Source organism: Neoarius graeffei, chromosome 1, assembly GCF_027579695.1.
Source record: "Neoarius graeffei isolate fNeoGra1 chromosome 1, fNeoGra1.pri, whole genome shotgun sequence".
In the NCBI taxonomy this organism is placed as follows: Eukaryota; Metazoa; Chordata; class Actinopteri; order Siluriformes; family Ariidae; genus Neoarius; species Neoarius graeffei.
In genome coordinates this window covers 20,596,339-20,667,861 of record NC_083569.1, presented here as the reverse complement: position 1 = coordinate 20,667,861, position 71,523 = coordinate 20,596,339, and the positions used below count along the sequence as shown (strand labels likewise).

At 41.8% G+C, this 71,523-nt stretch overlaps 3 non-coding genes, 1 pseudogene and 1 gene segment (V, D, J or C); 4 read left to right on the top strand and 1 right to left on the bottom strand.

The window, feature by feature from the left end:
• Positions 1 to 30,195: 30,195 nt before the first annotated feature.
• Positions 30,196 to 30,715, bottom strand: LOC132883903 (immunoglobulin lambda variable 2-23-like). The segment is given in 2 exon segments: positions 30,196 to 30,512; positions 30,649 to 30,715. Coding segments are annotated over 2 exon segments (384 nt in total).
• A 2,611-nt stretch (positions 30,716 to 33,326) lies between these two features.
• Positions 33,327 to 33,440, top strand: LOC132896427 (U5 spliceosomal RNA). Its single transcript, XR_009656042.1, has one exon. It is a non-coding gene; the product is annotated as a U5 spliceosomal RNA (small nuclear RNA).
• A 201-nt stretch (positions 33,441 to 33,641) lies between these two features.
• Positions 33,642 to 33,799, top strand: LOC132898799 (U2 spliceosomal RNA; annotated as a pseudogene).
• A 4,810-nt stretch (positions 33,800 to 38,609) lies between these two features.
• Positions 38,610 to 38,681, top strand: trnaq-uug (transfer RNA glutamine (anticodon UUG)). Its single transcript has one exon. It is a non-coding gene; the product is annotated as a tRNA-Gln (tRNA).
• A 3,573-nt stretch (positions 38,682 to 42,254) lies between these two features.
• Positions 42,255 to 42,327, top strand: trnat-agu (transfer RNA threonine (anticodon AGU)). The gene has a single exon. It is a non-coding gene; the product is annotated as a tRNA-Thr (tRNA).
• The last annotated feature ends 29,196 nt before the right edge of the window (positions 42,328 to 71,523 follow it).

The window sequence follows — 71,523 nt, the reverse complement described above, 5'->3', positions numbered from 1 at the left end:
TGACTATTGAAGGTAAAACCTGAACTTGCCCAGGAGTTGAACCCAGGACCTCTTGCACCCAAAGCAAGAATCATACCCCTAGACCAACTTGCTGCAACAAAGAAGTTAGGGGAAAAAAATCCATCTGCTTCTTTCTCTGTGGCAAAAGGTTCAAGATCGTCCTCAAACAAAAAGCCAACGATTGAGGACGAATCTGAAGAGCTTTCATGTCTTTCAAAAGACTCGGTATCAAGAACGCAGGCCACTGCAGAGAATAGGATACAGTCCGTGTGGAAACAAAAGAACGGACTGGCGCAAATGATGTCACGCGTGCAGCGCCGCCGACCTGTAAATCGTTGCGATCTAATAATGGCAGATGAGCTTTTAGTGATTCTTGGAACAGAATTCAGATGCAAAAAGTCATTTTTCAAACCAATTTTTTGATTTATCCGGCAACTTTACAGTGTATTTGAGCACATCACACTTTCTGATGTAACTTTCATTAGATGAGCACTTGAAGAACAATTCAGCCAAGTCCAGATCAACCATTAAAGGTAAAACCTGGGCTTGTCCGGGAGTTGAACCCAGGACCTGTCGCACCCTAAGCGGGAATCATATCCCTAGACCAACGAGCCAAAGAATTTAAAAAAAAAATTAGGAAAAAAAATCCGTCCGCTTCTTTCTTCACGGCAAAAGGTTCCATATCATCCTCATACAAAAAGCCAACGATTGAGGACGAATTTGAAGAGCTTTCGTGTCTTTTTCAAAAGACTTGGTATCAAGAACGCATGCCACTGCAGAGAATAGGATACAGTCCGTGTGGAAACAAAAGAATGGACTGGCGCAAATGATGTCACGCATGCAGCGCCGCCGACTTGTAAATCGCTGCGATCTAATAATGGCGGACGAGCTTTTCGTGATATCTGGAACAGAATTCAGATGCAAAAAATTTTTTTCAAACTAATTTTTTTATTTATCCGGCAACTTTACAGTGTATTTGAGCACATCACACACATTACGTCTTCTGATGTAACTTTCATTAGATGAGCCCTTTCAGAACAATTCAGCCAAGTGAAATCCCTGATACCCCAGTCCAGATCAACCATTTAAGGTAAAACCTGGGCTCGTCTGGGAGTTGAACCTGGGACCTCGTGCATCCTAAGCAAAACTCATACCCCTTGACCAATGAGCCAAACAATTTTTAAAAAAAAATTCCGTCCACTTCTTTCTCCATGGCAAAAGGTTCGATATCATAACAGCTAGTCCAACTAATTCACTTCATAAGTCACATAATTAGTTGAATAAGATCCACCTATGTGCAATCAAAGTGTCCCATGATCTGTCACATGATGTCTGTATAAATCAACCTGTTCTGGAAGGACTCTGACTCTGCAACACTACGAAGCAAGCAACATGAGAACCAAGGATCACTCCAAACATGTCAGAGACAAACTTGTGAAGAAATATAGATCCGAGCTGGATGATTAAAAAAAAAATATCCCAAACTTTGAATATCCCAGGGAGCACCATTAAATCCATTATAGCAAAATGGAAAGAATATGTCACCACTACAAACCTGACAAGAGAAGGCGGCCCAACAAAACTCACAGACCGGGCAAGGAGGGCATTAATCAGAAATACAACAAAGACACCAAATATACTGTAGCACTGAAGGAGCTGCAAAGATCCATGGCAGAGATGGGAGTATCTGTCTATTGGACCACTTTATGCCGTACACTCCACAGAGTGGCGCTTTAAGGAATATTGGCCAGAAAAAAGTCATTACTTAAGAAAGCACGTTTGGAGTTTGCCCAACAGCATGAGGCAGACTCCCCAAACACATGGAAGAAGATTCTCTGGTCAAATGAGACTAAAACTGATGATCTTGGCCATCATGGGAAATGCTGTTTGTGGCGCAAACCTAACACCCTGAGAACACCATTCCTACAGTGAAGCATGGTGGTGGCAGCATCATGCTGTGGGGATATTTTTCATCTGCAGGAAACCTGGTCAGGACTGAAGGAAAGATGGATGGCACTAAATACAGGACAGTTCTGGAGGAAAACCTGTTTCAGTCAGCCAGAGGTTTGAGACTTAGATGAAGGTTTATGTTCCAGCAGGACAATGACCTTAAACATACTGCTAAAGCTACACTGGAGTGGTTTAAAGGGAAACATTTAAATGTCTTGGAATGGCCTAAGCAAAGTCCAGATCTCAATCCAATTGAGAATCTGTGGCATAACTTGAAGATTGCTGTACACCAACACAACCCATCTACCTTGAAGGAGTTGGAGCAGTTTTGCCTTGAGGAATGGGCAAAAATCCCAGTGGCTAGATGTGCTAAGCTAATAGAGGCATACCCCAAGAGACTTGCAGCTGTAATTGCAGCAAAAGGTGGCTCTACAAAGTATTGACATGGGGGAGTGAATACCTCTGCACACTCCAGAGTTCTGTTTTTTTTTTATCTTAATTATTGATTGTGTCACAATAAACAACAATTTTCACCTTTAAAGTGGTAGGCATGCTGTGTAAATCAAATGGTGCGAACCCCCACAAAATCCATTTTAATTCCAGCTTGTAACAAGACAAAACAGGAGAAACACCAAGGGGGATGAATACTTTTGCAAGACAATGTACATATGGTCCAAGTGCCACAAAAGGTCACTATCTTCGCTTACATTCAACAAAGTAACATACATTTTATGTACATGCATCATGAATGAATGAATGAATGAATGAATGAAAATTGAGCACTCTGCATCATGGGGAACGCCAGCCAGAAAAGTTCAGTATCTTTAATTCAAAGTAATTCACACCAACACCTGACACAATTAAAGCATTTTGAAAAATGCAGGTTTGTTAATTTACTGTGATAAATGTGTACTTGTTTAAAGTTGTCTTTTGCCCACCGTGCTGGCACACCACCACTCTGGATGCCTCGGGAGATGAAAGCAACTAAATAGTCACTCATCACTCCCCCTAAAAAAAATCCCTAAAAAATCTTCTAACAGAGCCAGATGTGTCATTGCTGAGATTTGACGGATGGCTCTTGTTTACCAGTCACCAGTAGCCGAACCTAAAAAGTAGGCTCAAAATGAAAGAGAAATTAATTTTACACCAAAAAACTGTCAACCTTGTTAATTACAAACAATTTGAAAATTACCTATTTGGCCTGTGTTGCAGATATATGACTTGTTATCAGTGTAAGCATTTGCAAAATGTGATATTTTGCCATATGCTCCATATTTTAAGTAATGAACATGTGGCTGTATATGTTTAGATGCCAGTCAGTATATATGGTCTAATAACACTTCTCCACTCAGCCAGACTTACTGTGCTACACAGCACATCTGCACTGATTCAGTACTTAGATACATGAGGTAAGACTTGACATGAGATTTGATCAAAGACTCCGCTCACGTTCACATTGATAAATGCCGAGCTTTGCGTGGAAATGACCGTATGCTCAGTTTTCTTCGCCCAGTGTTCAATTCATAAATGAGGGCCAATTATTTGTTTTATACAGCACATAATGTATTAATATTACAAAGTTTACACGTCTTCATATTAACCTTCCTGACACATTCACTGTGTCCAAATTCACACAGCAAGCGTTGTCCCAAAACTCACCCACTGATGTGTAAGAAGTTAACAGTTTGTCTTAGTTTTAACACATCCTTTCTAAGAGTGTATGCACTTATTACTCACTTCAATATAAAGTACATAATTTTATCTCTCAAATTTAAGAAAAAAAAAAAAAACACATAGCAACCAGGTCCAGGCCCGTAGCCAGCATTGTGGAGGGGGGGATCTTTTTTCCCCAAAAGTGGACTTCATCTGGCCCCCTACTCCCGTACCCCCCAAATACACGAGCACACTTCAAATCTTCTAATTTAGACATTTTTTTATCCGTTATAAGTTCTCTGTTGTCTAACTTATTATTATCTTCCTACAACTGTGCTGTGACTTCATTGTCTGTCTCTGTTGCTCACATCAGTTGTCTGTTGTTGCTCTCCTTCATTGTCTGTCTCTGTTGTTGCTCTCCTTCATTGTCTGTCTCTGTTGTTGCTCTCCTTCATTGTCTGTCTCTGTTGTTGCTCTCCTTCATTGTCTGTCTCTCTGTTGTTGCTCTCCTTCATTGTCTGTCTGTTGTTGCTCTCCTTCATTGTCTGTCTCTGTTGTTGCTCTCCTTCATTGTCTGTCTCTGTTGTTGCTCTCCTTCATTGTCTGTCTCTGTTGTTGCTCTCCTTCATTGTCTGTCTCTGTTGTTGCTCTCCTTCATTGTCTGTCTCTCTGTTGTTGCTCTCCTTCATTGTCTGTCTCTGTTGTTGCTCTCCTTCATTGTCTGTCTCTGTTGTTGCTCTCCTTCATTGTCTGTCTCTGTTGTTGCTCTCCTTCATTGTCTGTCTCTGTTGTTGCTCTCCTTCATTGTCTGTCTCTCTGTTGTTGCTCTCCTTCATTGTCTGTCTGTTGTTGCTCTCCTTCATTGTCTGTCTCTGTTGTTGCTCTCCTTCATTGTCTGTCTCTGTTGTTGCTCTCCGTCATTGTCTGTCTCTGTTGTTGCTCTCCTTCATTGTCTGTCTCTGTTGTTGCTCTCCTTCATTGTCTGTCTCTCTGTTGTTGCTCTCCTTCATTGTCTCTCTGTTGTTGCTCTCCTTCATTGTCTGTCTCTCTGTTGTTGCTCTCCTTCATTGTCTGTCTCTGTTGTTGCTCTCCTTCATTGTCTGTCTGTTGTTGCTCTCCTTCATTGTCTGTCTCTGTTGTTGCTCTCCTTCATTGTCTGTCTCTGTTGTTGCTCTCCTTCATTGTCTGTCTGTTGTTGCTCTCCTTCATTGTCTGTCTCTGTTGTTGCTCTCCTTCATTGTCTGTCTCTGTTGTTGCTCTCCTTCATTGTGTCTCTCTGTTGTTGCTCTCCTTCATTGTCTGTCTCTGTTGTTGCTCTCCTTCATTGTCTGTCTGTTGTTGCTCTCCTTCATTGTCTGTCTCTGTTGTTGCTCTCCTTCATTGTCTGTCTCTGTTGTTGCTCTCCTTCATTGTCTGTCTGTTGTTGCTCTCCTTCATTGTCTGTCTCTGTTGTTGCTCTCCTTCATTGTCTGTCTCTGTTGTTGCTCTCCTTCATTGTCTGTCTGTTGTTGCTCTCCTTCATTGTCTGTCTCTGTTGTTGCTCTCCTTCATTGTCTGTCTGTTGTTGCTCTCCTAAATTGTCTGTCTCTGTTGTTGCTCTCCTTCATTGTCTGTCTGTTGTTGCTCTCCTTCATTGTCTGTCTCTGTTGTTGCTCTCCTTCATTGTCTGTCTGTTGTTGCTCTCCTTCATTGTCTGTCTCTGTTGTTGCTCTCCTTCATTGTCTGTCTGTTGTTGCTCTCCTTCATTGTCTGTCTCTGTTGTTGCTCTCCTTCATTGTCTGTCTCTGTTGTTGCTCTCCTTCATTGTCTGTCTCTCTGTTGTTGCTCTCCTTCATTGTCTGTCTGTTGTTGCTCTCCTTCATTGTCTGTCTCTCTGTTGTTGCTCTCCTTCATTGTCTGTCTGTTGTTGCTCTCCTTCATTGTCTGTCTCTGTTGTTGCTCTCCTTCATTGTCTGTCTGTTGTTGCTCTCCTTCATTGTCTGTCTCTGTTGTTGCTCTCCTTCATTGTCTGTCTGTTGTTGCTCTCCTTCATTGTCTGTCTGTTGTTGCTCTCCTTCATTGTCTGTCTCTGTTGTTGCTCTCCTTCATTGTCTGTCTCTGTTGTTGCTCTCCTTCATTGTCTGTCTCTCTGTTGTTGCTCTCCTTCATTGTCTGTCTGTTGTTGCTCTCCTTCATTGTCTGTCTCTGTTGTTGCTCTCCTTCATTGTCTGTCTGTTGTTGCTCTCCTTCATTGTCTGTCTCTGTTATTGCTCTCCTTCATTGTCTGTCTGTTGTTGCTCTCCTTCATTGTCTGTCTGTTGTTGCTCTCCTTCATTGTCTGTCTCTGTTGTTGCTCTCCTTCATTGTCTGTCTCTGTTGTTGCTCTCCTTCATTGTCTGTCTCTGTTGTTGCTCTCCTTCATTGTCTGTCTCTGTTGTTGCTCTCCTTCATTGTCTGTCTGTTGTTGCTCTCCTTCATTGTCTGTCTCTGTTGTTGCTCTCCTTCATTGTCTGTCTCTGTTGTTGCTCTCCTTCATTGTCTGTCTGTTGTTGCTCTCCTTCATTGTCTGTCTCTGTTGTTGCTCTCCTTCATTGTCTGTCTGTTGTTGCTCTCCTTCATTGTCTGTCTCTGTTGTTGCTCTCCTTCATTGTCTGTCTCTGTTGTTGCTCTCCTTCATTGTCTGTCTCTGTTGTTGCTCTCCTTCATTGTCTGTCTGTTGTTGCTCTCCTTCATTGTCTGTCTCTGTTGTTGCTCTCCTTCATTGTCTGTCTCTGTTGTTGCTCTCCTTCATTGTCTGTCTCTCTGTTGTTGCTCTCCTTCATTGTCTGTCTCTGTTGTTGCTCTCCTTCATTGTCTGTCTGTTGTTGCTCTCCTTCATTGTCTGTCTCTGTTGTTGCTCTCCTTCATTGTCTGTCTCTGTTGTTGCTCTCCTTCATTGTCTGTCTGTTGTTGCTCTCCTTCATTGTCTGTCTCTGTTGTTGCTCTCCTTCATTGTCTGTCTCTGTTGTTGCTCTCCTTCATTGTCTGTCTCTCTGTTGTTGCTCTCCTTCATTGTCTGTCTCTCTGTTGTTGCTCTCCTTCATTGTCTGTCTGTTGTTGCTCTCCTTCATTGTCTGTCTCTGTTGTTGCTCTCCTTCATTGTCTGTCTGTTGTTGCTCTCCTTCATTGTCTGTCTCTGTTGTTGCTCTCCTTCATTGTCTGTCTGTTGTTGCTCTCCTTCATTGTCTGTCTGTTGTTGCTCTCCTTCATTGTCTGTCTCTGTTGTTGCTCTCCTTCATTGTCTGTCTCTCTGTTGTTGCTCTCCTTCATTGTCTGTCTCTGTTGTTGCTCTCCTTCATTGTCTGTCTCTGTTGTTGCTCTCCTTCTTTGTCTGTCTCTGTTGTTGCTCTCCTTCATTGTCTGTCTCTGTTGTTGCTCTCCTTCTTTGTCTGTCTCTGTTGTTGCTCTCCTTCATTGTCTGTCTCTGTTGTTGCTCTCCTTCATTGTCTGTCTCTCTGTTGTTGCTCTCCTTCATTGTCTGTCTCTCTGTTGTTGCTCTCCTTCATTGTCTGTCTCTCTCTTGTTGCTCTCCTTCATTGTCTGTCTGTTGTTGCTCTCCTTCATTGTCTGTCTCTGTTGTTGCTCTCCTTCATTGTCTGTCTGTTGTTGCTCTCCTTCATTGTCTGTCTCTGTTGTTGCTCTCCTTCATTGTCTGTCTGTTGTTGCTCTCCTTCATTGTCTGTCTGTTGTTGCTCTCCTTCATTGTCTGTCTCTGTTGTTGCTCTCCTTCATTGTCTGTCTCTCTGTTGTTGCTCTCCTTCATTGTCTGTCTCTGTTGTTGCTCTCCTTCATTGTCTGTCTCTGTTGTTGCTCTCCTTCTTTGTCTGTCTCTGTTGTTGCTCTCCTTCATTGTCTGTCTCTGTTGTTGCTCTCCTTCTTTGTCTCTGTTGTTGCTCTCCTTCATTGTCTGTCTCTGTTGTTGCTCTCCTTCATTGTCTGTCTCTCTGTTGTTGCTCTCCTTCATTGTCTGTCTCTCTGTTGTTGCTCTCCTTCATTGTCTGTCTCTCTGTTGTTGCTCTCCTTCATTGTCTGTCACTGTTGTTGCTCTCCTTCATTGTCTGTCTCTCTGTTGTTGCTCTCCTTCATTGTCTGTCTGTTGTTGCTCTCCTTCATTGTCTGTCTGTTGTTGCTCTCCTTCAATGTCTGTCTGTTGTTGCTCTCCTTCATTGTCTGTCTGTTGTTGCTCTCCTTCATTATCTGTCTCTGTTGTTGCTCTCCTTCATTGTCTGTCTGTTGTTGCTCTCCTTCATTGTCTGTCTGTTGTTGCTCTCCTTCATTGTCTGTCTGTTGTTGCTCTCCTTCATTGTCTGTCTCTGTTGTTGCTCTCCTTCATTGTCTGTCTCTGTTGTTGCTCTCCTTCATTGTCTGTCTGTTGTTGCTCTCCTTCATTGTCTGTCTGTTGTTGCTCTCCTTCATTGTCTGTCTCTGTAGTTGCTCTCCTTCATTGTCTGTCTCTGTTGTTGCTCTCCTTCATTGTCTGTCTCTCTGTTGTTGCTCTCCTTCATTGTCTGTCTCTGTTGTTGCTCTCCTTCATTGTCTGTCTCTGTTGTTGCTCTCCTTCATTGTCTGTCTCTCTGTTGTTGCTCTCCTTCATTGTCTGTCTCTGTTGTTGCTCTCCTTCATTGTCTGTCTCTGTTGTTGCTCTCCTTCATTGTCTGTCTCTGTTGTTGCTCTCCTTCATTGTCTGTCTCTGTTGTTGCTCTCCTTCATTGTCTGTCTCTCTGTTGTTGCTCTCCTTCATTGTCTGTCTGTTGTTGCTCTCCTTCATTGTCTGTCTCTGTTGTTGCTCTCCTTCATTGTCTGTCTGTTGTTGCTCTCCTTCATTGTCTGTCTCTGTTGTTGCTCTCCTTCATTGTCTGTCTGTTGTTGCTCTCCTTCATTGTCTGTCTGTTGTTGCTCTCCTTCATTGTCTGTCTCTGTTGTTGCTCTCCTTCATTGTCTGTCTCTGTTGTTGCTCTCCTTCATTGTCTGTCTCTCTGTTGTTGCTCTCCTTCATTGTCTGTCTGTTGTTGCTCTCCTTCATTGTCTGTCTCTGTTGTTGCTCTCCTTCATTGTCTGTCTGTTGTTGCTCTCCTTCATTGTCTGTCTCTGTTGTTGCTCTCCTTCATTGTCTGTCTGTTGTTGCTCTCCTTCATTGTCTGTCTGTTGTTGCTCTCCTTCATTGTCTGTCTCTGTTGTTGCTCTCCTTCATTGTCTGTCTCTGTTGTTGCTCTCCTTCATTGTCTGTCTCTGTTGTTGCTCTCCTTCATTGTCTGTCTCTGTTGTTGCTCTCCTTCATTGTCTGTCTCTGTTGTTGCTCTCCTTCATTGTCTGTCTCTGTTGTTGCTCTCCTTCATTGTCTGTCTCTGTTGTTGCTCTCCTTCATTGTCTGTCTCTGTTGTTGCTCTCCTTCATTGTCTGTCTGTTGTTGCTCTCCTTCATTGTCTGTCTCTGTTGTTGCTCTCCTTCATTGTCTGTCTCTGTTGTTGCTCTCCTTCATTGTCTGTCTGTTGTTGCTCTCCTTCATTGTCTGTCTCTGTTGTTGCTCTCCTTCATTGTCTGTCTGTTGTTGCTCTCCTTCATTGTCTGTCTCTGTTGTTGCTCTCCTTCATTGTCTGTCTCTGTTGTTGCTCTCCTTCATTGTCTGTCTGTTGTTGCTCTCCTTCATTGTCTGTCTCTGTTGTTGCTCTCCTTCATTGTCTGTCTCTGTTGTTGCTCTCCTTCATTGTCTGTCTCTCTGTTGTTGCTCTCCTTCATTGTCTGTCTCTCTGTTGTTGCTCTCCTTCATTGTCTGTCTGTTGTTGCTCTCCTTCATTGTCTGTCTCTGTTGTTGCTCTCCTTCATTGTCTGTCTGTTGTTGCTCTCCTTCATTGTCTGTCTCTGTTGTTGCTCTCCTTCATTGTCTGTCTCTGTTGTTGCTCTCCTTCATTGTCTGTCTGTTGTTGCTCTCCTTCATTGTCTGTCTGTTGTTGCTCTCCTTCATTGTCTGTCTCTGTTGTTGCTCTCCTTCATTGTCTGTCTCTCTGTTGTTGCTCTCCTTCATTGTCTGTCTCTGTTGTTGCTCTCCTTCATTGTCTGTCTCTGTTGTTGCTCTCCTTCTTTGTCTGTCTCTGTTGTTGCTCTCCTTCATTGTCTGTCTCTGTTGTTGCTCTCCTTCATTGTCTGTCTCTCTGTTGTTGCTCTCCTTCATTGTCTGTCTCTCTGTTGTTGCTCTCCTTCATTGTCTGTCACTGTTGTTGCTCTCCTTCATTGTCTGTCTCTCTGTTGTTGCTCTCCTTCATTGTCTGTCTGTTGTTGCTCTCCTTCATTGTCTGTCTGTTGTTGCTCTCCTTCATTGTCTGTCTGTTGTTGCTCTCCTTCATTATCTGTCTCTGTTGTTGCTCTCCTTCATTGTCTGTCTGTTGTTGCTCTCCTTCATTGTCTGTCTGTTGTTGCTCTCCTTCATTGTCTGTCTGTTGTTGCTCTCCTTCATTGTCTGTCTGTTGTTGCTCTCCTTCATTGTCTGTCTCTGTTGTTGCTCTCCTTCATTGTCTGTCTCTGTTGTTGCTCTCCTTCATTGTCTGTCTCTGTTGTTGCTCTCCTTCATTGTCTGTCTGTTGTTGCTCTCCTTCATTGTCTGTCTGTTGTTGCTCTCCTTCATTGTCTGTCTCTGTTGTTGCTCTCCTTCATTGTCTGTCTCTCTGTTGTTGCTCTCCTTCATTGTCTGTCTCTGTTGTTGCTCTCCTTCATTGTCTGTCTCTCTGTTGTTGCTCTCCTTCATTGTCTGTCTGTTGTTGCTCTCCTTCATTGTCTGTCTCTGTTGTTGCTCTCCTTCATTGTCTGTCTGTTGTTGCTCTCCTTCATTGTCTGTCTCTGTTGTTGCTCTCCTTCATTGTCTGTCTGTTGTTGCTCTCCTTCATTGTCTGTCTGTTGTTGCTCTCCTTCATTGTCTGTCTCTGTTGTTGCTCTCCTTCATTGTCTGTCTCTGTTGTTGCTCTCCTTCATTGTCTGTCTCTGTTGTTGCTCTCCTTCTTTGTCTGTCTCTGTTGTTGCTCTCCTTCATTGTCTGTCTCTGTTGTTGCTCTCCTTCATTGTCTGTCTCTGTTGTTGCTCTCCTTCATTGTCTGTCTGTTGTTGCTCTCCTTCATTGTCTGTCTCTGTTGTTGCTCTCCTTCATTGTCTGTCTGTTGTTGCTCTCCTTCATTGTCTGTCTCTGTTGTTGCTCTCCTTCATTGTCTGTCTCTGTTGTTGCTCTCCTTCATTGTCTGTCTGTTGTTGCTCTCCTTCATTGTCTGTCTCTGTTGTTGCTCTCCTTCATTGTCTGTCTCTGTTGTTGCTCTCCTTCATTGTCTGTCTCTCTGTTGTTGCTCTCCTTCATTGTCTGTCTCTCTGTTGTTGCTCTCCTTCATTGTCTGTCTGTTGTTGCTCTCCTTCATTGTCTGTCTCTGTTGTTGCTCTCCTTCATTGTCTGTCTGTTGTTGCTCTCCTTCATTGTCTGTCTCTGTTGTTGCTCTCCTTCATTGTCTGTCTCTGTTGTTGCTCTCCTTCATTGTCTGTCTGTTGTTGCTCTCCTTCATTGTCTGTCTGTTGTTGCTCTCCTTCATTGTCTGTCTCTGTTGTTGCTCTCCTTCATTGTCTGTCTCTGTTGTTGCTCTCCTTCATTGTCTGTCTCTCTGTTGTTGCTCTCCTTCATTGTCTGTCTCTCTGTTGTTGCTCTCCTTCATTGTCTGTCACTGTTGTTGCTCTCCTTCATTGTCTGTCTCTCTGTTGTTGCTCTCCTTCATTGTCTGTCTGTTGTTGCTCTCCTTCATTGTCTGTCTGTTGTTGCTCTCCTTCATTGTCTGTCTGTTGTTGCTCTCCTTCATTATCTGTCTCTGTTGTTGCTCTCCTTCATTGTCTGTCTGTTGTTGCTCTCCTTCATTGTCTGTCTGTTGTTGCTCTCCTTCATTGTCTGTCTGTTGTTGCTCTCCTTCATTGTCTGTCTCTGTTGTTGCTCTCCTTCATTGTCTGTCTCTGTTGTTGCTCTCCTTCATTGTCTGTCTCTGTTGTTGCTCTCCTTCATTGTCTGTCTGTTGTTGCTCTCCTTCATTGTCTGTCTGTTGTTGCTCTCCTTCATTGTCTGTCTCTGTTGTTGCTCTCCTTCATTGTCTGTCTCTCTGTTGTTGCTCTCCTTCATTGTCTGTCTCTGTTGTTGCTCTCCTTCATTGTCTGTCTCTCTGTTGTTGCTCTCCTTCATTGTCTGTCTGTTGTTGCTCTCCTTCATTGTCTGTCTCTGTTGTTGCTCTCCTTCATTGTCTGTCTGTTGTTGCTCTCCTTCATTGTCTGTCTCTGTTGTTGCTCTCCTTCATTGTCTGTCTGTTGTTGCTCTCCTTCATTGTCTGTCTGTTGTTGCTCTCCTTCATTGTCTGTCTCTGTTGTTGCTCTCCTTCATTGTCTGTCTCTCTGTTGTTGCTCTCCTTCATTGTCTGTCTCTGTTGTTGCTCTCCTTCATTGTCTGTCTCTGTTGTTGCTCTCCTTCTTTGTCTGTCTCTGTTGTTGCTCTCCTTCATTGTCTGTCTCTGTTGTTGCTCTCCTTCATTGTCTGTCTCTCTGTTGTTGCTCTCCTTCATTGTCTGTCTCTCTGTTGTTGCTCTCCTTCATTGTCTGTCACTGTTGTTGCTCTCCTTCATTGTCTGTCTCTCTGTTGTTGCTCTCCTTCATTGTCTGTCTGTTGTTGCTCTCCTTCATTGTCTGTCTGTTGTTGCTCTCCTTCATTGTCTGTCTCTGTTGTTGCTCTCCTTCATTGTCTGTCTGTTGTTGCTCTCCTTCATTGTCTGTCTGTTGTTGCTCTCCTTCATTGTCTGTCTGTTGTTGCTCTCCTTCATTGTCTGTCTCTGTTGTTGCTCTCCTTCATTGTCTGTCTCTTTGCTCTCCTTCATTGTCTGTCTCTGTTGTTGCTCTCCTTCATTGTCTGTCTGTTGTGCTCTCCTTCATTGTCTGTCTGTTGTTGCTCTCCTTCATTGTCTGTCTCTGTTGTTGCTCTCCTTCATTGTCCTGTCTCTCTGTTGTTGCTCTCCTTCATTGTCTGTCTCTGTTGTTGCTCTCCTTCATTGTCTGTCTCTGTTGTTGCTCTCCTTCATTGTCAGTCTCTGTTGTTGCTCTCCTTCATTGTCTGTCTCTGTTGTTGCTCTCCTTCATTGTCTGTCTCTGTTGTTGCTCTCCTTCATTGTCTGTCTCTGTTGTTGCTCTCCTTCATTGTCTGTCTGTTGTTGCCTCTCCTTCATTGTCTGTCTGTTGTTGCTCTCCTTCATTGTCTGTCTCTGTTGTTGCTCTCCTTCATGTGTCTGTCTGTTGTTGCTCTCCTTCATTGTCTGTCTCTGTTGTGCTCTCCTTCATTGTATGTCTCTGTTGTTGCTCTCCTTCATTGTCTGTCTCTCTGTTGTTGCTCTCCTTCATTGTCTGTCTCTGTTGTTGCTCTCCTTCATTGTCTGTCTCTCTGTTGTTGCTCTCCTTCATTGTCTGTCTGTTGTTGCTCTCCTTCATTGTCTGTCTGTTGTTGCTCTCCTTCATTGTCTGTCTCTGTTGTTGCTCTCCTTCATTGTCTGTCTCTGTTGTTGCTCTCCTTCATTGTCCTCTCTCTGTTGTTGCTCTCCTTCATTGTCTGTCTGTTGTTGCTCTCCTTCATTGTCTGTCTCTGTTGTTGCTCTCCTTCATTGTCTGTCTGTTGTTGCTCTCCTTCATTGTCTGTCTCTGTTGTTGCTCTCCTTCATTGTCTGTCTGTTGTTGCTCTCCTTCATTGTCTGTCTGTTGTTGCTCTCCTTCATTGTCTGTCTCTGTTGTTGCTCTCCTTCATTGTCTGTCTGTTGTTGCTCTCCTTCATTGTCTGTCTGTTGTTGCTCTCCTTCATTGTCTGTCTCTGTTGTTGCTCTCCTTCATTGTCTGTCTCTGTTCTTGCTCTCCATCATTGTCTGTCTCTGTTGTTGCTCTCCTTCATTGTCTGTCTCTCTGTTGTTGCTCTCCTTCATTGTCTGTCTCTCTGTTGTTGCTCTCCTTCATTGTCTGTCACTGTTGTTGCTCTCCTTCATTGTCTGTCTCTCTGTTGTTGCTGTCCTTCATTGTCTGTCTCTCTGTTGTTGCTCTCCTTCATTGTCTGTCTCTCTGTTGTTGCTCTCCTTCATTGTCTGTCTCTCTGTTGTTGCTCTCCTTCATTGTCTGTCTGTTGTTGCTCTCCTTCATTGTCTGTCTCTGTTGTTGCTCTCCTTCATTGTCTGTCTCTCTGTTGTTGCTCTCCTTCATTGTCTGTCTCTCTGTTGTTGCTCTCCTTCATTGTCTGTCTCTCTGTTGTTGCTCTCCTTCATTGTCTGTCTCTCTGTTATTGCTCTCCTTCATTGTCTGTCTCTCTGTTGTTGCTCTCCTTCATTGTCTGTCTCTCTGTTGTTGCTCTCCTTCATTGTCTGTCTCTCTGTTGTTGCTCTCCTTCATTGTCTGTCTGTTGTTGCTCTCCTTCATTGTCTGTCTGTCTGTTGTTGCTCTCCTTCAATGTCTGTCTGTTGTTGCTCTCCTTCATTGTCTGTCTCTGTTGTTGCTCTCCTTCATTGTCTGTCTGTTGTTGCTCTCCTTCATTGTCTGTCTCTGTTGTTGCTCTCCTTCATTGTCTGTCTGTTGTTCCTCTCCTTCATTGTCTGTCTGTTGTTGCTCTCCTTCATTGTCTGTCTGTTGTTGCTCTCCTTCATTGTCTGTCTCTCTGTTGTTGCTCTCCTTCATTGTCTGTCTCTGTTGTTGCTCTCCTTCATTGTCTGTCTCTCTGTTGTTGCTCTCCTTCATTGTCTGTCTCTGTTGTTGCTCTCCTTCATTATCTGTCTCTGTTGTTGCTCTCCTTCATTGTCTGTCTGTTGTTGCTCTCCTTCATTGTCTGTCTGTTGTTGCTCTCCTTCATTGTCTGTCTGTTGTTGCTCTCCTTCATTGTCTGTCTCTGTTGTTGCTCTCCTTCATTGTCTGTCTCTGTTGTTGCTCTCCTTCATTGTCTGTCTCTGTTGTTGCTCTCCTTCATTGTCTGTCTCTGTTGTTGCTCTCCTTCATTGTCTGTCTCTGTTGTTGCTCTCCTTCATTGTCTGTCTCTGTTGTTGCTCTCCTTCATTGTCTGTCTGTTGTTGCTCTCCTTCATTGTCTGTCTGTTGTTGCTCTCCTTCATTGTCTGTCTCTGTTGTTGCTCTCCTTCATTGTCTGTCTCTGTTGTTGCTCTCCTTCATTGTCTGTCTCTGTTGTTGCTCTCCTTCATTGTCTGTCTCTCTGTTGTTGCTCTCCTTCATTGTCTGTCTGTTGTTGCTCTCCTTCATTGTCTGTCTCTGTTGTTGCTCTCCTTCATTGTCTGTCTGTTGTTGCTCTCCTTCATTGTCTGTCTCTGTTGTTGCTCTCCTTCATTGTCTGTCTGTTGTTGCTCTCCTTCATTGTCTGTCTGTTGTTGCTCTCCTTCATTGTCTGTCTCTGTTGTTGCTCTCCTTCATTGTCTGTCTCTCTGTTGTTGCTCTCCTTCATTGTCTGTCTCTGTTGTTGCTCTCCTTCATTGTCTGTCTCTGTTGTTGCTCTCCTTCTTTGTCTGTCTCTGTTGTTGCTCTCCTTCATTGTCTGTCTCTGTTGTTGCTCTCCTTCTTTGTCTGTCTCTGTTGTTGCTCTCCTTCATTGTCTGTCTCTGTTGTTGCTCTCCTTCATTGTCTGTCTCTCTGTTGTTGCTCTCCTTCATTGTCTGTCTCTCTGTTGTTGCTCTCCTTCATTGTCTGTCTGTTGTTGCTCTCCTTCATTGTCTGTCTGTTGTTGCTCTCCTTCATTGTCTGTCTGTTGTTGCTCTCCTTCATTGTCTGTCTGTTGTTGCTCTCCTTCATTGTCTGTCTGTTGTTGCTCTCCTTCATTGTCTGTCTGTTGTTGCTCTCCTTCATTGTCTGTCTCTGTTGTTGCTCTCCTTCATTGTCTGTCTCTGTTGTTGCTCTCCTTCATTGTCTGTCTCTGTTGTTGCTCTCCTTCATTGTCTGTCTGTTGTTGCTCTCCTTCATTGTCTGTCTGTTGTTGCTCTCCTTCATTGTCTGTCTCTGTTGTTGCTCTCCTTCATTGTCTGTCTCTCTGTTGTTGCTCTCCTTCATTGTCTGTCTCTGTTGTTGCTCTCCTTCATTGTCTGTCTCTGTTGTTGCTCTCCTTCATTGTCTGTCTCTGTTGTTGCTCTCCTTCATTGTCTGTCTCTGTTGTTGCTCTCCTTCATTGTCTGTCTGTTGTTGCTCTCCTTCATTGTCTGTCTGTTGTTGCTCTCCTTCATTGTCTGTCTGTTGTTGCTCTCCTTCATTGTCTGTCTCTGTTGTTGCTCTCCTTCATTGTCTGTCTGTTGTTGCTCTCCTTCATTGTCTGTCTCTGTTGTTGCTCTCCTTCATTGTATGTCTCTGTTGTTGCTCTCCTTCATTGTCTGTCTCTCTGTTGTTGCTCTCCTTCATTGTCTGTCTCTGTTGTTGCTCTCCTTCATTGTCTGTCTCTCTGTTGTTGCTCTCCTTCATTGTCTGTCTGTTGTTGCTCTCCTTCATTGTCTGTCTGTTGTTGCTCTCCTTCATTGTCTGTCTCTGTTGTTGCTCTCCTTCATTGTCTGTCTCTGTTGTTGCTCTCCTTCATTGTCTCTCTCTGTTGTTGCTCTCCTTCATTGTCTGTCTGTTGTTGCTCTCCTTCATTGTCTGTCTCTGTTGTTGCTCTCCTTCATTGTCTGTCTGTTGTTGCTCTCCTTCATTGTCTGTCTCTGTTGTTGCTCTCCTTCATTGTCTGTCTGTTGTTGCTCTCCTTCATTGTCTGTCTGTTGTTGCTCTCCTTCATTGTCTGTCTCTGTTGTTGCTCTCCTTCATTGTCTGTCTGTTGTTGCTCTCCTTCATTGTCTGTCTGTTGTTGCTCTCCTTCATTGTCTGTCTCTGTTGTTGCTCTCCTTCATTGTCTGTCTCTGTTCTTGCTCTCCATCATTGTCTGTCTCTGTTGTTGCTCTCCTTCATTGTCTGTCTCTCTGTTGTTGCTCTCCTTCATTGTCTGTCTCTCTGTTGTTGCTCTCCTTCATTGTCTGTCACTGTTGTTGCTCTCCTTCATTGTCTGTCTCTCTGTTGTTGCTGTCCTTCATTGTCTGTCTCTCTGTTGTTGCTCTCCTTCATTGTCTGTCTCTCTGTTGTTGCTCTCCTTCATTGTCTGTCTCTCTGTTGTTGCTCTCCTTCATTGTCTGTCTGTTGTTGCTCTCCTTCATTGTCTGTCTCTGTTGTTGCTCTCCTTCATTGTCTGTCTCTCTGTTGTTGCTCTCCTTCATTGTCTGTCTCTCTGTTGTTGCTCTCCTTCATTGTCTGTCTCTCTGTTGTTGCTCTCCTTCATTGTCTGTCTCTCTGTTATTGCTCTCCTTCATTGTCTGTCTCTCTGTTGTTGCTCTCCTTCATTGTCTGTCTCTCTGTTGTTGCTCTCCTTCATTGTCTGTCTCTCTGTTGTTGCTCTCCTTCATTGTCTGTCTGTTGTTGCTCTCCTTCATTGTCTGTCTGTCTGTTGTTGCTCTCCTTCAATGTCTGTCTGTTGTTGCTCTCCTTCATTGTCTGTCTCTGTTGTTGCTCTCCTTCATTGTCTGTCTGTTGTTGCTCTCCTTCATTGTCTGTCTCTGTTGTTGCTCTCCTTCATTGTCTGTCTGTTGTTCCTCTCCTTCATTGTCTGTCTGTTGTTGCTCTCCTTCATTGTCTGTCTGTTGTTGCTCTCCTTCATTGTCTGTCTCTCTGTTGTTGCTCTCCTTCATTGTCTGTCTCTGTTGTTGCTCTCCTTCATTGTCTGTCTCTCTGTTGTTGCTCTCCTTCATTGTCTGTCTCTGTTGTTGCTCTCCTTCATTATCTGTCTCTGTTGTTGCTCTCCTTCATTGTCTGTCTGTTGTTGCTCTCCTTCATTGTCTGTCTGTTGTTGCTCTCCTTCATTGTCTGTCTGTTGTTGCTCTCCTTCATTGTCTGTCTCTGTTGTTGCTCTCCTTCATTGTCTGTCTCTGTTGTTGCTCTCCTTCATTGTCTGTCTCTGTTGTTGCTCTCCTTCATTGTCTGTCTCTGTTGTTGCTCTCCTTCATTGTCTGTCTCTGTTGTTGCTCTCCTTCATTGTCTGTCTGTTGTTGCTCTCCTTCATTGTCTGTCTGTTGTTGCTCTCCTTCATTGTCTGTCTCTGTTGTTGCTCTCCTTCATTGTCTGTCTCTCTGTTGTTGCTCTCCTTCATTGTCTGTCTCTGTTGTTGCTCTCCTTCATTGTCTGTCTCTGTTGTTGCTCTCCTTCATTGTCTGTCTCTGTTGTTGCTCTCCTTCATTGTCTGTCTGTTGTTGCTCTCCTTCATTGTCTGTCTGTTGTTGCTCTCCTTCATTGTCTGTCTCTGTTGTTGCTCTCCTTCATTGTCTGTCTCTGTTGTTGCTCTCCTTCATTGTCTGTCTGTTGTTGCTCTCCTTCATTGTCTGTCTCTGTTGTTGCTCTCCTTCATTGTCTGTCTCTGTTGTTGCTCTCCTTCATTGTCTGTCTCTCTGTTGTTGCTATCCTTCATTGTCTGTCTCTGTTGTTGCTCTCCTTCATTGTCTGTCTCTGTTGTTGCTCTCCTTCATTGTCTGTCTCTGTTGTTGCTCTCCTTCATTGTCTGTCTGTTGTTGCTCTCCTTCATTGTCTGTCTGTTGTTGCTCTCCTTCATTGTCTGTCTCTGTTGTTGCTCTCCTTCATTGTCTGTCTGTTGTTGCTCTCCTTCATTGTCTGTCTCTGTTGTTGCTCTCCTTCATTGTCTGTCTGTTGTTGCTCTCCTTCATTGTCTGTCTCTGTTGTTGCTCTCCTTCATTGTCTGTCTCTGTTGTTGCTCTCCTTCATTATCTGTCTGTTGTTGCTCTCCTTCATTGTCTGTCTGTTGTTGCTCTCCTTCATTGTCTGTCTCTGTTGTTGCTCTCCTTCATTGTCTGTCTCTGTTGTTGCTCTCCTTCATTGTCTGTCTCTGTTGTTGCTCTCCTTCATTGCCTGTCTCTGTTGTTGCTCTCCTTCATTGTCTGTCTGTTGTTGCTCTCCTTCATTGTCTGTCTGTTGTTGCTCTCCTTCATTGTCTGTCTCTGTTGTTGCTCTCCTTCATTGTCTGTCTCTGTTGTTGCTCTCCTTCATTGTCTGTCTCTCTGTTGTTGCTCTCCTTCAGTGTCTGTCTCTGTTGTTGCTCTCCTTCATTGTCTGTCTGTTGTTCCTCTCCTTCATTGTCTGTCTCTGTTGTTGCTCTCCTTCATTGTCTGTCTCTGTTGTTGCTCTCCTTCAGTGTCTGTCTCTGTTGTTGCTCTCCTTCATTGCCTGTCTCTGTTGTTGCTCTCCTTCATTGTCTGTCTGTTGTTGCTCTCCTTCATTGTCTGTCTGTTGTTGCTCTCCTTCATTGTCTGTCTCTGTTGTTGCTCTCCTTCATTGTCTGTCTCTGTTGTTGCTCTCCTTCATTGTCTGTGTCTGTTGTTGCTCTCCTTCATTGTCTGTCTCTGTTGTTGCTCTCCTTCATTGTCTGTCTCTGTTGTTGCTCTCCTTCATTGTCTGTCTCTCTGTTGTTGCTCTCCTTCATTGTCTGTCTGTTGTTGCTCTCCTTCATTGTCTGTCTCTGTTGTTGCTCTCCTTCATTGTCTGTCTGTTGTTGCTCTCCTTCATTGTCTGTCTCTGTTGTTGCTCTCCTTCATTGTCTGTCTGTTGTTGCTCTCCTTCATTGTCTGTCTGTTGTTGCTCTCCTTCATTGTCTGTCTCTGTTGTTGCTCTCCTTCATTGTCTGTCTCTGTTGTTGCTCTCCTTCATTGTCTGTCTGTTGTTGCTCTCCTTCATTGTCTGTCTCTGTTGTTGCTCTCCTTCATTGTCTGTCTCTGTTGTTGCTCTCCTTCATTGTCTGTCTCTCTGTTGTTGCTCTCCTTCATTGTCTGTCTCTCTGTTGTTGCTCTCCTTCATTGTCTGTCACTGTTGTTGCTCTCCTTCATTGTCTGTCTCTCTGTTGTTGCTCTCCTTCATTGTCTGTCTCTGTTGTTGCTCTCCTTCATTGTCTGTCTCTCTGTTGTTGCTCTCCTTCATTGTCTGTCTCTCTGTTGTTGCTCTCCTTCATTGTCTGTCTCTCTGTTGTTGCTCTCCTTCATTGTCTGTCTCTCTGTTGTTGCTCTCCTTCATTGTCTGTCTCTCTGTTGTTGCTCTCCTTCATTGTCTGTCTGTTGTTGCTCTCCTTCATTGTCTGTCTCTGTTGTTGCTCTCCTTCATTGTCTGTCTGTCTGTTGTTGCTCTCCTTCAATGTCTGTCTGTTGTTGCTCTCCTTCATTGTCTGTCTCTGTTGTTGCTCTCCTTCATTGTCTGTCTGTTGTTGCTCTCCTTCATTGTCTGTCTCTGTTGTTGCTCTCCTTCATTATCTGTCTCTGTTGTTGCTCTCCTTCATTGTCTGTCTGTTGTTGCTCTCCTTCATTGTCTGTCTGTTGTTGCTCTCCTTCATTGTCTGTCTGTTGTTGCTCTCCTTCATTGTCTGTCTGTTGTTGCTCTCCTTCATTGTCTGTCTCTGTTGTTGCTCTCCTTCATTGTCTGTCTCTGTTGTTGCTCTCCTTCATTGTCTGTCTCTCTGTTGTTGCTCTCCTTCATTGTCTGTCTCTGTTGTTGCTCTCCTTCATTGTCTGTCTGTTGTTGCTCTCCTTCATTGTCTGTCTGTTGTTGCTCTCCTTCATTGTCTGTCTGTTGTTGCTCTCCTTCATTGTCTGTCTCTGTTGTTGCTCTCCTTCATTGTCTGTCTCTGTTGTTGCTCTCCTTCATTGTCTGTCTCTCTGTTGTTGCTCTCCTTCATTGTCTGTCTGTTGTTGCTCTCCTTCATTGTCTCTCTGTTGTTGCTCTCCTTCATTGTCTGTCTCTGTTGTTGCTCTCCTTCATTATCTGTCTCTGTTGTTGCTCTCCTTCATTGTCTGTCTGTTGTTGCTGTCCTTCATTGTCTGTCTGTTGTTGCTCTCCTTCATTGTCTGTCTGTTGTTGCTCTCCTTCATTGTCTGTCTGTTGTTGCTGTCCTTCATTGTCTGTCTCTGTTGTTGCTCTCCTTCATTGTCTGTCTCTGTTGTTGCTCTCCTTCATTGTCTGTCTCTGTTGTTGCTCTCCTTCATTGTCTGTCTCTGTTGTTGCTCTCCTTCATTGTCTGTCTCTGTTGTTGCTCTCCTTCATTGTCTGTCTCTGTTGTTGCTCTCCTTCATTGTCTGTCTCTGTTGTTGCTCTCCTTCATTGTCTGTCTCTGTTGTTGCTCTCCTTCATTGTCTGTCTCTGTAGTTGCTCTCCTTCATTGTCTGTCTGTTGTTGCTCTCCTTCATTGTCTGTCTGTTGTTGCTCTCCTTCATTGTCTGTCTCTGTTGTTGCTCTCCTTCATTGTCTGTCTCTCTGTTGTTGCTCTCCTTCATTGTCTGTCTCTGTTGTTGCTCTCCTTCATTGTCTGTCTCTGTTGTTGCTCTCCTTCATTGTCTGTCTCTGTTGTTGCTCTCCTTCATTGTCTGTCTCTGTTGTTGCTCTCCTTCATTGTCTGTCTCTGTTGTTGCTCTCCTTCATTGTCTGTCTGTTGTTGCTCTCCTTCATTGTCTGTCTGTTGTTGCTCTCCTTCATTGTCTGTCTCTGTTGTTGCTCTCCTTCATTGTCTGTCTGTTGTTGCTCTCCTTCATTGTCTGTCTCTGTTGTTGCTCTCCTTCATTGTCTGTCTGTTGTTGCTCTCCTTCATTGTCTGTCTCTGTTGTTGCTCTCCTTCATTGTCTGTCTCTGTTGTTGCTCTCCTTCATTGTCTGTCTCTCTGTTGTTGCTCTCCTTCATTGTCTGTCTCTGTTGTTGCTCTCCTTCATTGGCTGTCTCTGTTGTTGCTCTCCTTCATTGTCTGTCTCTGTTGTTGCTCTCCTTCATTGGCTGTCTCTGTTGTTGCTCTCCTTCATTGTCTGTCTCTGTTGTTGCTCTCCTTCATTGTCTGTCTGTTGTTGCTCTCCTTCATTGTCTGTCTGTTGTTGCTCTCCTTCATTGTCTGTCTCTGTTGTTGCTCTCCTTCATTGTCTGTCTCTGTTGTTGCTCTCCTTCATTGTCTGTCTCTGTTGTTGCTCTCCTTCATTGTCTGTCTGTTGTTGCTCTCCTTCATTGTCTGTCTCTGTTGTTGCTCTCCTTCATTGTCTGTCTCTGTTGTTGCTCTCCTTCATTGTCTGTCTCTGTTGTTGCTCTCCTTCATTGTCTGTCTCTGTTGTTGCTCTCCTTCATTGTCTGTCTGTTGTTGCTCTCCTTCAGTGTCTGTCTCTGTTGTTGCTCTCCTTCAGTGTCTGTCTCTGTTGTTGCTCTCCTTCATTGCCTGTCTCTGTTGTTGCTCTCCTTCATTGTCTGTCTGTTGTTGCTCTCCTTCATTGTCTGTCTGTTGTTGCTCTCCTTCATTGTCTGTCTCTGTTGTTGCTCTCCTTCATTGTCTGTCTCTGTTGTTGCTCTCCTTCATTGTCTGTGTCTGTTGTTGCTCTCCTTCATTGTCTGTCTCTGTTGTTGCTCTCCTTCATTGTCTGTCTCTGTTGTTGCTCTCCTTCATTGTCTGTCTCTCTGTTGTTGCTCTCCTTCATTGTCTGTCTGTTGTTGCTCTCCTTCATTGTCTGTCTCTGTTGTTGCTCTCCTTCAGTGTCTGTCTCTGTTGTTGCTCTCCTTCATTGCCTGTCTCTGTTGTTGCTCTCCTTCATTGTCTGTCTGTTGTTGCTCTCCTTCATTGTCTGTCTGTTGTTGCTCTCCTTCATTGTCTGTCTCTGTTGTTGCTCTCCTTCATTGTCTGTCTCTGTTGTTGCTCTCCTTCATTGTCTGTGTCTGTTGTTGCTCTCCTTCATTGTCTGTCTCTGTTGTTGCTCTCCTTCATTGTCTGTCTCTGTTGTTGCTCTCCTTCATTGTCTGTCTCTCTGTTGTTGCTCTCCTTCATTGTCTGTCTGTTGTTGCTCTCCTTCATTGTCTGTCTCTGTTGTTGCTCTCCTTCATTGTCTGTCTGTTGTTGCTCTCCTTCATTGTCTGTCTCTGTTGTTGCTCTCCTTCATTGTCTGTCTGTTGTTGCTCTCCTTCATTGTCTGTCTGTTGTTGCTCTCCTTCATTGTCTGTCTGTTGTTGCTCTCCTTCATTGGCTGTCTCTGTTGTTGCTCTCCTTCATTGTCTGTCTCTGTTGTTGCTCTCCTTCATTGTCTGTCTCTGTTGTTGCTCTCCTTCATTGTCTGTCTCTCTGTTGTTGCTCTCCTTCATTGTCTGTCTCTGTTGTTGCTCTCCTTCATTGTCTGTCTCTCTGTTGTTGCTCTCCTTCATTGTCTGTCTCTCTGTTGTTGCTCTCCTTCATTGTCTGTCTCTCTGTTGTTGCTCTCCTTCATTGTCTGTCTCTCTGTTGTTGCTCTCCTTCATTGTCTGTCTCTCTGTTGTTGCTCTCCTTCATTGTCTGTCTGTTGTTGCTCTCCTTCATTGTCTGTCTCTGTTGTTGCTCTCCTTCATTGTCTGTCTGTCTGTTGTTGCTCTCCTTCAATGTCTGTCTGTTGTTGCTCTCCTTCATTGTCTGTCTGTTGTTGCTCTCCTTCATTATCTGTCTCTGTTGTTGCTCTCCTTCATTGTCTGTCTGTTGTTGCTCTCCTTCATTGTCTGTCTGTTGTTGCTCTCCTTCATTGTCTGTCTGTTGTTGCTCTCCTTCATTGTCTGTCTGTTGTTGCTCTCCTTCATTGTCTGTCTCTGTTGTTGCTCTCCTTCATTGTCTGTCTCTGTTGTTGCTCTCCTTCATTGTCTGTCTCTCTGTTGTTGCTCTCCTTCATTGTCTGTCTCTGTTGTTGCTCTCCTTCATTATCTGTCTCTGTTGTTGCTCTCCTTCATTGTCTGTCTGTTGTTGCTCTCCTTCATTGTCTGTCTGTTGTTGCTCTCCTTCATTGTCTGTCTGTTGTTGCTCTCCTTCATTGTCTGTCTGTTGTTGCTGTCCTTCATTGTCTGTCTCTGTTGTTGCTCTCCTTCATTGTCTGTCTCTGTTGTTGCTCTCCTTCATTGTCTGTCTCTGTTGTTGCTCTCCTTCATTGTCTGTCTCTGTTGTTGCTCTCCTTCATTGTCTGTCTCTGTTGTTGCTCTCCTTCATTGTCTGTCTCTGTTGTTGCTCTCCTTCATTGTCTGTCTCTGTTGTTGCTCTCCTTCATTGTCTGTCTCTGTAGTTGCTCTCCTTCATTGTCTGTCTGTTGTTGCTCTCCTTCATTGTCTGTCTGTTGTTGCTCTCCTTCATTGTCTGTCTCTGTTGTTGCTCTCCTTCATTGTCTGTCTCTCTGTTGTTGTTCTCCTTCATTGTCTGTCTCTGTTGTTGCTCTCCTTCATTGTCTGTCTCTGTTGTTGCTCTCCTTCATTGTCTGTCTCTGTTGTTGCTCTCCTTCATTGTCTGTCTGTTGTTGCTCTCCTTCATTGTCTGTCTGTTGTTGCTCTCCTTCATTGTCTGTCTGTTGTTGCTCTCCTTCATTGTCTGTCTCTGTTGTTGCTCTCCTTCATTGTCTGTCTGTTGTTGCTCTCCTTCATTGTCTGTCTCTGTTGTTGCTCTCCTTCATTGTCTGTCTCTGTTGTTGCTCTCCTTCATTGTCTGTCTCTCTGTTGTTGCTCTCCTTCATTGTCTGTCTCTGTTGTTGCTCTCCTTCATTGGCTGTCTCTGTTGTTGCTCTCCTTCATTGTCTGTCTCTGTTGTTGCTCTCCTTCATTGTCTGTCTCTGTTGTTGCTCTCCTTCATTGTCTGTCTCTGTTGTTGCTCTCCTTCATTGTCTGTCTGTTGTTGCTCTCCTTCATTGTCTGTCTGTTGTTGCTCTCCTTCATTGTCTGTCTCTGTTGTTGCTCTCCTTCATTGTCTGTCTGTTGTTGCTCTCCTTCATTGTCTGTCTCTGTTGTTGCTCTCCTTCATTGTCTGTCTGTTGTTGCTCTCCTTCATTGTCTGTCTGTTGTTGCTCTCCTTCATTGTCTGTCTGTTGTTGCTCTCCTTCATTGTCTGTCTCTGTTGTTGCTCTCCTTCATTGTCTGTCTGTTGTTGCTCTCCTTCATTGTCTGTCTCTGTTGTTGCTCTCCTTCATTGTCTGTCTCTGTTGTTGCTCTCCTTCATTGTCTGTCTCTGTTGTTGCTCTCCTTCATTGTCTGTCTGTTGTTGCTCTCCTTCATTGTCTGTCTCTGTTGTTGCTCTCCTTCATTGTCTGTCTGTTGTTGCTCTCCTTCATTGTCTGTCTCTGTTGTTGCTCTCCTTCATTGTCTGTCTGTTGTTGCTCTCCTTCATTGTCTGTCTCTGTTGTTGCTCTCCTTCATTGTCTGTCTCTGTTGTTGCTCTCCTTCATTATCTGTCTGTTGTTGCTCTCCTTCATTGTCTGTCTGTTGTTGCTCTCCTTCATTGTCTGTCTGTTGTTGCTCTCCTTCATTGTCTGTCTCTGTTGTTGCTCTCCTTCATTGTCTGTCTCTGTTGTTGCTCTCCTTCATTGTCTGTCTCTGTTGTTGCTCTCCTTCATTGCCTGTCTGTTGTTGCTCTCCTTCATTGTCTGTCTGTTGTTGCTCTCCTTCATTGTCTGTCTGTTGTTGCTCTCCTTCATTGTCTGTCTCTGTTGTTGCTCTCCTTCATTGTCTGTCTCTGTTGTTGCTCTCCTTCATTGTCTGTCTCTCTGTTGTTGCTCTCCTTCATTGTCTGTCTCTCTGTTGTTGCTCTCCTTCATTGTCTGTCTCTCTGTTGTTGCTCTCCTTCATTGTCTGTCTCTGTTGTTGCTCTCCTTCATTGCCTGTCTCTGTTGTTGCTCTCCTTCATTGTCTGTCTGTTGTTGCTCTCCTTCATTGTCTGTCTGTTGTTGCTCTCCTTCATTGTCTGTCTCTGTTGTTGCTCTCCTTCATTGTCTGTCTCTGTTGTTGCTCTCCTTCATTGTCTGTCTCTCTGTTGTTGCTCTCCTTCATTGTCTGTCTCTCTGTTGTTGCTCTCCTTCATTGTCTGTCTGTTGTTGCTCTCCTTCATTGTCTGTCTCTGTTGTTGCTCTCCTTCATTGTCTGTCTCTGTTGTTGCTCTCACTCATTGTCTGTCTCTGTTGTTGCTCTCCTTCATTGTCTGTCTCTGTTGTTGCTCTCCTTCATTGCCTGTCTCTGTTGTTGCTCTCCTTCATTGCCTGTCTCTGTTGTTGCTCTCCTTCATTGTCTGTCTGTTGTTGCTCTCCTTCATTGTCTGTCTCTGTTGTTGCTCTCCTTCATTGTCTGTCTCTGTTGTTGCTCTCCTTCATTGTCTGTCTCTGTTGTTGCTCTCCTTCATTGTCTGTCTCTGTTGTTGCTCTCCTTCATTGTCTGTCTGTTGTTGCTCTCCTTCATTGTCTGTCTCTCTGTTGTTGCTCTCCTTCATTGTCTGTCTCTGTTGTTGCTCTCCTTCATTGTCTGTCACTGTTGTTGCTCTCCTTCATTGTCTGTCACTGTTGTTGCTCTCCTTCATTGTCTGTCTCTGTTGTTGCTCTCCTTCATTGTCTGTCTGTTGTTGCTCTCCTTCATTGTCTGTCTGTTGTTGCTCTCCTTCATTGTCTGTCTCTGTTGTTGCTCTCCTTCATTGTCTGTCTCTGTTGTTGCTCTCCTTCATTGTCTGTCTCTGTTGTTGCTCTCCTTCATTGTCTGTCTCTGTTGTTGCTCTCCTTCATTGTCTGTCTCTGTTGTTGCTCTCCTTCATTGTCTGTCTCTCTGTTGTTGCTCTCCTTCATTGTCTGTCTCTGTTGTTGCTCTCCTTCATTGTCTGTGTCTGTTGTTGCTCTCCTTCATTGTCTGTCTGTTGTTGCTCTCCTTCATTGTCTGTCTCTGTTGTTGCTCTCCTTCATTGTCTGTCTCTGTTGTTGCTCTCCTTCATTGTCTGTCTGTTGTTGCTCTCCTTCATTGTCTGTCTCTGTTGTTGCTCTCCTTCATTGTCTGTCTCTGTTGTTGCTCTCCTTCATTGTCTGTCTCTGTTGTTGCTCTCCTTCATTGTCTGTCTCTGTTGTTGCTCTCCTTCATTGTCTGTCTCTGTTGTTGCTCTCCTTCATTGTCTGTCTCTGTTGTTGCTCTCCTTCATTGTCTGTCTGTTGTTGCTCTCCTTCATTGTCTGTCTCTGTTGTTGCTCTCCTTCATTGTCTGTCTCTGTTGTTGCTCTCCTTCATTGTCTGTCTGTTGTTGCTCTCCTTCATTGTCTCTCTGTTGTTGCTCTCCTTCATTGTCTGTCTCTGTTGTTGCTCTCCTTCATTGTCTGTCTCTCTGTTGTTGCTCTCCTTCATTGTCTGTCTCTCTCTTGTTGCTCTCCTTCATTGTCTGTCTCTGTTGTTGCTCTCCTTCATTGTCTGTCTCTGTTGTTGCTCTCCTTCATTGTCTGTCTCTCTGTTGTTGCTCTCCTTCATTGTCTGTCTCTCTCTTGTTGCTCTCCTTCATTGTCTGTCTCTGTTGTTGCTCTCCTTCATTGTCTGTCTCTGTTGTTGCTCTCCTTCACTGTCTGTCTGTTGTTGCTCTCCTTCACTGTCTGTCTGTTGTTGCTCTCCCCTCCTCTGTCTGTCTGTTGTTGCTCTCCTTCACTGTCTGTCTGTTGTTGCTCTCCTTCACTGTCTGTCTGTTGTTGCTCTCCCCTCCTCTGTCTGTCTGTTGTTGTCTGTCTCTGTTGCTCACTTCAGTTGTTGTTTATGGCATCAGAACACTCCTGATCTGCCCATGCTTTAGCCTAAAAAACAACAATAATTTCTAACTGAGATAAATGTTTCAAGTAATCCTGAGATTGAAATAATATCGCACAGCCCTATAAGGACAATTGATTTAAAATTGCCCAAATGCAGCAACAGTGGGTGTTTTCACACACACTGGTCTGAACATTTTCATTTTTCAGCTAGTGCACACGTTTCTTTTCACTCTGATCCAAATGCCAAACCACTGACAGGGCATCATGTTACCATGACGACTGAAAAACACGTGCTCTTAAAGTCTCGCATTTTACTGTCTTCACACCACACCACAGCTCCGATTTCCCAAGTTGAAAAAAAATAAAAGCAGCCCCAGGTCCGACGCTACTAGTACCTAGCCATCGAGCCACCTGACTCATCTCTGTGTGTGCGTGTCACTGACACACAGACTGACGGACGGGCTGACGCTACCCGCACTGATCACTCTGACAGATCGATCTACCACTACTGTTGTAAACGAAAGAAAAACAAAGTCCTGCACTCAGCACCTTACCCATTTTGGCCCTTTTTTGGAACATGGCGCCAATATTTTGGGACAAAGTAGCAGCAGATTTCTTGCGTTTTCTGTCTTTATCTTCTTTTATAGAGGGCTAGTGCGTGACGTCACCGTACCGCGAGATTGTGCTAGGGCGCCATACTGGAAGACCAAGTACATGCATACATACATACTCACAATATAAAACAAAGTACGAGCGAGAGTAAAGTGACACGATGGCTGACAATTCGGGTTACGTGAGTACATTACCAGCTGCAGAAAGGGCACTGTATGTGGAGAAACTGGCTGTGATTGATGGGTTTGACCCATATGATAAGACTCGCGGCAAGGGAGAGTGGGTTTTTTTATTTCATAATTTATTTTTAATTTACTACTTATCTGTTTTTATTTATATATATTTGAATTATTTGGACATGGGGAAAAACTATATTTAAAATCCAAAGAGGGATGGAGGGAGGAAAATTAAAACAAAAGAAAGAAATGAAATATAGAGTAGAGAATATTTGATAAAATTAAGGATGTTTTTATTCAGTAAACATTTAAAAAAATGTTCTACAACACTCTAGCCTAGTGACTTACCAGTAACAAAATAGACTTGAAGTATTCAGATCCGCTCTGCATAAAGCAGCTAAATCCTCTCTCTGTCTCCCGGCAGAAAGCTCCTTGAACACCCTAACACAGCACAAAAGTTTACCATTGTAGGTTTATGATGAACCAAGTGCCTCGTGGGTTCACATACCGCGCGCTGCCGTTATTTCCCCCTAATCACGAGTTTATGGTCTTCCAATATGGCGCAGGGTTTGTTTACTTCCGGTTTCGGGTGACGTCAGTGAAAGGGGTCTAATGGGGGCATTACCGCCACCCACTGGATTGGGGTGTAAAGCAGTCTGAACAAAACGTGTAAACATAAACAGGAGAAATGAACCCGTTTTTCTAACTCGTCCTCACTTAGTCTACTTTTCTTTTTTGATTAGTCTGGATTTGATATTGTAAATTTAAATGTGAATCAATGTATATTCATCGGACATGAACAAATGAATAAATCTTGAGGGGCGTGTGTGTCCGGGGGGGCGGGGTCGCGGGGGGGGGGGGGGGGATCCAACGAACCCTCCGATCCCCCCTGGCTACGGGCCAGAGGTCATTCTAAGTTTTCCCCCTTAAAATGTATTTATTTGTTTTTCACATTGATTTTGATGGTTTCTATATCACATTAATAGGTGGAATAAGATCTGGCATGATTGATCTGACTTTTATTTTGGATGTATTTATTTTTTACATCAAAAACTAACATTGTAACAGGGGTTAAACACATTAAACACATCTCATTTCTACTTCCATTTACATACTGAATAACCAAGGAAAGGGAACTCTGCCCCCCATTTAATACCTGCCTACAATTTGTTTTTGAGAAGCATACTGAGTCATTCAGACAGCAAATAGCTTCAGCAATAATAGCTAATAATTGTAATTCTGTGTGGTTTATAATATGCTTGTATGTCCAGAGCAACTTAGAGAGGATCAGCAATGTTCAAAAGCATCCAACTGAATATTTATTTTGAGAGTATATATTGAACTGCTATGCCCCTTATATTGCTAAAATACACTATAATTTTTGTCAACAAGCAAAACAAATCTTGTTGGGCAGAAATATATTAAATTAGTTCACAGATTATTGTCTGCACATCATTTTACGAGTAGCGCAGGCATCAGGATGAGAGACTGAGGGACTCGGGTTTGTAAAGGAAAGGATTAACTGACTCAGGGAAGGTGGAAGTGTGTAAAGCGCACACAACTGCAATTACAACTTATACACAATTCACAGACAGACTGAAAAAAAAATGCATGATGTGAACAAATCTACATTGTGTGATAATTATATTGTGGGGAAAGTCAAGAGCAAGAGTTGGCTTAGAGATTTCTTTTTCAGGTTCTTTTCTATCTGAATGATTGTATGCATGTACCGCTGCCATTTTATTATTCATACATTTCATCTTTGTAAAAGGCCACTGCCTGAGCTCCCATCCAGCAAAATAACATGCATTTTATGCACATGCATAATTAATTAATTAATTAAAATAATTAAAATTGAGCACTGTGTATTGTGGGGAAAACTGGCCAGAAAAGGTCAGGACCTTTAATTCAGAGTAGTTCACACCAACAACACCTGACACAATGGCTCTGGTAATGTCAGTAAAACATTTTTGAAAAATGTCAATTTGTGAATTTACTGTGATAAATGTGTACTTGTTTAAAGTTGTACCATATTTAAACTGCCTTTATTTTAATTTGCTTTGACTTTTAGCTGTAGATGTTACCACAGCCTTTGTTTGTGTGTGTGTGGTTAACTGATAATAATTTGGTAAAGAGAGTATCTTTGATGAGGTTTTAGAAACTTCCTGTGTAACATTTGTATGTTTTTGTAAAGCCTTTCATTGACTCTGTATTACTGTGGTCCGTCTCTAAGAGCACAGTGATAGAGCGCAGAATCTGAGAGCTTTAGACCTCTGATAGTGAGTTCAGTGGAGTCTCTGGTTGCTTTTGACTCGAATCGAGGATCATCAGGAGTGCTATCATAACCTGTAGTTGACCTTGCGCCTTTATTCAGTAAAAACTGTGGTGCGCTGTTCGGATATTGTTTGTACCAGGAAAGATCAACGTACTCACTGCTTGACTCAAATGAACATTTCAGAGTAACAGTGTCTGTTTCTTTCCTGACAATGGCATCTTCATCTGTCAGCCAAATTTTACCAGCGAAACTGCCTGTTGTAAAGAGAAACATAAAGAAATAAATCTGTGAAGTATTTTTGGAAACAAATCCTAAATAATCATTTCAATAATTGATGCTTAAAAATGGGTATTAAGGAATATAATTAATTATCTGATGAAAGTTAATTACCTGTTGTGACAGTGAGAATCAGTGGGATGTATCTCACTATGTACAGGAAGTTGTATAGTTGAGCCATTTCTGAACACAGCTCTGTGAGGATCCTGTATAATAGTGCTTGCTGTATGTGCTGTACTTTACACATGAGGGAACCCATTTCTAGAAGGCCACACCCAGGAAGTTCTGCTGTTGGAGCATAACTTTGTACAGATCATCACTTCACAGTATCAGTCACAGTGAACTAAATCACCAATACAACACAGAACAATCCCACTGTTGCTGATCAACTCACTGCATCCAACTTCACCTCTTAAACATTGTAGACACTTCACATAATGTAAGATTTACAATAAACAGAGTCCAATTATTTCAGTTTAGTTTTCCACTGTGTGCATTATTGTGGTATAACAGCACAGTATGTTGTGTGTAATTCCTCACCTCATGCTTATGGAATGGGATGTTCAACAAACTCATCAGACTGGTCAGGTCTCCTATATTACAGTGTCATACACTACCGTTCAAAAGTTTGGGGTCACTTTGAAATGTCCTTATTTTTGAAAGAAAAGCACTGTTCTTTTCAATGAAGATCACTTTAAGCTAATCAGAAATACACTCTATACATTGCTAATGTGGTAAATGACTATTCTAGCTGCAAATGTCTGGTTTTTGGTGCAATATCTCCATATAGAGGCCCATTTCCAGCAACTCTCACTCCAGTGTTCTAATGGTACAATGTGTTTGCTCATTGCCTCAGAAGGCTAATGGATGATTAGAAAACCCTTGTACAATCATGTTAGCACAGCTGAAAACAGTTTAGCTCTTTAGAGAAGCTATAAAACTGACCTTCCTTTCAGCAGATTAAGTTTCTGGAGCATCACATTTGTGGGGTCGATTAAATGCTCAAAATGGCCAGAAAAATGTCTTGACTATATTTTCTATTCATTTTACAACTTATGGTGGTAAATAAAAGTGTGACTTTTCATGGAAAACACAAAATTGTCTGGGTGACCCCAAACTTTTGAACGGTAGTGTATATAATCACTGATTATATACACTACTGTTCAAATCACATACAGACCCAGTCTACCATATAAACAATATAAGCAGCCGTTCACCAATGAAAATACATTTCTAGAGATAACAAATAGTGTTAGCTTAAAGTTTAGAGGCATCTATGATCTAATAATGATGCTCTCAATTTTATAAAATTAAACTTTGCCTTAGGATGTAGCACAAGTGAATATTTTTGCCTCGAGCCCCAGGAAAAAGTTGTCAATAATTATTTAGGTTTTCAGTCCAGTGATCAGAATATTTTTAAAGAAATATTGCTGCTGGTTCATTCAAGTTTAATACTTCATTGAAATGTGCTTTGATTTGTTTATTTGAGGGTGGCACGGTGGTGTAGTGGTTAGCGCTGTCGCCTCACAGCAAGAAGGTCCTGGGTTCGAGCCCCGGGACTGGCGAGGGCCTTTCTGTGTGGAGTTTGCATGTTCTCCCCGTGTCCGCGTGGGTTTCCTCTGGGTGCTCCGGTTTCCCCCACAGTCCAAAGACATGCAGGTTAGGTTAACTGGTGACTCTAAATTGACTGTAGGTGTGAGTGTGAATGGTTGTCTGTGTCTATGTGTCAGCCCTGTGATGACCTGGCGACTTGTCCAGGGTGTACCCCGCCTTTCGCCCGTAGTCAGCTGGGATAGGCTCCAGCTTGCCTGTGACCCTGTAGAAGGATAAAGCGGCTAGAGATAATGAGATGAGATGAGATTGCTGCTGGCTCATTCAAGTTTAATACTTCATTGAAATGTGCTTTGATTTGTTTATTTGAGGGTGGCACGGTGGTGTAGTGGTTAGCGCTGTCGCCTCACAGCAAGAAGGTCCTGGGTTCGAGGGCCTTTCTGTGCGCAGTTTGCATGTTCTCCACGTGTCCGTGTGGGTTTCCTCCGGGTCCCCCGGTTTCCCCCAAAGACATGCAGGTTAGGTTAACTGGTGACTCTAAATTGACTGTGAGTGTGAATGGTTGTCTGTGTCTATGTGTCAGCCCTGTGATGACCTGGCGACTTGTCCAGGGTGTACCCCGCCTTTTGCCCGTAGTCAGCTGGGATAGGCTCCAGCTTGCCTGCGACCCTGTAGAAGGATAAAGTGGCTAGAGATAATGAGATGAGATTTGTTTATTTGTATGTTGGTCACATTTGGCTTGTGTTTCTAAACTTATACTTTTGTAATGTCAGGGTTCAAAGCTCACACAGCTGCAGTCACGTGACCGCGCCTTTTGCTATGACTTAGTGTTCCGACTGATTCACAAATCCCAACAAAGGAAGGAGGACAAGGACAGAGACTGAAGATCTTAATTCATTTACTTAAAGAAAATAGAAATATTTACTAAATGAATGAATGGTGTGAGTAAGGCAATTAATCAGTAGTGTTAGACAGTGCAAGCATGTGATGATAGTGGAGTGAAGAGCTGTAACATGAAAGAAAAACCAAATACAAAACAAAGCCATAACAAATAGCCAAACCCAAGCCAGCAGGTGATGAGCTCCAAGCCCCCGCCATTTCCCAAAGGCTCCTCCTTTTAAAGGAGATCCCAGGTGTTTCCGTAATGAGCTCCTCAGCCACAACTCCAAGCATCACAGCGGCAGCGCTGAGAGTCTCCCAGCCTCCAATCCAGTGTCACTAACCTGATCCAGTGTTCAGTGCAGCTCAGGTTTCTCTGCACTGACCGCAAATCTTTCACCTTTTACTAAACATTTCCGGGGAGAGGGATGTTAATGAGCTCAGCTTATTTTTGCAGGCTTTGCTCTGGTAGAGCTGGACATGTTTCATGGTCAAATGTTAGAAATATCGAGCCTTTTGCATGGAACCCCCCCAACACACACACACACACACACACACCAAGCCGATATCTCTCTTCAAAAGGATCCAGCTGTTGGGGGCGGAGTCTAGCTGTGTTTACCTTTCTGGAGTTTAATATTTGGAAGTGGTTTATTTAAAGCTGTTTACTAGAAGACTTTATCGCGTTTTGGTCTTTTGGCTAAGATCAAGTGTAGTATCTGATATGTTCTCTAAGTGAGAATGATATATTAAACAGATTTTTAGAACAGGGAGTTGTCCTTGTTTAGAGACTTAAAAAAACAAACTTTTTCCCTTTAATATGTCAGTTTAACGTTTGTATTTTCTATATAAGAGTAGATGTTTGATAGCAGAGAGCTAAAAGTGGGGTTTGCTTTTTCTGTTCCATGTATCTGTGTGACATTATAGTAGTTCTAGAAAGAGTTATTTTGTTTAAAAAGGAAAGAAAGAAAAACTTTTTTGTTTGGTCTGACTCTTCCCCGTTTTCTGGTTTTCTTCATGTTTAACAAGCAACTGGACTGTTAATCTGCAGTAATTCTTTTTCTTAGTTTTTCATGAGAATTCTTGGAATTCTGGTATGAGGGTTGAGCCAAGCCTTGTCTTTAGTGCACTGGCTATTGAGGAATATGGAATTGTACCATGAGGGTACAAAGATTTCTTTATGATAAAAAAAGACATAACAGCACACCACAACACATTTTAAGCAGACAATTTGTAAAAATGTGATAATTTGATGAGTATTTGTTTTACTCGCAGCACTGTGACACAAGCAGTTTTACATCACCCCACATGGGTTCTTTAGTTTCATTCCACCTCCAAAAAAACAAGACTGTAGGAAATTTGCTGGGATAAAATGCCCCTAGGTGTGAATGAGTGTGCGAAATGGTTTGTACATGGTGCTCTGTGAAGGACTGACATCCCATTCAGGGTTTATTCCCACATTATGCCCAGGAGATTCCAGGACAGGCTCCATAATCACCCCGACCCTGACCAGCATATAATGGTTACCAAAGAATGAATTCTGCCTCCTAATAATGTAACATGTGGCAAAAATATAATCCCTTTATAAATCTTCAGAGAGAAAGAGAGATTCCTGCTAAACATTTCTCAAAATCATCCGCAGAACTGCCTACAATATAAACAAAACTGTGTGAAAGTTTTTGTACAGTGCAGTTGGATTTCCTGTCACTGTGGGCGGCAGAGCGCAGTAGTATAGTGCAGAGTCTGATACAGCAGCAGAGGAGATGAGCAGATCCACTTCTTTCTTCTTTTCATTAACTTTAGCAGACATTCTTGGGGGATGGTTGGAACTTAGAGTTCCACTTTGAACATAAAGAAGGAACTCAGGTTTAGATTTTGGATATTGTCTGTACCAGTGCAGGGTGGGTGATATCTTACTTGTTTCATATTTGCAGGACAGAGTAACATCACCACCTTCATGAACAACTTCATGGGTGAAAAGTGGCTCTATTGAATCTGCCATGGAGTCACCTGTCATAGAAAGGAGAATATAATGGTTTTAACCTTTACATAATCAAGCCAGAACTACATAAGTCAGACCCCTATTCTGCTGTTTTTAACACCACACAGACTAATTAATCACTAATTCAACACTTAATATTTCTGAAGTCACAGAAAAATGTTAACTCACCGAGTGAGAGCCACAGACACATGAATATAACAGTGAACATGACGAATGGTCTCAGCTGAATGAGAATATTCTTTCTGTGCTCTGATATATTAAGATCATAAAGGTTCCTGAAGCTCCGCCCCACAGCATCACATGACAGTGTCACCAATGTTATTGACTGATTGATGATTCTTACTGAATAATCCTGGCTTTACATTCAGCCTCACATATGGAACCTGATTTTAGCACATTGTAAGCAAATGCAAACTGGAAGCAGGAACAGCTAATAGTCAACTATGCAGTGCAAATAATTTAATTTTAAAATCAATTATTATTCAATAATTACATCAGGATTTAAAAAAAAAATCAGGTTTCTGTTAGACAGTTGTGGTGAACCTTTGGCAATGTTGCCACAAATTTGTGGCAAGGTCGTATTTTTACATGCAAATTAATTTTGTGTCAAACCTCTGGTGCACTTGTGGCTAACTTTGTGGAAAACTTAAGGCAAACACTTGATCCCTAATTCTATTTTTTGCCACAGGTTTGCTAGAATGTTTACTGTTTGCAGTAAATTTGCTGGCTGTGAGATGAGTGCTCAGGGACTGTGTACAAAGTGCAACACCGAAAAGATTTATGACAAAGATATTCAACCACTTCACTCTTACACAGTGTAGAATCATCAACATCACTGCACATATCGATTATTATTATTATTATTATTATTATTATTATAGAAAATATTAAATAAACACAATTATATCAAAAACACAAAAAGCAAACAAGTAGAAGGAAAAAAACTAATTTGTATGCTATAAACCAATCACAAGTTTGCTGCAAACATTTTGCATTTATACAAATCGCCACATGTGTGAATGAGTATCTGCATTGTGCCAAGTTATTTCAATGATTTTCCTCAAATAAATATTAATTTCCTCTGATTTTATTCAGGAAAGTTCATATAGTATAATTATGTAGCACAAAAGTGAAACTGTGATTGCACCGGTGCAAGTAGAAATCATCGTGTTCCCAAATAGAATAATATAGATATTTAGGCACTGCCTAAAAGTGGAGCTCCTGATGAGTGTATGAGCAAAATATTTACAAGGACACAAAATCAGCCTGACTAGAATAATAATGTTATAGCATATGAACCATCAAATTGTGCAGTGTAGTGGATTTCATGTCAAGAATTGCTACACTGTCTTGTCACATTGACACCAAAAAAGAGATACACATCACAGTTATGAATACATATTTATTCCTTTCTTTGACACCGCATCCCATGCGCCAGACACCATGACATTATTATGGTGTGACTCTGTTGGGTGCCTGGTGGACAGCAGGGAACCAGTGCTTTCACTTGATATGTCACACAGTTTTCTGGTTAAATCTTTCAGAGTTATTGGTCCGGGAAGTTTGAATTTATGAATATATTTATAAGTTTACCACAGTTCAACTCAAGCATGAAATAGAACTTGATTAAATCATGTTAATGAGCCATATTACCCAGTTTATTCTTCACACACCTCATTCAAGCCCTTGGTTCAAAAATGAGTTTAAAGTTATCGCATTTTCATGTGAAAAGTTTCACGTTTTAACAATATAAATTATCATGTCATAAGGTAAAATGTTTCATGTAATAACATGAAAATATATTGTTATAGGATGAAAAATATATTGTTATAACAATAAATTTTTCAAATTATGATGTGATACTGATTTTTACTCTTTTTTTTCTGGTGTGGCATCAATACGCTTCCATATTTTATACAGTGTCCTTCTTGTGTCAGGAATCTTCAGAACTTTTGCACATGCAAAGAGAAAATAGTCACAATATTTCTGCTATTTGTTTTAGTCATGAGACACTCAAGTCTTGCCCTAGAGGATCTTAAACAATGTTTTGAAACACACATGACTGTCAAAAGCTGCCAGTAAAAACACTTTTGTCTTTGGTTAAACAATCTATTATGTCATTTTACATACCCTAAAATCAAATCCTGTTCAGAATTAGGAATTGTGGGTGAAATTTGTGTTTGTAAAAATCCCTGTTGGGTTTAAGCTCTCCAGTGCTTGAGTTTCACTCCCCTGATGTGATGTATGCCAGGGGTTCTCAACCTTTTCTGCTTTTCTGCCCATTAAAAAAGATCCCCAATTATTTTGGCTCATCTATTCTATTAGAATCTAATAATCTATTGTAAAGTGTATTAATGGGATGCAACAAATGAAGTTTGGCGGGGGATATAGAAACAGGTTCTGTCCATCCATCCGTCTGTCTGGCTGTTCATCCAGTGTTGTTGATGGTATCAAAGGCTCAAAGAGAGAGATTTGAGTGCAACATGTTTTGAAGAAACTGCACCTTCCTCAGCAGCAGTGAGAACTCACAAGCAACAATACATGCACCACTTCCCTCAGGTCCCAATATTTTCAGATCGGAGCCTGAGAGGCTTCAGCTGGCATGCCTTTGCAAAAATAAGTGCTTGAAAAACATTTTGGCGTGGAATGCTTAGAGAGTATTTGGAATCCTACTGCAATAAATAGAATGAGATCAGAATTAAATTCCTAGCATATACAAAATTACAAGCTTGAAATATTCATATTTTTCTATTCCATTCAGATTAAATTTTATTTATGTGTGTATTTATTTATTTTTCAGCTTGTTGTAAATATCTACCACATATTACAACATCAGTAGATATTTTATATTTTTAGATGGAAAATATAAAGTTTTATTTCATGGAATAACATGTGACCTTTGACCTGGATTTTCATGTGGCTGCAATGTAAATTGGCTGTTGACATTGATTGAAAAACTACAAAACTAGAAATTAATACAAACAGCAACAAATGATATGGTGGTGTAGTGGTTAGTGCTGTTGCCTCACAGCAAGAAGATCCAGGTTCAAGCCCTGTGGCTGGGTAGGGCCTTTCTGTGCGAAGTTTGCATGTTCTCTGCATGGGTTTCCTCTGGGTGCTCTGGTTTTCCCCAAAGACATGCAGGTTAGGTTAACTGGTGACTCTAAAGTGAGTGTGAATGGTTGCCTGTGATGACCTGGTGACTTGTTGAGGGTGTATCCCACCTTTTGCCTATAGTCAGCTAGGCTCCAGCTTGCCTGCGGCCCTGTAGAACAGGATAAAGTGGCTAGAGATAATGAGATGAGAACAACGAATGATTAACCATGTAGCCAGCAGTCCAGGGTTCTTTTAATTTGTTTTTGTTTTTTTCCAACAGGTTGATGATTTAAGGTAAAACCTTAAATCATATGCTGCTGGAATTTCATTATATCCTTCAAAGGTTTGGCTTTTTCATGTCTGCACGATCCTGCTCCAAGTTTCAGATGGTTGCATGAGATGTGTGGAGGAAAGCAGGTTCATGTTACTTTTGCTTTCTTTCAGCATTGAGGAGTGTAGTTTGTGTATGTCTCAGCCTCTGACCAAGGACATGTTTATTTTTTTGCCAGGTAGTAATTTGGTGGTGAAAACAATCTTCCAGCTATGTCTTGGGTCCATGGTGTAATGGTTAGCACTCTGGACTTTGACTCCAGTGATCTGAGTTTAAATCTCAGTGGAACCTCTGAAGGCTTCTGAGGTAAAATGTGCAGACTGTCTCAAGTGCAAGCTCCTTTTGGTCAAGCAAGCTGTCACGTCCCAAACCCTCTGTTTCCGTCGACGTGTTAGCCTTCTGAAAATTAGCTCAGTGGTGAGAGCACCGGCCTTATAAATCGAGGGTTGTTAGTTCAATCCTCACTGGGGCCTATAAGGGACACTTTGAAGGTAGAAAGATGATCCACACAAAAGAGGGAATATTGAGGAGGCTGACACCAGAAGGTGAGAAAGTGCTGCTCATGATTTCTCATCACCTGAAGACCACTTTCTGCTGGTGAGGAATGGCCCCAGATGGACAGTTTGAAAATCAATGAGTACAGACTGCAGTTGATCCTGGGAGCTATGTTGTCGGAGGCATTACACCCCTGTTAGGGTCTCCCAAGGCAGACAGGTCCTAGGTGACAGGCCAGACCAAGAGCAGTTCACCAAAGCCCCTTATGGATAATGCTCAATCAAGGACCGTGACGTCGCCCGGTATGGTGCAGCCAGGGCCCCACCCTGGAGCCAGGCCTGGGGTTGGGGCTCGTATGCGAGCGCCTGGTGGCTGGGCCTTTGCCCACGGGGCCCGGCTGGGCTCAGCCTGAAGTGGTGACGTGGGCCCGACCTCCTGTGGGTTCACCACCCACAAAGGTAGCTGTAGGGGGCCGGTGCAGTGTGGATCCGTGACCCGGCCCCAGATAAGTGGAAGAAGATGAGACGAGACAGACTGCAGTTTGCTGCCATGATCTTGCCATTTTATTCACCAACAATCCACAGAGTTAGAAGTTTTTCAGTCATTCTTTGCGAGTGCTTAACCTGGAATAGAACAGAGGTTGTATTCATTCATGTAATTTGCATGTGAGTTTACTATCGGTGAATGAAATGGTGGTCAGGAAAACTGATTTGGCTGCTGGCATTTAAAGAGTTAGTGAAACTGTCTCTGATTCTTGCTTTTTGCAGGCGTATTTGCAGTGATTGCTAGGATGCCAGAAGTTTTAGTACTGGGTGTAAACAAACCACAGCTGCTGGATTCTCAATCCTCCCTGCCCTTCTCTTTCAGCAAACAATAAGTTTTGTTTTTTTATTATTTTTTTATTAAAACAGAGAAAATGCTGTGAGAAGCTACATTCCAACATCCATGGAGGTAAACCTAGGCCACAAATGGACTTCATCACTCCAATCATTTCGAGTAATTTTGCACGGATCATAACCATAAATAAACTCTAACTTCTGCATGTATCTATCCTTTGCTTCTCTCATCCAAGCAATCCAGTAGTAAAGCTTTTTTAGTGATAGCTTTCTTTGAACTGCAGATGTCTGACATCTGCAATATCGCTTGCCTTAAGTATGTAAACAAAGTTCACTTCTCCCCCAGGACAAGGGCAGAAATGGTTGCTAATGTAAGTGTGATGTCAGTGCAAGGGGTCTGTTGCAAATTTTGACAATGTGGCACAAAGTTATAGAAGGGAACTTATTTATAATCTCACTATCTGGTGTGACCCAGATGAGGATGGGTTCTCTTTTGAGTTTGGTTGCTCTCAATGTTTCTTCCTCATGTGAAGTTTTTGGTTGTTTCTCAGAGATGAACCCTTAAAGGAACAGTCCACCGTACTTCCATAATGAAATATGCTCTTATCTGAATTGAGACGAGCTGTACCTCTCCGAGCTTTGCGCGACCTCCCTGTCAGTCAGACGCAGTCAGATGCGCTGTCACTCCTGTTAGCAATGTAGCTAGGCTCAGCATGGCCAATGGTATTTTTTGGGGCTGTAGTTAGATGCGACCAAACTCTTCCGCGTTTTTCCTGTTTACATAGGTTTATATGACCAGTGATATGAAACAAGTTCAGTTACACAAATTGAAAAGTGGCGATTTTCTATGCTATGGAAAGTCCGCACTATAATGACAGGCGTACTAACACCTTCTGCATGCTTCGGCAGCGCATTGATATCTGAGCTCCGTATCAATGCGCTGCTGAAGTGCACAGAAGGTGTTAGTATGCCTGTCATTATAGTGCGGACTTTCCATAGCATAGAAAATCGCTACGTTTCAATTTGTGTAACTGAACTTGTTTCATATCACTGGTCATATAAACCTATGTAAACAGGAAAAACATGGAAGAGTTTGGTCGCATCTAACTACAGCCCCAAAAAATACCATTGGCCATGCTGAGCCTAGCTACATTGCTAACAGGAGTGACAGTGCATCTGACTGCGTCTGACTGACTGGGAGGTCGCGCAAAGCTCGGAGAGGTATGGAGCAGCTCATCTCAATTCAGATAAGAGCATATTTCATTATGGAAGTATGGTGGACTGTTCCTTTAAATGTTGTACAAAAAAAAAACCCCTTCAAGATTGTTTCCCAGCAAAACAAGTCCTAGCCACTGACATAAGCGTTTTTTGGTTCTAGACCAGCAAAGATTTGGTGGCACTCTGGGACCAGTTTTCCTGGCTGAGAGCTGGTTCTTTGGCTGTGGAAACTTCAAGAACTGGCTCAAGATTAGGCACCAGCTTGGAACCAGCCCTCAGTGGAAAAGTGGTGACTTGGTGGACAAGTGGTATTTTAGGATAAGCAGAGGGTCCTCAAGGTTCTGCTTTGGGCTGAATCTATGCTAGATAGGTACATGCTTAAGGCTCCATAGCTCAGTGTTTAGAGTACTGGTTTTGTAAACCAGGAGTGGTGAGTTCAATTCTCACTGTGGCCTTTGACCTACCTTCTGAAGTTAGAGAGTTCTGATCAGAGATGTTGGGACTGGGGAACAGTGGTGCTTGTGAGTTCTCACTGTTTCCTCAAAACAGTCAAGTTTATTTGTATAGTGCTTTTAACAATAAACATTGTCGCAAAGCAGCTTTACAGAATTTGAATGACTTAAAACATGAGCTAATTTTATCCCTAATCTATCCCCAATGAGCAAGCCTGCAGCGACGGTGGCAAGGGAAGACTCCCTCAGATGACATGAGGAAGAAACCTTGAGAGGAACCAGACTCAAAAGCGCAGCTGAAACTCTAAAGGATTCTTATTGTGCTGCACATATTTATAACTTCCTGGTTACACAATTATAATTTTGGACTATGTAGCACTAGGAAACTTGGAAAAAGAAGTCTATGAGATATGCATGGAAAAAGCATGAGGTTGAGAAAATTACTTTTTTTTTAAAGAACCAAAAATACTGGTCAGCTTTTTTTGGTTGGAGTTCTCATCACCTGGTAACCACTGGCTGCTGCTGAGGATGGCCCCACATGAAGAACTTGAAGATCAGTGAGGTCACTCATGGTGCTTATGGTTTGTCTCTTGAGGGCTTGGCTTGTCCAGTGTTTTTGTTAGCTCAGATGAGAAAGTAGCCAGAATGTACAGCCCACAGCCCACTCTATGATTGACACACCGCATTATTTAAAATGTGTGTCAATTTTTTGTGAGGCAAATAATAAACAGACATTAACTGCAGCTAGGAACTAAAGTTGTGAGTGAGGTTACAGCAGTTTCTGTGGGCTGTTTTTGAGGATTGGCACAGGGGCTTCAAAGTTCTGCTGTAGCCCCAATCTTTAGCTGCTGTGAAAGCATAAAGGCTCCATAGCTCAGTGGTAAGATCGCTGGTCTAGTAAACCAGAGGTTGTGAGTTCAATCCTCACTGGGGCCTATAATGGACATTTTGAATGCAGAAAGATGATCCAGCCAAAAGAGGGGACATTGAGAACATTGACACTAGAAGGTGAGCAAGTGCTCAAGATTTCTCATCACCTGAAGACCACTTTCTGCTGGTGATGGTGGCTCCATTTGGACAGTTTGAAGATCAATGAGCTTACTGAAGATCTGAAGGTGTCTTTGGTGTGCAATTTCTGCAAAACACTTTGCATTCAAGTCTCCATCAATGTACAGTTGATAACATCAACAAAAAAGACTTCAAGGGGAACCACGTGATGATGGCTGGTGAGAAGACATGTTTGGACACCATGCAGTCATCTTATCAGAGAAGTTTGCTTTTTATCCATTTGTCTTTAGGTTTAAACTTTTTTTTAATTATTATTATTTTTTAGTTCTAAACAAAAAATACTGAGGTCCAGACCTCAGTGACCTCATAGCTGCAGATGGACATGATTTTAATACAGCCTAATTCCCAATAAAGCTGTTCTCATTTACATTTTTTTTCTGTTTCTGTGATCAGGCAATGGAACAAGTATGAAATAGTGGCTAAAACGTGGCCCAGTAAAACAACATGTTCACCAGCAGTAACATCCAAGCCATTTTCACGCTGCTACTCTGCACTGAGAAAATTCCTATTTTATAACCTCAGTGTCATTGGACAAAATCACCATGCACATAATTTTAAAGAAAACAACTGTGCAGTGATAGTTACGATATTCATCTCATTATCTCTAGCTGCTTTATCCTGTTCTACAGGGTCGCAGGCAAGCTGGAACCTATCCCAGCTGACTACGAGCGAAAGGCGGGGTACACCCTGGACAAGTCACCAGGTCATCACAGGGCTGACACATAGACACAGATGACCATTCACACTCACATTCACACCTATGGTCAATTTAGAGTCACCAGTTAACCTAACCTGCATGTCTTTGGACTGTGGGGGAAACCAGAGCACCCGGAGGAAACCCACATGGACACAGGGAGAACATGCAAACTCCGCACAGAAAGGCCCTCGTCAGCCACGGGGCTCGAACCCAGACCTTCTTGCTGTGAGGCGACAGTGCTAACCACTACACCACTGTCCAGGGTGTACCCGGCCTTTCGCCCGTAGTCAGCTGGGATAGGCTCCAGCTTGCCTGCAACCCTGTAGAACAGGATAAAGTGGCTAGAGATGATGATGATGATGATGAAAATCCCTGACTAAGAAATAATTATTTTTCATAAAATCACCTGTTCCACAATTATTGGCATCCATAACAATTCCTAGAAAATAAATGTAATTGAAGCATTTCTGTCATTTCTACTGTAGTTTATAAAGTTGATCAGATTATCTAGGAACCTTTAATTAGTAATTCATCACATCCTGTTTTCCTGGGGTATAAATATGATGTGACACAGAGGTCTATTTCTCTTATCCACTCTTCAACATAGGAAAGACAAGAGAACACACCATTCAAGTAAGGCAGATGTGTGTCGACCTTCATAAGTCAGGCAATGGCTACAAGAAAATAGCCACTCGCCTACACCGGCCCATATCTACAGTCAGAGGAATCATCAAGAAGTTTAAAACAACTGGAACAGTGGCAAACAAGCCTAGACGAGGATGCAAGTTTATCTTGCCACCACACACAGTGAGGAGGATGGTAAGAGAAGTAAAAAGTTCTCCAAAGCTCACTGTTAGAGGATTGCATCAAAGAGTAGCATCTTGGGGTCACAAAGTCTCCATAACAACCATCAGGTGCTATCTCCATGCCAACAAGCTGTTTGGGAGGCATGCACAGAAAACGCCTTTTCTCACTTACAAGCATAAACGTAAACATCTGGAGTTCACTAAGTGGTACTGGGACTTCAACTGGGACCGTGTGCTTTGGTCAGATGAGACCAAGATAGAGCTTTTTGGCAATACTCTTAATACATTACAAAAGATGAGTATGCAGAAAAGCACCTCATGCCCACTGTGAAGTATGGGGGAGGATCGGTGATGCTGTGGGCCTGTTTCTTTTCCAAAGGCCTTGTTAGCGTGCATGGCATCACAAACTCTTTGAAATACCAAGACATTTCAAATCAAAATCTGGTGGCCTCTGCCCAAAAGCTGAAGATGGGTCATCACTGGGTCTTTCAGCAAGATAATGACCCTAAACATGTGGCCAAATCTACACAAAAATGGCTCACCAGACACAAAATCAAGCTCCTCCCATGGCCATCTCAGTCCCCAGATCTCAACCCAATTGAAAACCTGTGGGGTGAGCTGAAGAGGAGAGTGCATAGGAGAGGACCCAGGACTCTGGATGATTTAGAGAGATTGTGCAAAGAGGAATGGTCGAATATCCCTCTCCCATCTTGTGAAATGTTATAGGAGAATATTAAGTGCTGTCTTGTTGGCAAAAGGGAGTTGTACAAAGTATTAACATCAGGGGTGCCAATAACTGTGGCACACATGATTTCATGTAAAATAATTATTTCTTAATGTGGGATTTTTCCCACTGAATAAATGCACTTGAATTAAAGGTTGGAGTTTTCTCTTTTTTTGGCATTGTTGTCCTATATTATTTATAAAAAAATGAATTTATTAGAAGCCTAAGAACATATCTTAATGAGGGGTACCAATAATTGTGGAGGGTGCTGTACAATTAAATTCAATTTTGCCTGTAAAATGCTTTTAACCATGGACATCATCACAAAGCAGCTTTACAGAAATATATAAATTCCGGATATAAATGTTACATATATAGAATTTATCCTGAAGGATGAAGCCAGAAGGTGATGGTGGCAAGACGGGGTCACTGGGATCTCAGGAGTCGCATGTGTAGCGAGAGAGGGAGGGAGGGAGGGGGTTGGGCAGATGGAAAGAGAAACTAAATACACACAATTTCAAACTGAAAGTCTGCAATGTAATCTCACAGCCAATTCAAAATAATTTTGGTTGTTTATTTTATAACAGACATTTTCTGGAGTATTTCATTAAAGTGAGAGAAAAAAAAACAGCTGCTGGTCTTCGTAATACCAGTAGATTCAGGCACTGCCTAAAAGCGGAGCTCCCATCTGTTTCTGGGTTGTAGAATTTTCTTATATCATAGACAGCCTCTTTTGTTTTATATCAAAAATTGCCAAAAAAAATAAGGCAAGGCAAGTTTATTTGTATAGCGCATTTCATACACACAGGCAATTCAATGTGCTTCACAAAATTAAAAGCATAAGAACAGTAACAAAGAATTAAAGTAAAAGTGAAATCATTAAAATCCAAAATTAAAAAGAAATTAAAATAAAGAATTAAAGTAAAATCATTAAAATCAAAATTAAAAGAAATTATGTTAAAGGAAATTAATTACACTTTAGGTAAAAATTAATCAAGTGAAAGCATCTGAAAACAGCTTTGTCTTGAGCCTGGATTTAAAACTAACAACAGTAGGAGCATTTTTGATATCATCTGGAAGTTGGTTCCAAAGCTTAGCAGCATAGCAACTAAAGGCTGCTTCACCACACTTTATTTTGACAGCTGGTATTACTAGCAAGTTTTTCTCCTGTGATCTTAGATACCTAGTTGGTGCATATAATTGAAACATATCCAGTAGGTAGCTGGGTCCCATCCCATTTAATGTTTTAAATAGAGGAAGTAATGCCTTAAAGTCAATTCTATAGCTCACTGGGAGCCAGTGCAGAGACCTTAGGATTGGAGTGATATGGACTACCCTTTTTGTTCTTGTAAGAACCCTTGCTGCTGCATTTTGGATTAGTTGAAGCTCTTTGATGGTCTTTTTTGGAAGACCTGTGAAAAGGCTATTGCAGTAATCAACCCTACTGGAGATGAAAGCATGAATAAGTTTTTCTAGATCATGCTTTGACATGAGACCCCTGAGTTTAGAAATGTTTTTTAGGTGATAGAATGCAGACTTTTTTACCACTTTCATATAACTGTTGAAGTTAAGTTCACTGTCAATAAGGACACCAAGGTTTTTGACAGTATCCTTTGCTTTAAGCCCCTTAGTTTCAAGAACAGTGGCAATCCTAAGCCTTTCCTCCTTTTTGCCAAATATAATTACTTCAGTTTTATCTGTGTTCAGCTGAAGAAAATTGTGAGACATCCATTTGTTAATTTGGTCAATGCATCTATGAAGAGACTCAAGAGGGGCATAGTCATTAGGTGACATAGCTAAGTAAAGCTGAGTGTCATCTGCATAGCTATGGAAGTTTATTGAGTTATTCTTAATAATTTGTCCAAGTGGGAGCATATAAAGATTGAATAGTAATGGTCCCAGGATTGAGCCCTGGGGAACCTCACAGTTCAAGGACACGGGTGATGAACTGTGGCCTCCAATGGCCACATAAAAAAAAATCTTTGTTGTAGGTAAGATTTTAACCAGTTGATTACTATACCAGTAAATCCAACCCAATGCTCCAGTCGATGTAACAGTATGAAATGATCTACCATGTCAAATGCAGCACTTAAGTCTAAAAGCACCAAGACTGATGTTTTACCAGCATCAGAATTAAGACGTAGGTCATTCATGACTTTAGTAAGAGCTGTTTCAGTGCTATGATTGGCATGAAAACCTGACTGAAACTTATCAAAACATCCGTTTGATGTCAGGAAGGCAGTTAATTGATTAAAACCAATTTTTTCAATTATTTTACCAACGAATGACAAATTGGATATGGGCCTGTAGTTGTTGAGTACTGAGACATCCAGGTTATTCTTTTTCAGTAGGGGTTTTACAACCGCTTTTTTCAGAGATGAGGGAAACATGCCAGTTCATAAGGAGGTGTTGATAATCTGAAGTACCTCATCTGATATTAGGTGAAGAACAGATTTGAAAAAGACTGTAGGTAAAATGTCCAGTTCAGATGTGGAGGAGCTGAGACTTTGTACTGTTTTTCTCAGAGTCTCAACATCAATTAAACTAAATGTTGACATTGTATTACGACCCCCTCTCTTGTTATCCAATGGTTCCAGATTTTGAAGTGTTTGCACCTGTGTGGCTATATTCATACGTATTTTATCAATCTTTCCTTTGAAAAAAGATGCAAAGTCGTTGCATGTATTAACTGAGAGAAATTCAGAAGGCAATTGTCTTGATGGGTTTGTTAGCTTTTCAACTGTAGAAAATAGCACATGGGCATTGTTGATATTCCTATTAATAATGTCAGCAAAAAAAGACTGTCTTGCTTTAGAAATTTCTAAGTTGTATTTACATAACATCCCTTTGTAGATTTGATAATGAATCTGGAGTTTAGATTTACACCATTTTCTTTCAGACTTTCTACATTCCCTCTTTAACATTTTAACTGCTGGATTTAATTTCCAGGGTGCTTTTCCTTTGTCTATGACTCTTTTGGTTTTTAAAGGAGCAATAGCATCCATAATATGATTCATTCTTGAATTAAAAATTTCCATTAGATCATCTGCACAATCTAAAGATTGACATGGGAGTTCTGAGAGTGCCTGCTCAAAAACAGCTGCTGTGCCATTGGTAATTACCCTGTGTGGATACATAAAGAAACCCATCAAGTTGTTTTCTGATGGTTTCGGTCCTGTGTGCCTGCCACCATACCAATGCTAGTAATTACCAGTCATACACACGGGGCGGTTCTAGCCATTTTGGGGCCCTAGGCGAAATACAGACATGGGGCCCTCAAAAGTCAGTCTTGAAACACACATACAGAATAATGGTCATCCCTACTTGGCACATGCCATATCTCCTTGCTGTAAATTCAGAAAAAAAGATAGCAAACTGCCACTAACAGTGTGCCCCAAATAAGCTCCACAGTGAAACAGGTTTGAGATTACTCCAGCATTTGCCAAAATTCTGACAGTGTTTATTGCTCAGATAAAACCAGAAAGAGAGAGCGACAAGGCAACCAACAGAAGAAGAGACAGTAGACAGAGAGAGAGACAATTTTTAGAGTCAATCTCCATATTTTAATAAAACAAGGATACCTGAAATCCAATTATTATTTTTACTCCACAGATACATATTACCAGATATAAAATGATCTTATTCTTATCAGAAGTAGAACACAAATGGATCCATATTACCAGATACACATTACCAGAGATACAAAATGTTCTTACTGTTATCAGAACTACAACACAAATGAATATTACTCTATCGAAACCTCTACATTTCAATGGGATAAGACTGATGCCAAGATAAATGTACGAGAGAGAGAGAGAGAGAGAGAGAGAGAGAGAGTTTGTGTGTGTGAGAGAGTGTGAGTGAGGCAGGGAGTGAGGGAGGGAGGGAGTGAGAGAGTTTGTGTGTGTGAGAGAGTGTGAGTGAGGCAGGGAGTGAGAGAGCCATTTAGTGACAGGCAATACAGTGGTTGAGAGACAGATACGGAGGGATTGTGAGTTTGTAAAGGATGCAGCCAGTACATTATTGAAATGTCCTTAATCTTCAAAATTCCATTGTTCTGGCTTTGATCTGTTTGACCTGTTGCCCTCAGGGAGGCGCTACAGGTGCATCAGGACAAAGACAAATCGATTAAAAAACAGCTTCTTTCCAAAAGCCATAACCGCCCTGAACTCGGATATGCTCTGACATTATAGTTTATTTACTTTACTATTTTACTATTTACTAATTTATAATGTGCAGTACTTTATAAGGTGACTCTCTCTGTGCAATACCTCACTCCATAATGTGAAATGCAACACATACACCTCAGGACTGTGCACCTTACACACAGCACATACACCTCAGGACTGTGCACCTTACACACAGCACATACACCTCAGGACTGTGCACCTTACACACAACACATACACCTCAGGACTGTGCACCTTACACACAGCACACACACCTCAGGACTGTGCACCTTACACACAGCACACTCACCTCAGGACTGTGCACCTTACCCACAGCACATACACCTCAGGACTGTGCACCTTACACACAACACATACACCTCAGGACTGTGCACCTTACACACAGCACATACACCTCAGGACTGTATACCTTACACACAACACATACACCTCAGGAGTGTGCACCTTACACACAACACATACACCTCAGGACTGTGCACCTTACACACAGCACACACACCTCAGGACTGTGCACCTTACACACAGCACACTCACCTCAGGACTGTGCACCTTACCCACAGCACATACACCTCAGGACTGTACACCTTACACACAGCACACTCACCTCAGGACTGTGCACCTTACACACAACACATACACCTCAGGACTGTGCACCTTACACACAGCGCACACACACCTCAGGACTGTGCACCTTACACACAGCACACACACCTCAGGACTGTGCACCTTACACACAGCACACACACCTCAAGTCTGTGCACCTTACACACAACACATACACCTCAGGACTGTGCACCTTACACACAGCACACACACCTCAAGTCTGTGCACCTTACACACAACACATACACCTCAGGACTGTGCACCTTACACACAGCACACAGACCTCAGGACTGTGCACCTTACACACAGCACACACACCTCAGGACTGTGCACCTTACACACAGCACACACACCTCAGGACTGTGCACCTTACACACAGCACACACACCTCAGGACTGTGCACCTTACACACAGCACACACACCTCAGGACTGTGCACCTTACACATAACACACACACCTCAAGTCTGTGCACCTTACACACAACACATACACCCCAGGACTGTGCACCTTACACACAGCACACACACCTCAGGACTGTGCACCTTACACACAACACACGCACCTCAGGACTGTGCACCTTACACACAACCCATACACCTCAGGACTGTGCACCTTACACACAACACACACACCTCAGGACTGTGCACCTTACACACAACACACGCACCTCAGGACTGTGCACCTTACACACAACCCATACACCTCAGGACTGTGCACCTTACACACAACACATACACCTCAGGACTGTGCACCTTACCTTACCTTGCAATACTTCATAATGTGTAATATTTTATCTTATAATGTGACTGTCTCTGTGCAATACTTTATATGTGCAATACCTCACTCCATAATATGTAACACAACACCAGACTGTGCACCTTACACACAACACATACACCTCAGGACTGTGCACCTTACCTTACCTTGCAATACTTCATAATATGTAATATTTTATCTTATAATGTGACTGTCTCTGTGCAATACTTTATATGTGCAATACCTCACTCCATAATATGTAACACAACACCAGACTGTGCACCTTACACCCCCTCCCTTTTATTTTATTTATTTTTTATTTTTATTTATTTAATTAATTATTTTTTTTTTCTTTTTCCCTCTTCCCCTCTCTCTCTCTCTCCTCACTGTTTGCACTGTTATTGGAGATGCTTTAATCTCATTGTACATGTGTATAGTGACAATAAAGGCATTCTATCTATCTTCTATTCCATAATGGAGTGTAGGTGTGTGTGTGTGTGTGTGTGTGTGTGTGTGTGTGTGTGTGAGAGAGAGAGAGAGAGAGCGAGGGGGGTAGAGAAAGAGAGAGATATGAGTTTTTAAAGGTTGCAGCCAGTACATTACTGAAAAGTCCTTAATCTCCAAATGTCCATTGTTCATCATAATCATATGAGAAAGAAAGTCCTACTTGAAAGTCTACCTCCTCCACAAAAACACATTCCTCAACAGAGTCAACAGCAGAGGTTGAGGCTGTAGCAGACTCAGGCGATTTGAAAAAGGTAGTTAGTTTCAGAAGTGCAGCTGCATTCTTTTTGCTTTGTGCCCTTTTTTTCCGTTTAGCGCAAACACTGTCATAACTGCGCTTCATCTTGTTTACGGTTCCCGCTGCTTTGGTTTGAATTTCCGTCGCGCACCTGTCTACGTCGTCAGATCATGGACTAGTCCAATGTAAAACAACCGGGGGGTGCTGAGACAAATACTATATATACATGAATTCGATATTCTGATGCTATTTTGGTGTGTTTTTCCATTTATATCGTTGACTACTTAATATCAGAGACAAATTAAGATTACATATATATATTGTTTGGTGTTTACCGTGACGGGGCTGACCGTTAGGGGCCCCCAAATTTGGGGGGCCCTAGGCAACCGCCTTGGTTTGCCTAATGGTAAGTCCGCCCCTGCATACACACTGCCTAGTAGCCCTTCCATCCATTATCTGTGACAGATGCTCACACAATTGGTTGAGAATGAGGGAAATGCAGCAACCATGCTGCTTTCCCAGGTTCTCAACTTTTCCTGTCTGACCTCTGCCACACACACACGCGCGCACACACACAGCAGGCAGTATTACACACACACACACACACACACACACAAAGTTGAGAACCTGGGAAAGCAGCATGGTTGCTGCATTTCCCAGGTTCTCAACTTTTCCTGTCTGACCTCTGACACACACACACACACACACACACACACACACACACACACACACACACACACACTGCAGTATTACACACACACACACACACACTGCAGTATTACACACACACACACACACACACACACACTGCAGTATTACACACACACACACACACACACACACACACACACACACACACACACACACACACACACAGCATGCAGTATTACACACACCCACCCACACACACACACACACACTGCAGTATTACACACACACACACACACACACACACACAGCATGCAGTATTACACACACCCACACACATACACACACAGAGCATGCAGTATTACACACACACACACACACACACACATACTCACACACACACACCATGCAGTATTACACACACAGAGACACACACACGAACACACACACAGACAGATGCTCACACAATTGGTTGAGAATGAGGGAAATGCAGCAACCATGCTGCTTTCCCAGGTTCTCATCTTTTCCTGTCTGACCTCTGCCACACACACACACACACACGCACACGCACACTTAGACAAAACTTTATTTATCCCCGAAGGGCAATTAGAAGGGCGAAGAGCGGTACATTACAAGAGCAAAAAAAAGGTGTATTATGTACAATATACAATGGCAGGACTGTTGCCAGTAACAAAGTAAAAGAAAAAATAAATGAATTAATTAAATAAAGGCAGCAGATAAAATATGACAAATAAATAAAATGACATGAGGATAAAATTAAAATGACAATATGATTAGAGTGGCATTGTAGTTAAAGTGCCAAGGTGATATTGTAATATTGCACATCAGGACAGCAGGTAGTCCTCTCTTTCTCAGTCCTCTCTCTCTCTCTCTCTCTCTTTGATGACGGTTAGGTCCTGACTTATTAATTTATGAGGCATAACCCTAACCCCGGGTCTGGGACATGAATTTTCTCAAAACATTTTTTTAAACCTTCATCACACTCACACACAGCAGCAGCAGCAGCAGCAGCAGCACAGAGGAGCATTCGGCCCATTAGGGAGGAAGGGGGCCAAAGATCATGTAGACGTAAATAGGTCGTTAAGTGGCATAACCCTTTTCAACCGTGTTCTCTCTTTTTAAATGTAAATATGGCTGAACATTCACAGGACAGATCACTCTCAACTCTCAGCACCAAAGCCTCTGTCCCCACTTACATCAGTGGTGTACAGCGTGCTGGGGTCAGATACAAGCATCACTGGTATTGAGGGTGCTGCTTGACCCAGCAATGCAGTTATTTTTACAGATAGAGGCGTAAGCATTGTGCAATAATCAGACACTGAAATGTATGCATAGTGATATTTAATGAAAGAGTAAACAACACCCAGCTCTCAAAAATGTGCTCACAAAGTTATCCTAATAAAAATATCTCCTCCCTAGGACACAGGAGGATCAACACCCAGCAGATCCTCCTCTTCCTCTCCCACGTCCTCGTCTCCCACGTCCTCCTCCATCTCCTCCATGCACTCTTCCTCTTCCAGCTGCAGCGTCTCCCTCAAGTGGGCCTCTGTCTCCTCCTGCCACCCCTCTCCTTCCTGCTGCAGGTGCCAGTTCTTCACCTCTGGTGGAAAAAAAAATGAAGATGGAAATACCCATGCTTAGAAGGCAAAAGAAGGTTTGAAGGAAAAAGAGAGGCTCTTGAAATTAAAGAGCGATTATTACACGTTGCTAATAGACAAAATGAAAAAATGACACCCAATAAATGAGCCAGGATGAAATGTTTTGCTGTCTTATTTTTTTTCTTACCAGTGTGTATTCACAAAGTGATCCCTGTATGCCAGGGATCACTTTGTTCCATTTCATCCAAGCTTATCACTTATCAGTCTTTAAGTCATGATATGGAATTGTATGAATTGTAAATAGCCTTCATACTGTACGGTCATGACAACCTTACCTGTTATAACTTAACTGTGGTCCCAGCTGTGGGTTGAGGTAAGGAGTCAGTAGCCACCTTTGGCATGTCAAAAAATGGAATTAAAAGTTAAATCTATCCCAAAGCCTCCAAAGTTGTTATATGAATATTGGCCAGTATACTACTCAGTGGGTCCAAGGGTCCAGGGATTGGGTTGCTTTCAGCAAAGCTTTGGCCTAAGCTGTGACTGTCTCTCTTGGCAGAGAACACCGGACTTATGGTTAGTTCCCTGTAATCTAATGTCTTTTCATTTTTTCTGCATTTCCTGCTAAGAACCTAAGAACCCTTTATTTGTCACATGCCCATTTCAAGCACAGTGAAATTCATCCTCTGCATTTAACCCATCTGAAGCAGTGAACACACTCAGAGCAGCAGGTACTCCTCTCTTTCTCAGTCCTCTCTCTCTCTCTTTGATTAATTCCTGACTTATTAATGTATGAGGCATAACCCTAACCCCAGGTCTGGGACATGACTTTTCTCAAAACATTTTTTGAAGCATTCATCACACTCACACACACACACACAGCTGCACAGAGGAGCATTCGATGTAAAGAGATGTAAATAGGTCGTTGAGTGGCATAACCATTTCAAACGTGTCCTCTCTTTTTAAATGTAAATCTGGCTGAACATTCACAAGGACAGATCACTCTCAACTCTCAGCACCAAAGCCTACACATCAGTGGTGTACAGCCTGCTGGGGTCAGATACAAGGCATTACTGGCATTGCTGCTTGACCCAGCAATGCAGTAATTTTTACAGATAGAGGCGTAAGCATTGTGCAATAATCAGACACTGAAATGTATGCATCGTGATATTTAATGAAAGAGTAAACTACACCCAGCTCTCAAAAATGTGCTCACAAAGTTATGCTAATAAAAATATCTCCTCCCTAGGTCACAGGAGGATCAACATGCAGCAGATCCTCCTCTTCCTCTCCCATGTCCTCCTCTCCCATGTCCTCTTCTCCCATGTCCTCCTCCATCTCCTCCATGCACTCTTCCTCTTCCAGCTGCAGCATCTCCCTCAAGTGGTCCTCTGTCTCCTCCTGCCACCCCTCTCCTTCCTGCTGCAGGTGCCAGTTCTTCACCCCTGGTGGAAAAAAATGAAGATGGAAATACACATGCTTAGAAGGCAAAAGAATGTTTTGAAGGAAAAAGAGAGGCTCTTGAAATTAAAGAGCGACTATTACACGTTGCTAATAGACAAAATGAAAAAATGACACCCAATAAATGAGCCAGGATGAAATGTTTTGCTGTCTTATTTTTTTCTTACCAGTTTCTTACCCTGTATGCCAGGGATCACTTTGTTCCACTTCATCCAAGCTTATCACTTATCAGTCTTTAAGTCATGATATGGAATTGTATGAATTGTAAATAGCCTTCATACTGTACGGTCATGACAACCTTACCTGTTATAACTTAACTGTGGTCCCGGCTGTGGGTTGAGGTAAGGAGTCAGTAGCCACCTTTGGTATGTCAAAAAATGGAATTAAAAGTTCAATCTATCCCAAAGCCTCCAAACTTGTTATATGAATATTGGCCAGTATACCGGTACTACTCAGTGGGTCCAAGGGTCCACAATAATTAATTAATAAGTCAGGACTTAATCAAAGAGAGAGCTCTTTGATTAAGTCCTGACTTATTAATGTATGAGGCATGACCCTAACCCCAGGTCTGGGACATGACTTTTCTCAAAACATTTTTTTAAGCATTCATCACACCATGGGTGCAGATAGAGGGGGGGACGGGGGGATTCGTCCCACCCAGATTTAAATTCACCTCGTTCGGTCCCCCCCACTTATAGGGAGGAAAAAACGTCTATGCTGTCTTTCTTTGCATAAGGCAAACCTCACGGAAAAATCAAAAGACTAATTACCATTCGGTTTATTGAGCTGCACAGCAGTACAGACATAGTTGCAACTGCGCAGCCTGCACAGGTTGCGAGCTCGAGCTTGGTTGCTATGGTTACCCACAACAAGTTTGACAGGCATATCGGGGACAGCTCCTCCTAGTTCAGGACCCCAACACGGCATGATGAAGGGTGCCAAAAGGCAGAAAATGATTGCATCATTTTTTTTCAAAACAAAAAATGACTGTAAGTAAACTGTGCCTTACTTTATCATATCACCTTGCAATTTTTTGATAGTCTGTTCAAAGTAATGTCGTAGTGAAAGTAAAATCGTACGGAGTAGAGATGCCTTTCTGGTAGCCTCCTTCTTCCGGTGGTAGCCTGTAGATACAGTGCTCAGAAGGCAGTTTTAATGCTTAATCTGGCGTTCCCTGCCATAATTTCAGCGAGCATATTGTTTCATAAGGAAACTTTGCGAAGAGTTGTTGACTGACTGCCGCTGACGCAACACACAGGCATAGTTAGAAAGTCAGGATGCACTGGTTTACACTTTACACACACACACGTAGCCCAGCCTCTCGCTATGTTTAACAGTTGGAACTTAGCGGTTTTAAAACTAGTTTTGCAGTTTTGCAATTGTTGTGCGTGATGATAATGTGTAAACTTTGGATTTCCATAGGCTATGTTAAAATGTTATCATTGTCCTGGCCTGCAGGTAGTTCCTGGTGATGGCAGTGAGGGAGGTGAAATAACATGTATACACACTACCATTCAAAAGTTTGGGGTCACCCAGACAATTTTGTGTTTTCCATGAAAAGTCACACTTTTATTTACCACCATAAGTTGTAAAATGAATAGAAAATATAGTCAAGACATTTTTCTGGCCATTTTGAGCATTTAATCGACCCCACAAATGTGAAGCTCCAGAAACTCAATCTGCTCAAAGGAAGGTCAGTTTTATAGCTTCTCTAAAGAGCTAAACTGTTTTCAGCTGTGCTAACATGATTGTACAAGGGTTTTCTAATCATCCATTAGCCTTCTGAGGCAATGAGCAAACACATTGTACCATTAGAACACTGGAGTGATAGTTGCTGGAAATGGGCCTCTATACACCTATGTAGATATGGAGCACTTGCATGTGACATCACAGCCGATCCAGATTGTGACAGACGCCATCTTGTCGGTCAAACGCCATATTCCGCCTTCTACTTCTACTTCTGCTTTTACTTCTACCTTTTCTTCTGGAAAAACCTACTATATACAATTCTACTACAACAGCTGCAGCTACAAGCTCTCCCTACCTGTGCACATTTTTTATGTTTTTTGTGTGTATTTTTGCGTGTTGTTCGTCTGTACCGGACTTCAATATCCACTACAACCGTATGGACTTACTGGACATTGGTTTCCAGCAGAAAATGACGGTTTGTAGTGATTTCCATCGCATGCACAACATTCCAGACAAGAAAAAAAAAAAAAATTCCGGACGAGATAGCGAGACCAGCGGGGTCTCCATGGATTGTTATTGGAAGCAAAGCGAAGGAGGCGGCACCGGGAGCGGAAGCAAAAGCGAGGCTACAGGCAGAGCCGGCCTGTTGACTAAGCTCAGAAAACAGCCACTCAAACCTCCACTGCCAAGCCTCTACCTCTCCAACGCCAGATCCATGTAAACAAGACGGACGATTTGGAATTACAGCTGGAATTACCTTATTCTATTCTATAATCGGCTGGTCAGTGCTATACTCAATACTTAAGTGAATTACCCGTTCAATGAGGATTCTTGTTTACAAGATGCCACATCTGAGTCGCTGACAAATCCTGAATTTCTGTAAAGATAACTGTCCAGAGATTTATAGGCACGCAGTGCTTCACCACTGAACAGCGAGGGAAAGTTGATGAGGTAATTATACACGTCCCGGTATTCCTCTGGCAGTTCAAAATCCGGTCATGAAAACTCTGTCCGGTAAGCCATAAGGGTCACAACTCTGTAGATCGTTTATTTTAGACATATATCTAGTTATCTGTTCATTAGAAAAATGAGCCGTGTAGTCCGTCGGTTGAAATTGATCCATTCTGTACACGAGTGCAGCAGTATTCAGCTGTGTTTTTGACCAACAAGATGGCGGTTGTGTACTTTCCGGTCACGTGACTGCAAGATCTCTATTGCACCAAAAACCAGACATTTGCAACTAGAATAGTCATTTACCACCTTAGCAATGTATAGAGTGTATTTCTGATTAGTTTAAAGTGATCTTCATTGAAAAGAACAGTGCTTTTCTTTCAAAAATAAGGACATTTCAAAGTGCCCCCAAACTTTTGAACGGTAGTGTGTGTATATATATATATATATATATATATATATATATATATATATATATATATATATACACACACACACAAAATTGAATCATTTGCTGACAGCTCAGTCCCCCCCAGTTCAAAAATCCTATCTGCGCCCTTGCATCACACTCACACACACACAAACACAGCTGCACAGAGGAGCATTCGATGTAAAGAGATGTAAATAGGTCGTTGAGTGGCATAACCTTTTCAAATGTGTTCTCTCTTTTTAAATGTAAATCTGGCTGAACATTCACAAGGACAGATCACTCTCAACACCAAAGCCTACACATCAGTGGTGTACAGCCTGCTGTTGTGTCCAACACCACCCAGTGGCCACTGTAGAGATTACACTCTAATACATCACATCACAGAAATAAGGACACAGTGACTTCATACATCTCATCTCATTATCTCTAGCTGCTTTATCCTTCTACAGGGTCGCAGGCAAGCTGGAGCCTATCCCAGCCAACTATGGGCAAAAGGCGGGGTACACCCTGGACAAGTCGCCAGGTCACCACAGGGCCGACACATAGACACAGACAACCATTCACACCTACGGTCAATTTAGAGTCACCAGTTAACCTAACCTGCATGTCTTTGGACTGTGGGGGAAACCGGAGCACCCGGAGGAAACCCATGCGGACAGTATGCAAACTTCGCACAGAAAGGCCCTCGCCAGCCACAGGGCTCGAACCCGGACCTTCTTGCTGTGAGGCGACAGCGCTAACCACTACACCACCGTGCCGCCCCGACTTCATACATATTTGTCATTTTTTCAGCCTGATGCCCATGGTAAAACTGAGCAGTGGGACTTGGCCATTTTTTTCTGAACTGTGGGACTTTTTTTTTTTATTTAAGGTTAACCCTAACCCTAGTTCCCTTTGTGGACTTAGAAATAATAAAGTTTTAAAAGTTTAAAACTTTGTGTGTGTGTGTGTGTGTGTGTGTGTGTGTGTGTGTGTGTGTGTGAGTGAGAGAGAGTGAAAAAGATATTTATGGTCATTTATTGTGTCATGCACCACCCAGTGGCCACTGTAGAGATTACACTCTAATACATTACATCACAGAAATAAAGACAAAGTGACATATATATTTGTCATTTTTCAGCCTGATGCCCATGGTAAAACTGAACAGTGGGACTTTGTCATTTTTCCGCCTGATGCCAATGGTAAAACTGGGCATCAGCCTGATGCCCATGGTAAAACTGAGCACTGGCACTTTGTCATTTTTCCGCCTGATGCCCATGGTAAAACTGGGCATCAGCCTGATGCCCATGGTAAGACTAAGCACTGGCACTTTGCCATTCTTTCGACTGATGCCCATGGGATTCAAACATGTGGCCTTTTGGTATAAATTTTGTGATGCATGTAGCTCTGATGAGTTTTTGAAATCGGTGGTGGTGGGGTCTGGGTGTGTCGGAACAGAATCATGGGGAATTAAATAAGAGCCACACCTTCTGAGTTGTTAAAAAAAATTACGACTGAGATCTCTCACTATGATAATATTGAGGTATCGTGAGGATTCGAGACCCTGCCTGGGCTTGGATCTCCCTTCCTGATTTTTCCGAACAGAATAATCACTGAATGAATGGATGTGTGTAAGAGTTAGAGAATGTGTATTACACTTCAGAAGAGACGAGTATCGCTTGTTTTTATAGTGTTTTAAACAACAGACAATCACAAAGCACTGTTTCAAAATAAAACAAACAGCCATGAACATTCTCTTTTTTTAATTCATATTATTTTATGCCTTCAAGATACATAGCCACGTGTATTGGAGACACATTAAAATGTCAATATGTTTTCCATTGCATTATTATTTCTGCCAATACAGAAATGCAGTGTTTGAGTCTACAGCACTATGTGAACACTTTCTTTGCTGTGCAAGAGGTTTTTGTACAATGTTAGCAAGTTTCCTGTCGCTGTGGGCCTCAGAGCGCAGTAGTACACTGCAGAGTCTGATACTGCAGCAGAGGAAATCTGCAGATCCTCAGGCTTTTTATCAGCGTTTGCAGATTGCTGTCCAGATGAATAGACAGAGACACGAAACTCTGGTCTGGATTTGGGATACTGGCGATACCAGTGTATGTAACTACCTGTAGTTGCCTTTAAATTGCAAGACAGAACAACATCATTTCCTTCCAAGACATGCTTTTCTGATATACGCTGCTCAGTCATTTGCAGTAATGTGCTCCCTGGGGAAAAAAAGAGAAAAGAAATGAAATAAATAAATGAATGAAATATGAAAACATATTATGACTAAAATTAAGATGAACATACCCAGAAGACGCATGAGTAGAAAGAGTTGAAAGAGCAGCATGATGGAGATGATAAGTTGCTGAAAGATGAAGGTGAATAAGTGCAGTTTACTGTCGTAGCCTGTGGAGCTCCACCCTTTCTGTAGCTGACACTGCTGATCAGAATATGTGTCACCAGGGGGTATAGTGACACCAGGGGGTATAGTGTAGTGACACCAGGGGGTATAGTGTCACCAGGGGGTATAGTGACACCAGGGGGTATAGTGTCACCAGGGGGTATAGTGACACCAGGGGTTTTTATTTATAATGACTGCACCACACAACCAATATCAACAACATTACAGTCTTACAGCCCTTATAACATGTAATAATAATAATAATAATAATAATAAGTTTTAGCTTCTTTTACTTCCTCGATCTAGGATATTCCAGTGTGCTTAAACAAGATTTCATTATTGTGCTCCAAACTCAATAACAGTTTAACAGGAAATGTGATGGTCTTTTTTTTCTTTAACAAATCTATTCTAGGAGCGGCACGGTGGTGTAGTGGTTATCACTGTTGCCTCACAGCAAGAAGGTCCAGGTTCGAGCCCTGTGGCTGGCAAGGGCCTTTCTGTGCGGAGTTTGCATGTTCTCCCTGTGGTTTCCTCCGGGTGCTCCAGTTTAACCCACAGTCCAAAGACATGCAGGTTAGGTTAACTGGTGACTCTAAATTGACCGTAGGTGTGAGTGTGAATGGTTGTCTGTGTCTATGTGTCAGCCCTGTGATGACCTGGCGACTTGTCCAGGGTGTACCCCGCCTTTCACCCATAGTCAGCTGGGATAGACTCCAGCTTGCCTGCGATCCTGTAGAACAGGATAAAATGGCTAGAGATAATGAGATGAGAAATCTATTCTAGTAAATAACTGGAAAAAAAACCCCTCAATATTTTTAATACAGCTTTGGTAAGAATGATGTTTAGGTCTAATTTAGAAATAAACTTCAGCAGATTCATACACAAATGATGGTTTATCTACAAAAGCAAACTGACATCATAGACTGAGGGTTGAGCCTGCAGAGGTAAACATGTAAAGAGCTCCATCGTGTGAGAAAAGCACGACTCTGCTCCAGTCATGTGTAGTGCTTTTTGTACAGTGTAGTTGGGTTTCCTGTCACTGTGGGCCCCAGAGCGCAGTAGTACAGTGCAGAGTCTGTCACTGCAGCAGAGGAGATGAACAGATCCACTTTCTTACTCGTTTTATTAAGTTTGATGGACACTCCTGGATGAGGTGGTTGAGCCTTTGTGACCTGTCCACCGTTTTCAACAATCAACAGCAGAAACTCTGGTCTTGATCCAGATTTTTGTTGGTACCAGTGGAGACGGTGATCTGATCCAGTATATGTGCAGGACAGTGTGATGTTGCTGCCTTCAGTTCCAGATATAGTGGTTTGTTCTGGTTTAATGCTGTTGTCAGCAGCTTCTGCTATAAATACATTAACATAATATCATGACCATTTATTATTAATAAACTGTGATTAAAAACATTGTTCTTTTTGTTTGTTAAATAATTAAACATTTAATGTATAATGTATCTGACTTACCAATGACAGCATGAGTGAGGAAAAGCAAGAAGAAGAGTAACATTGTTGTTATGAGTGTTTAGTTCAGACCTCTAGTTTTAGAAATAAATGCCAGTGTTGTGTATTTGAGATTATCTCTGATGTCGCCACATGTAGCTCCACCCACATGATGTCGCCACATGTAGCTCCATATTTATTCATATTCACCACGACTCTGCTTCAGCTTAGAATACACAAGGCTTTATTTGCATGTCTGTGACTTTAATCAATTGCCTCATGAAGCTGGTTAAGATAATGCCAATAGTATGTAAAGCATCATCAAGGTAAACAGTGGCTACTTTGAAGAATCAAAAATATGAAACGTTTTTGTTTTTTTAACACTTTTATTGACCACATAATTCCATATATGTGCCATGTGTTATTTCATAGTTTTGATGTCTTCAATATTGTTCTACAATGTAGAAAATAGTCAAAATACAGAAAAAAAAACTATGAATGAGTCGGTGTGTTCAAACTTTTGACTGGTACTGTCTATAAAAATCTATAAGGAAAGAGTTGTTGAATACAATTGTAAACATCAACAACTAAAATGAAATATTCACATGACATACTTTCTGATCTATCTGTGGATTAAAAATGCAAAATTCTCTTTCCATAAATTTACTTAATTGCTTGATCATTCATACTTTTAAAAATGATTTTTAGTCTTTGCTTAATGCTTCATACTGAAGACTGTGCGAAACAAACAATGCATTAGTAAATAGGCCAGTTCTATTCATTTGGTGAAAATACAAGTAATTGGTTTGTAGTGTTTATTCTAGCTGATATGTGAATAACAAGATGTGGAGTGCAGGCCAGTCAGTGGTTTCCTCTGTAAAGCTTTAATATTTAAAACAAACAAATCAAAGTCCATGCCATATAAATTAATATGACAAAACTTTAAATCACACAAACTGCAGTGGTAAATTGCATGGGTAAACTCCGAAGTGCCAAAGTGTGTGAGGTTTATCCATCCAGTGGCAGTTCTTGCTTGTATGGTGCCCTGAGCCAAATAGAGCAGGAATCATAATCCGGAAACGAGCGAGGGTCAGTCAATCAGCAAACAATGCAACAGAGAGCAAGCAAAAGACAAGGTCGAGGATAAATGTAAACACGGGTTGTACACTGGAAATCAGGCGGAAAACAAACGGCTCGGTAAAGTTAGACATGGGGTACTAGACAATACTTTGTGAAGTGGGGAAGTGAGAGCTGAGTATATGTAGGAGAGAGGAGGGTGTACCCCGTCTCTCACCCATAGTCAGCTGGGATAGGCTCCAGCTTGCCTGCGACCCTGTACAGGATAAGGGGTGACAGATGATGGATGGATTAATGGATGATAACAGTGACCCAGTGGGCAGCATTGCTGCATCACAGCTTCAGGGTTCTCAGTTGGATGCTGAGGTCAGGTTGCTGTCAATTTGTGTGCAGTTTTACATGTTTACTTCATGTCCGTGTGGGTTTAAAAAACAAAACCTTGCAGTAGGAAGTTTGCTTGGAGAAATTGCCTGAAGGTGTGAATGAGTCTGTGAAAGGGTTTGTGCATGGTGCTCTACGAAGGGCTGACAGTCCATCCAGGGTGAATTCCCACCTCACAGCTGGGAGCCCCAGGATAGGCTTTGTGTTCACGACAACACTGACCAGAAAACAGTGGTAACCAAAAAATGAAAACTGTTTACTAATAATGGAATATGTGCCAGTAATATAAACTCTTCATAAATTTTGACAGAGAAAGATTCCCACAAAAGTGCATGCCAATTTCTTAAAATCATCAGCAGAACAACCAACAATACAACAAAACTGTGTGAAAGTTTTTGTACAGTGCAGTTGGATTTCCTGTCACTGTGGGCGCCAGAGCACAGTAGTATAGTGCAGAGTCTGATACAGCAGCAGAGGAGATGAGCAGATCCACTTCTTTCTTCTTTTCATCAACTTTAGCAGACATTCTTGGGGGATAGTTAGAACTTAGATCTCCACTTTGGTAAATATAAAGAAGGAACTCAGGTTTAGATTTTGGATATTGTCTGTACCAGTGCAAGTAGTTTCCTGTACCACTTGAGTCATAGCTGCAGGACAGAGTAACATCACTGCCTTCATCTCTCACTGTCTGAGTGAAAAGTGGCTTTATTGACGCTGCCATGGAGTCACCTGTCATAGAGAAGAGAACATAATGTGTTTAACCTTTACACCATCAAACCAGAACTACATGTCACACCCACATTCTGATTTTTCTAACCACCACACAGACTAATTAATCACTCATTCTACAATTAATATTTCTGAAATAACAAAAAAATAAATGAATAAATGGATAACTCACCTAGTGAAAGCCACAGACCCATGAATATAACAGAGAACATGATGAACGGTCTCAGCTGAATGAAACTATTATTTGTGTCTCCAATATTGTTCACATCATGCAGGTTGATGAAGCTCCGCCCCACAGCATCACATGACAGTGACACCTACAGAATGTCACAGACTGATTTTGGGGGTGTGCCTTCAATTTAAATATGTAAATATGTCCACTGTGATTGGTTAACAGAATCCACGTGTGTGGATGGCAGATTTGGATATTAGCCAATCAGACTGAAGCTATTTACATATTTTGAGAGTTCAAGCTGCAGCTGCATAATCAGCCTGGAGTGTTTACATCCCATGATAAAACAGCATGAGGCAAAAGAACCAAGGTGCTTTTTCAATCAAAACAATATCGCAAACTTTATAAAAGCACCTCAGAGAATAATACATATTAATTGAAAAGAGTATGGCATGTCCCTTTGAACACTCTCAATCAATTTATAATAATAATAATAATAATAATAATAATAAGCATGGTCTTGGAACATATGAGACACTGGTTTTGAACTTCCCATGTGAAGAATAAACATGTCAGGGTCTGTCCATTCTTCATCAAAAGCTCTGCTTTTTTGTCCGTGTTTCTCTTTTTAGAGCACCATGTGAAATTACTTTCCTCTGTTTCTCTGACTGTCTCTTGTCTTTCCCCTGTGTGTGTGTGTGTGTGTTTCACTGACTCGAGTCCTTGACTTGAGGACTACACAGATTTCATTGGCCAAAGAAACACACAGCATAATTATTTTTTATATCCTTATCATAAATTGCTGTGAATAAGTCATTATAAATAATTTAGTATTTACATTATCCAATCACAAACACCTCCATTACAAGTGAACCTGTCCAGAGCCCATTTTATTCACTGCAGCTGTAATGTGCTTGTCCATGCTGGAGACAAATATATTACACATCACACATTATTAAGAAACTGTATTTATAACCCGACTGCAATTGAAATTTTCTTCATTAATTCAGAGAAACAAGTCATTTTGTTGACGATGAGTTGACAATTATACTTTTCAGCTCAATCAAATAATCAGATTATTTATTATAGTAAAAAGTAGTATTCATAATTAAAGAAGTTGAACTCTTTGGGGATGTGATTAGGGCCCTCGTGCTTGGCCCACAGTAAGATAACTGACGGTGTCATCTTGTGGAGAAAGGTGAAAGACTTTAACACACCAAGGTTGTTTTGTTTTCTTAAAATGAACCTTGTCCCAGTTTACCCTGAGAACAAAAGTGTTGCTGGGAAAAAGAAGTCTTTTTTTTAATTCACAAATCATTACAGCAAATAACCGAACTTGAAAAAACTCATGAGCTTGTACAGATCCTCAGCTCCATCACTCAGGTTCAGTATTGGTCTCAACCACAAACCCTGTGGACCTTTCTGTAAAGCCTTCTGTCTGCTGGAACTGAGTAAGCTAGAAAGTCTTCTTGTGTCTAAAAAAAAAATCAGGAAATCTTTATGATTTCGACAGTGAAAATTGGTCCATGCGGACAGCGGAAGTTATACTTGAAAGTTTTGGCACAAGTCTATAAAAATCAAATTTCTATATTTTGTTTTAATTTTATTAATATATTTACATTTTTACACAGACAACTACTTTACACTTAAAGTGTGTAATTCAAAATGTGCCATTAATCCAATCATCCAAAAAATGTGTTAACCACCATGAGATAAAAGTGACGCATTTGAGATCAGTTATTGACTGACCTGAGAGTTATATTCACTATAGATCATCCCTGAAGCCTTTAGCAACCTGAGACCTTTAACTGTGAAATGTTACCATCTAATAAGATAATCTGCTTTGGAAATCCTGAGTAATGTGTATTCGTTTTTCCACAAAAAGGATATAATTCATAAGTATTGAAAATGTGTCTAATCCAGTAGCCTGCTGAATGCGTGTACATGCACTGAATATGGCAATAATTCAACTGGGCATTTATATGCACAGCAATACCATGATTAGAATTAAAAACAAACAAACAAACAAACAAAGTGGATCAGTGAAGTAGAGCAGCGGCTACAATTATCAACACCTTAATGATCTTTTGGCTGTTGCAAAAGTAGAAACGATTTTCAATACATAAATTGTGCATAAATAATTACTCAAACTTCCACTGGAAAAAAAAAATGAGTTGATTCCTGATTACTTAGCGTGTCAGATCACGTGACACCATTCCACAAGTACCTTTGTCCACAGTTATCGACACCGTTCCACAATTATCAACACCCAGATGATTATTTATTTTTAAAAAAATAATCAGTATGTGGTATTAAGTTAACAAAACATAGTTCTTTTTTAAAATTTGTTTTACATAGACATATTTCGTACCAAATATATATTTATATAAATATATAGATGTCGGTGCTTACGCAAATGAGGAAGTAATTCTAATGTTTGGAAACAAATGAACTGATAATGTTTAACCTGTCAGAAAATATTTTTGTTCCACTTTCTACCCACTTTCTAAGTATTTTCATAGATCACATTTTATTCATCATTCATTGTTGTTTGTATGAATTTCTAGTTTTGTAGTTTACCAATAAATGGCAACAGGCCATTGATATTGTAACTGCATGAAACTCCAGGTCAAAGGTCGCATGTCATTCCTTGAACCAAAATATAAAATGTCTACTGATATTGTAATATGTGGTAGATATTTACAACAAACTGAAAAAAAAAAAATTCTGAATGGAATGGAAAAATCTGAATATTTCAAGCATGTAATTTTTATATACTAGGAATGTAATTCTGGTCTAATTCTATTTTTTTGCAATCAGATTCCAAATACTCTATAAACATTCCATTCTGGTATGAATCAGAAAAAAAAAGTACTTCATCTACTTCAACAATGTTACACAAAGATCGATCCATAACAGTTGTAAATGTCACTTAATTCCACAGGGTGTCGATAATGGTGGACACCAGTGAAAGCGATCATTATTATCGAAACATCACATGACTTCTCAAACATGCGTTTAGATACAAAATGGCGACTGTCAAATGAAAGAGTAAGAAATGAAGTAGGTTTAGACAGGATATCATGAAATATCGGTGAATTTGATAAGTAAAAACATGTCCATGATCTTTCCACCATGCTTTCCTGTGATGATAACATCCGGGTTTTTCTCAACTTGCTGATTGTGCTGAAAAAAATTCCATCTCAGGTAACGAGCATGTCATCAGACGACAAGATCAAAGGGTGAGGCGGGTCTTCCGGTTGATTAATTAACCAATAATAACTGTTGTAACTGAAACTCACTTTTGTAAAATTGTTTTTTATTGATAAATTTGAAGAGGTGTTGATAATTATGGACTGTCTATAATTGTAGTCATAATAATAACACAAAAAAAAGTTGGCAAAGGGAAAACAAAATACTGGGAAAGTTGTGTAATGTTTAAAAAATATATAGTCATAATAATTAAAAAACTAAAAGTTAATTGGCAACAAGTCAGTAACATGATTGGGTATTGAGGTCTTGCAGTCACGTGACCCGCACGTGTGCTCCGCCCATTCTGGCATATTGGACGGCTTCAGGATTATTTACCTTGAGCAAGCGTAATGGATCCAGGGAGTAATCCCCAAGAAAATTCGGAAAATGCCCCATCTACATCGCGCGATTACTTGTCTAAGTTTGTTCAGCATCTTGAAGGTGACGTGAGGCAGCGTTACGTGGAAAAGTGTTCCAGGTTGGGGATTGCAGATCCGTACAACTTGCCGCAATCCTTGTTCAGGGAAATTCGGAGCTGCAGTGCCGGCGATTTGCCCGATCTGACCTACCACGACATTTACAATTTTCTTGTTCATCGTGAATCGTGTTACACTGGCAAAGCCCTCAAAGCTTACAAGAGCCTGGAAGCTTATAAATATTTTGTTGCGGGATGGGTATCTCAACTATATCTCTGGAAGGTCCCGAAGAAGAATGTCTACTTGATAACCTCACGGGTAAGTGGCATTAAGACGTTTATCATAGAGACTATGCAGGACGTTTTATCTTAATAATGTTCGAAATTTAAACTCAGTTCCAGATCATGACAGGGTTGTAAATATGTATGTTTTTGTCTGAAAAACAGTAAATCAGAAAGCTGCGCACGTTTGCACAGCTTCCACGAAAACGTGGGCAGCTTTCTGATTTACTGTTTTTCTTCTCATACTTCCTATGTTTCATGGACTGTAACGGCAGTTGCTTATTTTGTAATTTTAATACAGAATTTACTCTGATGAAATTATTCAGACACTCCAACGCCCCCCTAAAAAAAACATCGGATCTGTGCGTTTCAGCTGTGAAAAAGGCGCATCCGCCATTTGCATCCCTGTTTAAACTCATAGGTTAACCGACTTTAACCGGCTAATGAGGCTCAGTGGTCGGTCAAGATTTTTTTTTTAGTTTTCGCTATCCCTACTATGGATCGGCCTTTCAAAGGCATATATGAGCCAAAAAGATAAAACATTGTCATAGACTAGGCCAGGGTAGTAGGGCTAGGCATAGCCATTTTAAACGTTAGAGACTGTCTAGTTTCTAAGTATGCAGTTATCATTCAATCCGAAAATCAACTTAACAGATGTACTAGGAGTATTGAATTAGAAGATTACACCAAATGCTGAACAAGATATAACCATTCTCGAAAGATCTACTCCCACACACTTGATAATTAGAACGGGTTCGTCTAAGTTCTATGCGCGGCCTTGCCGTCCAAAATGGCGGATAACGAATATCATGTGACCTCGTGACGTCACGTGCAGGACCTCAATAAAAAGAGCATCCCAGAGAGGCTGAGTCTCTCAGCAGTAAAGATGGGGAGGGGTTCACCGCTCTGTGGAAGACTGCGTGGGCAAATAGTGCAACAATTTAAGAATAACATTCCTCAAAGTTAAATTGCAAAGAATTTGGGATCACGTCCTCTATGGTACATAATATCATTAAAAGGCTCAGAGAACCCAAAGAAATCTTTGTCTGCAAGGGATGAACGTGCGCACGTCGTATGGTTAAAGACATCAAAAATCAGGCCAATGCATTACCATATTCTTTTAAGTATATGGGGCTACGCTCTGCTATAAATGAATGAAAGTTGATTGGAATAAATCATGGGGTAAACTGGGCAACAAAGTCATCTACAATGAATTTAAAACAGTATGCAGCAGTAACACCTGACACACTCCCTCTTTATTTTTATTTTCTGTTATTCAGCTGCATCTGTTACCACAAATGTTGTTTGTATCTGTGGTTAACTGATAACAAATTGGTAAAGGAAGTATCTTTGATACATTCCATTTCACTTCATATGTACTGCTTTTAGGTTTTTGTACAGCCTCTCATTGACTCTGTATTACTGTGCTGCTGTCAGTGCACAGTGATAGAGTGCAGAATCTGAGATCTGTAGATCTTTAATAGTAAGTTCAGTCGAGTCTGAGGATGTTTTTGAATTGAATCGTGAGCCAGAAGGGTTGTAGTCAGCATAACTCCATGACTTTGCGCCTTTATACAGTAAAAACTGTGGTGCGCTGTTAGGATATTGTTTGTACCAGTAAAGTAGAATGTAATCACTGCTTGACTGATATGAACATTTCAGAGTAACAGTGTCTGTTTCTTTCCCCACAATGTTGGTATCTTTGTCCATTGGCCCAATGTTATCTGCAAAGCTGCCTGTTTGCAAAGAAGAATATAAAGAAATAGATCTGTGAAATATTTCTGTAAACAAAATACTGACTTACAAAATTAAGAAATTAATAGATTAACACACACATGAGCATTAGTTAATACAGTGAATGAGCTGATGAAGGTTAATTACCTGTTGCTACAGTGAGAATCAGTGGGATGTATCTCACTGTGTACAGTAAGTTGTATAGTTGAGCCATTTCTGAACACAGCTCTGTGAGGATTCTGTATAATAGTGCTGTATGTGCTGAAGCTGAGGTTGAAACAAGGTTTACACATGAGGGAACATGTGTCTCTAGAAGGCCACACCCAGGAAGTGCAGCTGTTGTAGCAGAACGTTACACAGATCATCACTTCACAGCATCAGTGACAGTGAACTGAGTCACCAGTACAACACAGAACAAGTCCTGCTGCTGATCAACCCAAAACATGCTTTGTTTTTTTTTATTTAAATAGCAATTGTAGTTCATGATGATTTTACCCATGAAATTGATGGATGATCATGATTTGACCCTTAAACAGCATTATTTAAAAAAACAGCACACATCCAGAACTGAATATCTCCGCCTACATACATCCCTTTATCTTTACTAAGTGCACAGTGGATCTGGAACCTTTTCCTGAACACACTGAGTGAGTCGCAGGAATTATCTTCATTTTATTTCAGAGTTTCTGGAGCTTCACAAAAGAAGACTTTTTTGTCGCAACTTGAGGCACAAGCACCTCTGTCAGTTTCTCTGAAATTAAATTTTCCAAACAGGACATAAACAACGTGTGGAAAAAGGTTTACACACAGTGGATAAGTAAAATTTATATATTTTTAAAACAAGATAAAATATCCTTGGCAGTTAATCAGTAGATATCGCCAATGTTGAATAAACACTGATAAACAAGGTTTCAGCAGATAATTATTGTACAACAATCCTAAAATCAAGTCAAGTCAAGTTTATTTGTATAGCGCTTTTAACAATAAACATTGTCGCAAAACAGCTTTACAGAATTTGAATGACTTAAAACATGAGCTAATTTTGTCCCTAATCTATCCCCAGTGAGCAAGCCTGTGGTGATGGTGGCAAGGAAAAACTCCCTCAGATGACATGAAGAAGAAACCTCGAGAGGAACCAGACTCAAAAGGGAACCCATCCTCATTTGGGCAACAACAGACAGCATGACTATAACATTAACAGTTTTAACATGAAGACAGTTTTGTTGATGTTATAATTCTTCATTGATGGAAACTTGAGTGCAAAACTGTTCATTACAACTGCTGTCCTAAAGTTAGCAAGTCAACTGTAGTCCTCAGCCATAAAAGCATTACTGTAAGAGTCCAGAGCGTCCTCCAGGTATAACCCTCAACTGTCCTCATGGGGCCGTCCTTCACAGGAGCGATGCGATAAAACTCCGACCAGACACAGGGCACCAGGATGGATCAAGCAGGTCCAAGGGGCAGAAGAGGCCAGCATCTCAATCCCAGGACCAACATGTAACTCGTGCCTCTTTTCCACCAAATCAGTTCCAGGGCTGGTTCGGGGCCAGTGCTGGTGCTGGTTCACAACTCGTTCAACTCGCGAGCCAGCTGAGAACCAGTTTGCTTTTCCATAGCTCGCGGTGCTAAGGCCAAAAAAAAAAATGTGTGTTTCCGGTTACGTAGATTTCAAAACTAGGGTCGGTAGGCAGGCATTTTTTTTTTTGAATGTTTTTTTTCAAGATGGCTGCCATAACCTATATTTAGACAGGAATAATTTCACAAAATATAATGAATTTCTTTGCAGGTCACCTGAGTTACCACCTTCTGATGAATCTGATGCAGCATGAGACACCTTTTAACATGAATTTTTCTGTAAATATAACAGCTCAATACACCAT